Here is a 72,089-nt window from a genome sequence, read left to right on the forward strand (position 1 = left end):
TACTCAATGGGCTATATAGTTCTGTACTGTAATAGATTTATGATACTTTCCACACAAATAATACATAAACAAATACAAATAATAAAAATATTTTTTCATCTTGGAATACAGTACCTTGAAAAGTACAGTACAACAGCTGGTACTTCTTATCAATACCAGCTACAGCACCTCTGCCTTTACACTTCCTTTCAGGCATCATGGACTTGAGATAAAAATACTGGACTATGTACCCCATACAGTACTGTAAAGTTCACAAAAACAGATCCACTTGTAGAGGATTCGTGCGATGAAAATATACGCCAGACACGTGAACTAACTTTCCCAATGGGACATGCAAACGCACGTTTACATCTTTGAAAGTTTGCAACTTAAAGTTTCCAGTGTAGAAGACTTACTGAAATAATGTCACTCCTCCTACCCAGTTCAGTTATTTGGGTCACTGTTTACATGTGGCCAGGTGTAAGGGCCGACAGAAATAGTGCTACAGTGGCTGGAGCATTGTGAGTAACTATTAAGGCTGAAAAAGCAAGCAAGGAGCAAGGTCAACGAAAGATCTTAAGACATATTAGAGAGTTTAGACTTTATCCTTGGAGCCTGTGGGATAGCAGTAAAAGGTGTTAGACAAAGAAGCCAGCAGGCATATTTGGACACTAGAAAGCCCCCCTTGGCTGCAATGTAGACAGTGCACTGGAGGGGGTGGGGCTGGAGGCAGGGGAAATACTGAAGCTGGGTGGCCATCCAGATGCAGACATGAGACAGTCATGGCATAAACTGGAGTAAAACTTTAGGGATGGAGAGATGAACAGTCCTGAGTGATACTGAAGTGGCAAATCAGCAGAAAGAGCTTCATGAATGGCTGGATATGAGGACTGAGAAAAACTTGATGAGTGAAGGGTAATGGCAGTTTTCTGGCTTAGTCAGCTGGGATGATGCTTCCTTAAGGATTCCTTAAGGAATGCTTCCATAAGGAAGAGAGCCAGCTGTGGAAACAGGCAGGCTTAGAGGGAGGAATTGGGAGCTCAGTTTTGAGCATTCTGAGTGGGTGATTCCTGTGGGATTTCCAGGAGGCTACGTGAGATAAAGTGTCAGAAACGTGGGCCTAGAGCTTAGAAGCTTAGAAGATGAGGGAGAAGATGTAGGTTTTAGAGTCGTTATTATTTAGACGATATTTGGAATCATGAGAGGAAATGCAGAAGCCCACTGAGGTGTGAAGAGAAAAAAAATGTGAGGTCAAAGACTAAGGCTGGGGAATAATGACATTAAGAGGTAAGTGGGTTAAAGCCTTCCAAGGAGCCTGAGAAGAGACCAGAGAAGAAGGGGAGGACGAAGAGACTGTAGTTTCAGAGAAATGAAGAGAAAAGTGGTGTCAGCAGTCTCAAAGCTGCTGAGTGATCAAGGAAGATAAAACCCAAGAACGATTAGATTCAGTTCTCACAGTCTTTGCTGACTTCTAGGAGCAGTACAGGGAATCTCAGGGGCTGAAGAGGGCCTGCAGAGTGAGATAATAGAGGTAGTCCAGTGGGGAAAAATGGGGCTGTAAGGGCAATGATAAACTTGGTAGCAACAGGAAGACAGACCTCTGGATGAAGAAAGATGTTTTTGACAATGTGAGAGCCTTGAGCATGTCTCTATGCCGAGGAGGAATAGCCAGTATAGATGTAGAGTTTGCAAACCTATGACACAGTGAAATAAATGATGGTGGGGACCCATGAAAAAGTGGGAGAAGATGGGGTCCAGAGCATGGGCGGGATTAGTCTCAGACAAGAGGGTCTCAGGCTCTATCATCACTAGAGGGAAAGAGAATGATAGCTGGAGAATGAGGTGTTTATCTGCCCTGGGCAGGATGAGATGGACATTTAAGGCAAATAGATAAAGCTTAAAATAGTCACCATGGAGAGAGGGGTGTTTTTGAGAAAAGAAAAACTTAAACAGGAGAGGAATGATGTTGAGAATCTGTTTGTTTTTTATAACCATGAATTTATGAAAGTGCCAAATTTTTTAAGTTGAGTAATTATGTTTTATTTCCAGAAGCATTCCAGGCATATGAGGAAGACAGTCATATCAACTCTTCTGCCATAGTTTCAACTTCCCTTATTTCTCTCTTTTTATGATTGTGTATCAAAAATTTATTATCAAATTTCATGTACTGGCACTGAAATTTTACGATGCTGAACATAATCTATAAGAAAACAAGCATACGAAAGAATTATGTGTAAGAGAATAGTAGTGTTGGGAAGGAACACTGTTTCTGTTCTCCAACCCTCTCCACCTATCACAGAAGTTATATTTTCAGAGCAGAGAAAAGCATGGTCTACCAGGAATCTGAAAAGCAATGTTTTCACATCCTGTTGAATATTTTAGGCTGTTAGGCCATCCAGCACTTTTGGCCAGCGTTTACCCCCTGTGGTGGAGAAGAAGCCAGTTCTTACTCCATTTTGGAAACTGTTTCTTTGACTTGCTTTTGTTATTATAATCATAGTTAATGGCTTGCCTCAGAGGACCCTGCCCCTCTGCCTGACTGCAAACTAAAGTGCCTTTGTTTAGCTTATAGAGAGATTATCTGACCCTGCCCACCTGTGAACAGAAAAGATTAACACAGCCCTTCCAAAGGCTGGCCATTTCCTTGGAGACGTTTTACAAGACTGAAGACCCTTTCACTTCAATGCCCCACTGCCTCTCCCTCTGTATTCTGCCTTTTGACTTTAGTTCCTCATTGATTCTTTCTGATGGAAAGTTACATGGCTCAAAATAACCTGGAGTTAAAACTCCTAGTCAGGTCCTCCCCACCATTCTACGCAAAACAAAGAACTCTCTCACCTGAAGGAAAAACAAAATGGACATTAAGGTTAATTTGCCCGGTTCCTGCTGGTCCAGTCCCTGGCCGATCTCCAGAATTCCTTGCCCCAGCCGTTTAAGAGATAACTACTCCGTACAATCCTCGAGAAGAACAGGCCGCCTAAAAACAGTAGCTTTCCACATACATGCCTATATATACTTACTCTTTTCTTGGGTTAGTGCAGCAGCTCACTAATCTGACTGCTGCCCCTTCTGGCCTCATTAAAGGTGATCTGTTCCTGTAAAGTGCCGGTCTCGTTCTTTTTCGGAACCTCGCCTTCTCTAACTCCCTTACCCTACACTTTCTCTCTGACTCTACAAAAGAACCTAGCATCCAGACCCCACAAGAGGGTATTTTGAGGTGCTAGCCTGCCATCTTCTCGGTCAGCCTCTTCCCTGAATGAAGTCCCTTTCTTTTCTCAACCCCTTGTCTCTCGGATTTATTGGCTTATTGTGCAGTGAGCAGCGCGAGCTTGAGCTTGGTAGCACCATCACCACCTTTTGAGACCACCACCTTTTGAGAGCCCATCTCCTGCAAGGAAGTGGGCAGCCAGGACTCCCATCTTTCCTTGCCGTTAGTGGAGGGCAAACCATTCCAGACTTGAACTGGGAGCTGATGGCACCGGTACTGTCAAATCCACTTGTGCGAGAGCCATGGTGTGTGTGTGTGTGTGTGTGTATGTTCAGTCACTCAGTCATGTCTGACTCTTTGGAACCCCATGGACTGTAGCCCGTCAGGCTCCTCTATCCATGCAGTTTTCCAGGCAAGAATACTGGAGTGGGTTGCCATTTCCTACTCCGGGGGATCTTCCCCACCCAGGGATTGAACTTGTGTTTCTTGTGTCTTCTGCATTGGCATGCAATTTTTTTTACCACTAGTGCCACCTGGGAAGCCAGAGAGCCATGGTGGGTGCACTCAGTTTACAGAGCTGCCTGTGGCCGAGGTTCTAGTGGTGCTGTTCAGGACTCACCCTCAGCAGTGTGGGCGGTGTGGTCTGTGGTGGCCTCATTCAGCAACTGCTGCAGTGGTTGGTATCTTTGCTGGTGCCATTTATCAATGGTGGGAGTAGAATTATGGTTCTTAACTGTGCAGCCTCCAAGCTAGGCTCTCTGGTCCTTCTGCAGATTCAAAGAGCTGCCTGACATCTTTATCCATCATCTTTCTGCTTAGCTACTTAAAAGTGATTTCATCTGTTGGTAGCTAACAACACTGACTGCTATACACAAACAAAGGTGTTTGAGTTGAGGGTTTCTTGAAAAAAAAAAAAAAAAATCTTCCCACGTGGTCAACTCTAATTCTGGCTTCAGTGAAGGCTGAATTTCCAAAAAATTTGTGGGTGATGCAGAATGTTCCATGATCTCAGAAGTGTCCCCAAAGTTACTTTAGTGGTTAATTTTGGATATCTCAAAAATCTAAAAACGAGCCCACCGTTTGTCCATTTCATGTGTGAAATGATTTGTTGTCAGAGCTCCTTGGGATGGAAAAAGGGAAGTCTGGTATCCTGATTCTTATAATTTTCCTTATAATATAAGGAAATATATAGTATATAATATATTCCTTATATAATATAAGGAAATATAATTATCCTTATAATTTTAAGTCACTTAAAATTATAGGCAAAGAAGAGGCAGAGGAGAAAACAAAGCAAATAAAATTTTAGTGTTGTAGATATTTGATTAAATATTTTATAATGTGTTTAGGGCTAAACTCATGAAGGAAAATAATACATGGGGTATCTATTATAATGATGATTAAAGAACATATTGTATCTCTTTTGCATGTTCTTTATAAATACGTATCATCATGAATTTTTAATTCCCCAGAGCCTACTATAATACTGGCAAGAAGGCAATCTCTAAATACCATTCGTATGTACTGATATACTGTCTTTTTGCATAAATTCATGTTTAATTTCCACAACATAAATATCAGGCTGCAAAAAGAACCCATATACATAACCCTGTCTGTGTTTATGCCAAAATTCTCCCAGTCACATGAGTGTTGAGCTTGATCAGCAGTCCAGATGTTCAGCCTGGATTAGGATGTATACAAATGCAGTTGCTAAACTAAGTCTCCATCCACTGGCATGGTGGATTGCCAAATACCTTTGCTTGATCTTTGCTTAGTCCTCTTCTTTGATGTTGTAGCAGGGAGATTTTTATATTAATACTGTACTTGGAATGGATTATCTGTGAGATGAAAACACGCAGTGGACACAATCCTGAACGGAACCCCTCAGAGGCATTCTGTTGTTTTGTGAAGTCTTGGATATGTGACTTCAGACAGTCAGCTGATACATGCCAACTGTGTGCTTGTTAGTGAATTACTCTTCAGATGATCAGATATATTTTGATATGCTTACATGTTTTTAATATATTTATTTATATATTGATGTATTTTGATATAAAAACTCAAGGAGATCTATTAAAGCCTGGTGATGTTTTCCCTTTGTAGTCAGAGAACTATAATGAATTCAGTCGAAATGTTCTACTGAACATGAATAATGGCCTGCATAATCATTCATATTTTCAGTTCCTGAAGAACTGGAGTACTGTTTTTTTTTTTTTTTATACTCCTATGAATATGCTAGATTTAAATATCTTTGTATCTGGACAAGTGTGCAAGTCTTTTTTGAAGAAACATGATTTATTTGTACCGATTAGTTTTTAAGAGATTGCTATTGCTCCCTTCTTTTTTCACAGTTGTACAACCATCATTGAAATCAGTTTTAGGACATTTTCTCACCCTAAAGAGAAATTCCATGCATGTTAGTCATCAATTGTCATTTTTTCCCAGCATTCCCCCTTCCTAGCCCTAGGCAACCACTTGTTGCCTAGAGATACTATAGAGATGCTGTTTGTTTTGTTTCTATAGATTTGCCTGAACTGGACATTTCATTTATATGGAATCATGCAGCATTTGGTCCTTGTGACTCACTGCTTTCACTTGGCATTACGTTTTCAAGGTTCATCCATGTTATAGTATACAGCAGTATTCATTCATTCTTACTGCCAAATATTCCTTTATATGGATGCATCACATTTTTGTTTATCCATTCTTCTGTTGAAGGACACATCTGGGTTGTTTTCACTTTTTAACTATTAAGAATAATGCTGCTATGAACATTAATATATGAGTTTTGTATAAACATATGTTTCCATTTCTCTTGGGTTGATACCTAGGAATAAAATTGCTGGCTTATATGATAACTCGATGTTTTACCTTTTGAGGAGCTGCCAGTTTTCCAAAAGCAGCTGCACCATTTGTATTCCCATCAGCACTTGTATATACTTTTTAATGTCAAAATATTTTTATATTTGTGTGTGTGTAGTAGTCACTCAGTTGTGTCCAGTTCTTTGCAACCACATGGACTGTAGCCCACCAGGCTCTCCTGTCCATGGAATCCTCCAGGCTAGAATACTGGAGTGGGTAGCCTTTCCCTTCTCCAGGGGATCTTCCCAACCCAGGGATTCGAATCCGAATCTCCTGCATTGCACGTGGATTCTTGGAACTTATTAAAACTTTTAACTTTTGTATTCAACAATATATTATTCCATAATATTTGAGTAAAACTTAAACAAATGGAATTTTTTAATTGTTTGGAAATTATAGTTTCAGATTCAAAATATTAAAAGGAAATTAATTTTTAGAAGCCTGATTTTAATATCCATTTCTTGGAAGAAGAGAAATATAGATTTTTTCCTTTATTAATATAGTTTATAAGTTTACAAGGTGTATATGAAATTCAGAAGATCCAATTACAGTCCATTTTTCATCCCTGCTTTAGAGTCTAATCCAATCCACCTCTAACCTTCAACTAAATAAATGGAAAGTTCAAGTAGAAAATATTAACTGTGTCCATTATTGATAATTTCCTTTTTAAACAGAATATACAAAATTCTTAATATTTTTTCAGATATGTTTACAATTTTACACATGGATAAACAGCATTGAGAAATAATTTTAATTTTACTCTTAGATAAATTGGTCTTCTGATACTGATGGTTTAGCGTCTATAATGTGGCTGGGTTTTAACACACACACACACACACACACACATGCACACTGAGATCTACAGTTTTCCCAAGGTATTTTAGTGGATCACTTATACTTTCTTTGTACCTATTATTTTAGAATGAAACAAATTTTTTTCCAATATGAGACTTAAATGGTAAGATGGAGTTCTATTTTGTGGTCTATAGTATGCAGTATTGTATATATAGCAAGATTTCCAGTTGAATACTACTTACCTTTGTCATAACTCAACACATAACTTTCTTTCTAATATTTCAGATTTCCCCTGAAACAACATTGCCTTATTATACTTGGCACTTAGCACATCTTGAAGCCAAGTTTCATTTCAGAATTATAGGCGTATTTGAGAACCTGGCTTGTACAACATTTCTATCTATTGTTGTAAGATATGAATTAAAACATAAGTGATTTCTCAGTCTGAATATCAGCCTGATTTAATTGTCAGGTTCCTAAAAAAGCAATTGACTCTAAAATTAATAAGCCATCCATGAGTACCTTCAATTTGTATCATGGAGAATCACTATTCGAAAGAAAATGTAAGTAAGTAAGTAAGTGAAAGTCGCTCAGTCGTGTCTGACTCTTTGCGACCCCATGGACTACACAGTCCATGGAATTCTCTAGGCCAGAATACTGGAGTGTGTAGCCTTACCCTTCTCCAGGGGATCTTCCCAACCCAGGGATCGAACCCAGGTCTCCCGCATTGCAGGCAGATCATTTACCAACTGAGCCACCAAGGAAGTACAGAATAAAAAGATTTGTAATTTAATAATAACGTAATTTTTTATGTGGGCAACACATTTCACCCCTATCATTTTATTGGAGGATGATCTAATTTCCTTTAAAGGGTAGAGTTATCTTTAAATAGAAGATAGGGCAGTTCCCCAACACCAGTTTTTTCTGTGTCAGTGCTAAACTTTAAACTTTATTTCTTTCCCTGATTTTAAAACTACATCTGGATATGTGTTAAGACCATAAAAATCCCTTTGGATTGAGAACATCATAAATTTGCTGCCAACTCTCAATAGATTTCAGCCTGCTGGTTATTAATCCTTAAATATTACATCTTCATGATAAAAGAAGCAAGCATATGAGGGATTATTGTGTTAAAAATAGGAAATGTACTTTTAAACAAGGACATATTGACCTTCGGTAATTTTCTGCTGTATGGACTGCATCCCACCAGGCTTCTCTGTCCATGGGATTCTCCAGGCAAGAATACGGGAATGGGTTGCCATTTCCTTCTCCAGGGGATTTTCCCAACCCAGAGTCAAATCTAGGTCTCCTGTATTGCAAGTAGAGCCACCAGGGAAGCCCCAGTTTGGTATAGCAGAAGCTTTCTGGAAAAAACCTTTCTCCTCAGCTTCTATTCCACATCCCTAAGTTGGTCAGCACGTGGTCATGGTGGAACTCTTACCTGGAATCAGCCAAGCTGCAACTCCAAAACGTTAGCTTAGTGACCCTCAGCAAATAAATCTCTCACTGTCACAGAGCCTCAGTTTCTTCATTTATAAAATTAGGATCAATTGCTTTCTTTTTGAGGCAGTTTGGAAGGTCATTGCTAAATATGGAAAATTCCTTTTAAAATAGCTTTGTAAACTGTAACTGCTCTTTCATTTAATAAATAGTGATTTTTATAAAAATGCGAAAATCTTATCAAACATCAAATTTAGGACTCAGTTTGCTCGTTAAAATACTTGCAAATAGCCACCAGTGTTATTTTTCTTTTCAACAGTTCAGAAATTTTGCTGTGTCTTTGCTCAGTTTACCAATTTCACATAAGAAAATTTCAGTAGCTTAGAGTAATTATTAAATCCTTATCACTTTGACTAAAATGCTGTGTAGTTACTAGGTTCTGTAATCATCAGGGAGCTAAAAAATTAAAGTTAATCAAATTAATAAAGGACTGTTTTACATAACAATTATTGATCTTATACATCAGTTCAGTTCAGTTCAGTTGGTCAGTCATGTCCGACTCTTTGCAACCCCATGGACTGTAGCACGCACTCAAACTCACGTCCATTGAGTTGGTGATGCCATCCAAACATCTCATCCTCTGTTGTCCCCTTCTCCTCCTGCCTTCAATCTTTCCCAGCATCAGGGTCTTTTCCAACGAGTCAGTTCTTTGCATCAGGTGGCCAAAGTATAACTAGTATAATTTCTGAGAAGGAAGGTTCGATTTGATTCGTGCTTTGATCCTGTACCACCTACAGAGGGCGCCCTTCTCACTCCTGTCTTAGATCCGTGTACTTTGCTATCCCAGCCTTCTGGGCCAGGGATGACCTAGATTTCTTCCCTTTTAGTGAAAGGGAGATCCTCATTCATATCGGTATTTAACAGTACTGATTAAATGTAACTGAACAGGAGCAAATCCCCCTTTTGCCTCCTTGTAAGTGATGAAAGTGAAAGAGGAGAGTGAAAAAGTTGGCTTAAAGCTCAACATTCAGAAAACGAAGATCATGGCATCTGGTCCCATCACTTCATGGGAAATAGGTGGGGAAACAGTGGAAACAGTGTCAGACTTTATCTATTTGGGCTCCAAAATCACTGCAGATGGTGATTGCAGCCATGAAATTAAAAGACGCTTACTCCTTGGAAGAAAAGTTATGACCAACCTAGATAGCATATTCAAAAGCAGAGACATTACTTTGCCAACAAAGGTCCGTTTAGTCAAGGCTATGGTTTTTCCAGTGGTCATGTATGGATGCGAGAGTTGGACTGTGAAGAAAGCTGAGCGCTGAAGAATTGATGCTTTTGAACTGTGGTGTTGGAGAAGACTCTTGAGAGTCCCTTGGACTGCAAGGAGATCCAGCCAGTCCATTCTGAAGGAGATCAGCCCTGGGTGTTCTTTGGAAGGAATGATGCTAAAGCTGAAATGCCAGTACTTTGGCCACCTCATGCGAAGTGTTGACACATTGGAAAAGACTCTGATGCTGGGAGGGATTGAGGGCAGGAGGAGAAGGGGACGACAGAGGATGAGATGGCTGGATGGCATCACCGACTCGATGGACGTGAGTTTGAGTGAACTCCAGGAGATGGTGATGGACAGGGAGGCCTGGTGTGCTGCTATTCATGAGGTCGCAAAGAGCCGGACACGACTGAGCGACTGAACTGAACTGAACTGAAGTCCTCTTTTAGTTCTGGATTATAATATTCATACATACTGACCAGGATTGTATGCATAACAGAGACACAGTCTCCCCCACCAGAGCTAACACCCCCTTTCTTCTGACCCCCATCTGTTTTGGCACCATCTCTTCTGATCACTTCCTGACAGATGAAGAATTACATAAAGTAATGTAAGTTTTAAAATTGCTATGCATGTGGAAACATAGGCCTCCAAATTTCTGTCCTCTGTTCTCTAATAGTCACACCTATCCTGCATGTACCCCAGAACCCCTGGGAATTTATCTTGCACCAACTTCTGTCAATGATTTCTAACTGTTTCTCATTCCAGAAGTTTTTAAAGACCTTATCCTCTAGGTAATCTGATTCAGTAGGTCTGGGTGGGAAACTATAAAATCTTTTGACCATACATCAGAGTTGTATTCCTAAGAAGCCATGCATTATTAATGAAGTATGCCAATTAAACAAATATTTCAATGGAAAATAAGAAAGTTTGAAGCTCAAAATTTTTAGTCATATAGAAAAGTAAGCTTTTCCTCTATGTTTTAAAAAAAATGGCAGTAAGTGTATGGCTATAAAATAGATATGGGCTATGCTTAATCACGTGACTGTTTATAGCCTGCCAGGCTCCTCTGTCCATGGGAATTCTCCAGCCAAGAATACTGGAATGGGTTGCCATACCTTCCTCCAGGGGATCTTCCCAACCCAGGGATTGAACCCCGGTCTCCTGCATTGCAGGTGGATTCTATACCATCTGAGCTACCAGGGAAGCCATAAAATCAAGTAAATCCAGATTTGATTTAATTCAGATTTGGTTTGTGTTGCCCCTCCCCCACTGCCAGAATTCCGGTTATCCCTAGGATTTTTATATACAACTAAGCACTTTAAAAAATTGTTGACATAGGAAGCACAAAGCTATACAAAGCAGCTGTTGCACAAGAAAACAGGCTTTATTTTAATGCTCACTGCTGGTTTGCAATTGTTATTTTCCTGCTATTTTCTGTTTATGATAGCATTATAATCAATAGTAGTTTACAGCTTTGTGAGGAAATCAAAATGTGTTGCCTGCTTAATCAATCATAATGTATGTAACATGTAATCTAAAAATTCCAACTAGCAGAAATCTCGGAAATAAGCAGACAGACAAACCTCACCAAGTGATTCTAACAACTTTTCGAAAAACCTCTGGGCTGACTGGTCTGTGTACACTTGTATCACCACTGCCTCAAACCTGCATACTTATTTCAGGCTCATTATCTGTCTTCTCTACGACACCAATGTCACCTTTTGAACTTGCTAATTTTTTTGGTGCCTCCTAATTTTTTGTGTGCATGCTTTCTACTTCTTTTAATTGTTCCAACATTTTTCTAGTTACTCTGGCTAAATACATAAGAGCCATATGATACCTCATTAACCTCATTTATTGAATGAATTTCTAGGGCCTGTCTATCTTCTCTCCAAATTATTTAACTCCTTTTCCCCCTCAATCCAATAGAGCTGTAATTAAGCTCTAATTAGGAGTCTTACCAAACTTTCTAACCAGTCTTTCTTTCTCTATTCTTACCCATTTTTGGCCAGGGTAATCGTCCTAAAGTACAAATCTGAGCTTGGCAGTCTGTAAATGAAAAAAAAAATCTTTGATGACTATTTGTTCTGCGACTGATATAAGCTGCTTGGGGCAGCACAAAGAAGGTCACAAATCTTATTTTTTAAAATACAGCCATCTCAGGATCAAATATTAGGTTAGTAAGGAATACTAGTATCTTTCTCTTGGGGCCTGTCCTCTTTCCCTGAATGATCTGATAACCATGGGAACTTAATGAGCCAATTCTACCTTTGAATACTTTGTAGAGTCTAGGATAACATGGTCGATCTTCCAGTGCCTCTTGGTTTTCACTCACTGCTGTTTTTGCCTGTAGAATTGTTGTTCCAAACAGGACCTGCTATTCTAATGTGATTATCAACCAAGATCTCTATAGAAGTTGTAGCAGTTATGACGTAAAGAAACAGTGCGCCTACATCTGGACTAAGTCCAGCATGTTAGGAAGAAAGGATGGAGGGAGGGAGGGTTTCTGATTCATCTATAGTGTGTCCTGACATTAGGTTTACCTTCCATCTGCATCGTAGTCTTGACTCCAGGTTACAGTGCAGACCCTTCCCTCACTTTCTATTACATGTTCCCATTTCAGGCCCATTCTTGTCATAGATCTTGGTCTAAATGGAATCTCAGTCTAAATGGAATGATTCACTGAAGTACATGAATCTTATTTCTTTCCCATCCAGGGTGTTCCTTTGCTCTAGACAAAGTCTTGTCCTTCCCCAAGTGACAAATCCACTTGGAGTGGCAGTACTACTTACTGTTTCTTAAAAAGGGGCCCTATTCTGCCTTGTTCCCCAGGCAATCTTTGCCTGATTACATTTTATTTAATGACGAGGGGCATTTAAAGTGCTTCTTTCCAACCAAAGATAAGCCTCAAGGAGGGGCATCCTGCAAGTTTTAAATGGCAGCTGTGTCTGCTTTAAAAAAAATAATCAACCTAATCAAAATAATCTACCTAAGGTAGATTGATTGCTGTGATAGCTTCTGTACCAGCTTTGTGCTAGACATTGGGGATCAGAGTCTAGCAGGAGACTAAGACGTGAAAACAAAGAATTTCAAAGTGATGAGTGCTTCAGTAGTGGCAGGCACATGATCTAGAAGCAGCACAAAGGAAAGAGTGACTTATTCTGTTTGAGAAAGTTAGAGACGCAGGTTCTAGAACCTGGTATTGAGAGATACAGAGATATCCAAGGGAACAAGGGTCAGTGGAGGGCTGAACAGGGGTAGCTTCAGTCGTGTCCGACTCTGTGCGATCCCATAGACAGCAGCTCACCAGGCTCCCGCATCCCTGGGATTCTCCAGACAAGAACACTGGAGTGGGTTGCCATTTCCTTCTCCAGTACATGAAAGTGAAAACTGAAAGTGGAGTCGCTCAGTCATGTCTGACTCCTAGCGACCCATGGACTGCAGCCTTCCTGGCTCCTCCACCCATGGGATTTTCCAGGCAAGAGTACTGGAGTGGGGTGCCATTGCCTTCTCCATGGGACATATGGGCATCATATAAAAAGTGCAGAGTCATGAAATAAAAGGACACTATGAAGTAAAATTCATGTTTTATGGCAAGACAAGAAAAATTGAAGCATAAAAGCTTTCTGTGCCCTTAGGCCCCCTATCTCCCCTCTACTGTGCTTTATGTATCTGTGTTATGCATCAACCCAGCCTCCCCATCGGCAGAAATACCTGCTCAGCTATAAAGAGCAACATTCTCCTAGCACTGACAAGACAGCTTCCTAAAAGATAACATTCCTTCTTAATCTTATAAGGGGCCATGATGACCTGTGACCCGCGACTTGGTAAATTGTATAAACTGTCAATAATAATGTCATTTAATGTACAGCCAGTCCTCTGCCTCAGAAACTTTGTGCTTTGACCTCTAACATGTGGGACAGTTATCGAAGCTTTCTGAGAGACTGTCCTGGGTTATAATCCTTAATTTGGCTCCAGTAAAATTTTCCATTTCTTTCTTAGATTAACTGATTTATTTTTTTCATCCACAGTGTGCTGTGGAATACATGGAGGAGCAGTGCCATGTGGACGGAGCACAGGAATGAGGGTGGGAGAGCAGGAATGAGAAGGGTGGCAGATAAGGTTAGAAGACAATCCAAAAACACTTGTCAAAGGTCTACAAACTGGAGCATTACGACTTCAGAATACATCCAAGTGTTTTGTATACGTTCGGGCTAAGCGCTTCAATCGTGTCCGACTCTGCAACCCACCAGGTTGCTCTGTCCATGGGATTCTCTAGGCAAGAATACTGGAGTGGGTTGCCATGCCCTCCTCCAGAGGATCTTCCCAACCCAGGAATCAAACCCTGGTCTCCTGCATTGCAGGCAGATTCTTTACCATCTGAGCCACCAGGGTAGCCCAGAGCTAACTGGAATGAGAGGTAACATTCAGGAGTCATCAATGGCTGAAGTCCAAATTCCTTCCTAAGATATACAAGACATTCCAGTGTAAGAGTCCATTTTCTTTTTTCTTTCTGAACTTGCCTTTTGTCATGCAATCCTATGTTTTTATTAGTTGATAAATTACTTGCTATTTCCTTGGATCACATCTGGATTCTCTCCTTCTATGCCTCTGCTTCTGCTGTTTCCTTTTTCTTCCTGGAATGAACTCCCTCTCTGGGCTTCTGCCCTCTCCCTGCCTTCCTCCAGCACACACAAACTCAAAGCCTTCTGTATGGACCCAGCTTCAAAGTCACCTTTTCAGTCACATGTACCTGCTCTTCCTGATTCACAGTAAATCCATGTGATAGGATGTTTTAGCAGCATTATATGTAACTTGCTCTTATATCTTTCTACATTGGATTACTGTTAACTTTAGTAGACTAAATTTTTTGAAGACGGGTGAATTTATGAGTCATTTTACACTCACTTAGTGTTAAAATATCATCTTAAAGGATAACCATGGTATTTTGTACATGTCATTTTATCAACTGTCACTTATATTTTTAACTGTAAAAAATACTTTCTATTTCCAACAACTTGAACATTGTTTTACTTAAAGTAACTGATGTCATACATATGAGAGCATTGAATTGTTCAACAGTCATCTCAGATGTGATCAAAGATTTCTTTAATGTGAACTAAAACAAAATAAGGAGTGGAAATTTAAAATCAGATAAGATGTGAAGGACTCTTATTAATGAATTACAGGCTAGATTTTAATTAGAACTTTTGCATCAAAATAGAAAGCTCATTTATGTTTTGTAATATTCCCCACAGGTGACCAAAATATATTATTTACAGAATGAGTGATATATCAATATTCAAACAAATGATATATTTTGCCAGCTTTCTCTTAATTAGTCTTTTCTTATCATTCATCAAGAACAAAGTTTCCAATAAAGCATGATGTTTTTCATAAGTACATGAAAACTCACTGAATGGAAGCAAAGGTTCTACCTGACATAATTTTAAAATTAACCAGAGTCCAGATCAGATCAGATCAGTCCCTCAGTCATGTCCGACTCTTTGCGACCCCATGAATTGCAGCACGCCAGGCCTCCCTGTCCATCACCAACTCCCGGAGTTCACTCAGACTCACATCCATCGAGTCAGTGATGCCATCCAGCCATCTCATCCTCTGTCATCCCCTTCTCCTCCTGCCCCCAATCCCTCCTAGCATCAGAGTCTTTTCCAATGAGTCAACTCTTCGCATGAGGTGCAAGTACTGGAGTTTCAGCTTTAGCATCTTTCCTTCCAAAGAAATCCCAGGGCTGATCTCCTTCAGAATGGACTGGTTGGATCTCCTTGCAGTCCAAGGGACTCTCAAGAGTCTTCTCCAACACCACAGTTCAAAAGCATCAATTCTTCAGCACTCAGCCTTCTTCACAGTCCAACTCTCACATCCATACATGACCACGGGAAGAACCATAGCCTTGACTACATGAACCTTTGTTGGCAAAGTAATATCTCTACTTTTGAATATGCTATCTAGGTTGGTCATAACTTTCCTTCCAAGGAGTAAGCGTCTTTTAATTTCATGGCTGCAGTCACCATCTGTAGTGATTTTGGAGCCCAGAAAAATAAAGTCTGACACTGTTTCCACTGTTTCCCCATCTATTTCCCATAAAGTGGTGGGACCGGATGCCATGATCTTCATTTTCTGAATGTTGAGCTTTAAGCCAACTTTTTCACTCTCTACTTTCACTTTCATCAAGAGGCTTTTGAGTTCCTCTTCACTTTCTGCCATAAGGGTGGTGTCATCTGCATATCTGAGGTTATTGATATTTTTCCCGGCAATCCTTATTCCAGCTTGTGCTTCTTCCAGTCCAGCGTTTCTCATGATGTACTCTGCATATAAGTTAAATAAACAGGGTGACAATATACAGCCTTGACGAACTCCTTTTCCTATTTGGAACCAGTCTGTTGTTCCATGTCCAGTTCTAACTGTTGCTTCCTGACCTGCATACAAATTTCTCAAGAGGCAGATCAGGTGGTCTGGTATTCCCATCTCTTTCAGAATTGTCCACAGTTTATTGTGATCCACACAGTCAAAGGCTTTGGCATAGTCAATAAAGCAGAAATAGATGTTTTTCTGGAACTCTCTTGCTTTTTCCATGATCCAGTGGATGTTGGCAATTTGATCTCTGGTTCCTCTGCCTTTTCTAAAACCAGCTTGAACATCAGGAAGTTCACGGTTGCCCTTAAATGTTAAATGTAAGACAACCACCTTTTGGTGGTTTATTAAGTTATTTACCAGCTTAAATAGGGCTTCCCAGGTGGCTCACTGCTTCCCATCTGCCAATGCAGGAGATGTAAGAGACTCAGGTTCGATCTCTGGGTTGGGAAGATGCCCTGGAGGAGGAAATGGCACCCTATTCCAGTATTCTTCCTGGGAGAATCCTATTGACAAAGGAGCCGGGGAGGCTACAGTCCACGGGGTCACAAAGAGTAGACCACGACTGAGCATCTGAGTGTGCTCACACACACATACACACACGCACACACACACACACACATTCACACACAGCATAATTAGTTATTCGTTCTTCAGGATTAGTAAACTGAATTATTTAACCTTTGTCTTTTTTTCCAGATTATCACTTGACACACCTGGTTAACTCTTCCAGCACTATTAAACACAGACACACAAACACACAATCATTAGGACAAAGAGTGAATTGTAGTTTTCTAAGTATCTATTTGGATACTAGCTTAACGCTATATCAGATATTTGTGGAATATGTTTTTAAGTAAGTGTATTAATAATAAATAAAATGGGCTTTTAAGAGAAATGTAATAAAACTTTCTCTTCTTATTATTTTCAGTAGGATATTAGACTATAAATCATCCTAACACAATTATTTAGTAGGTAACTTTTTGCAGTGAGGACTAGCCTATTGTTTGTTTTATATTTATCTATAATACTCATTTAAAGATACTTCAAATTGTCAGAAATTCTTTAATGATGAGGGAGTATTTGAGGCAATATTTGTATCATGTACCATATCATTAGATATTAAAATGTTTTTCCTTAATTAAAACATCCCCAAATGTCATGATATCAATTATTTTTTGAGTAAAAACTAAGTTTTCCTCACTAAGTGTACAGATACTCAGTTTAGAGAATCTGAAATTAGTCATCCAGTCTTGTATTCTATGTTCAACAAAAAGAGGAAGCACTTACAATTATATATGCTAGTAGTCTATATGCTAAACAATCATTTCAAGAGTGATTGTTACATAGTTTACACCAGGCTCAAACACACATGAACCCTTTATGTTAAAAGTATCAGGATACATTTCATGGAATTGAAAAGGGTAATTTCTGCCTGTCCCTGACTCATGATAATAATGGTTCTCATTTCTTATCCAAGCGGAACAGTGTGATAATATAACCATGTACACTCTGATAATAATTGCCCCATCACACCCCACCACAGGATCACCACCACTATAATAAAACAAAGAAGAAAATATTAGCTGGAAATAAATGAAAAAAAAAAAAAAAGGAAATGCTTAAAGCAAAAATCTAGCTGAAACTTGAGCTAAAATATTTGAAACATGAATGATTTGAAGGTATAGGAAAATTCTTTTTCTCAAAATTATGATTAGTTGCTGCTTCAAAGTTGTAAAAATCTGAACACTTCTTTGCATTCTTCAACTCTTGCAAATGAGAAAACACCTGAATGGTTTCATTAAATATAAAAACACAGCAAGCACCTGATGATTAGTCTTAAAAATACTGAGATGACTGTTAATACAGATATTTTACCCTGAGAAGCTTAAGCATTCTCTTTTTAACAATGGGATATTCAAAGCTGTTTATGTAGTATCTGTCTTGGTTTTCTCTGTATGGAATTGTGCCTTCAAATTATTATTTGTTTTGGTGGAGATCCTTGAGTTTGTTTGAGCAGTTCTTCTTAGGATATGAAATATTCGTTTGATAACTTTACTGAGCTCCTACTGTGTGCTAGACACTGTAGTAGACACTGTATGTGAGACTGACATTACCCTTGCCCCCTCGAATTTATGATGGAAAAGAACAAGGAGACAGTGAATGAGGGCACCCAGTAAACAAATACAAATTATGCCAGGTAGAGACAAGTGCTAGGAAGAAATAGAATAAGGAAAAGAGTAACGGTGGAGAAGGGAGGGCACGGTAGACACTTCAGATAAAGTATTCAGGAAAGACCTTTCTCAGGACATGCTTTGTGAGACTAGGGGAAAAGCTTTCTCCCAGAAGCAGAGAGACCATATTAGCAGACCAGGGACACAACAGTCAGGAACTGGAGGGGCGGCGGTGTGGTGCTGAGAAGTGGTCAGGTTTAGATACTTGTGTCCGCAGGGCTTGCTGGTGGATGAGATATAACGTGTGAGAATGACTCCACAAGTAAATTGATTTGCCAATGAATACAAAGAGAAATGTTGAGTCTGGAGAGCAGGTTTAGAGCTTGTCTGACAGGCTTATGTTCATCTCAGTTGTGGAGTTCAGGGAAGAGGCCCAGTGTGGAGACAAATTTAAGAGTGTTGAGAGCGCTTAAAGCCTTGGTACTGGATGAGATTACCTAAGAAGAAAGACTGAAAAACCGAGCCTTGGAGCACCCCAAAAGGACATAAACCGGTGACTGAGAGGTATAAGATGTTCAGGACAGAAGGCAGAAATGTAAAACGGACAGGATAGAACTAGACTGTTGAAATCAGTGTAACACAGAGTGTTACTTAAAACTGAGACGAATCAAGACTCATCTCTTCTGATGTGAGGGCCTCACTGGGGCCCCGTTGGACTGGACATTCTTACTGTCATTCACCCTGCATGTGTGGTGTGTGCTCAGCCATGTCCAGCTCTGTGCGACCCCGTGGATGGTAGCCCGCCAGGCTCCGCTGTCCACGGGATTCTCCAGGCAAGAATGCTGGAGTGGGTTGCCACTTTCTCCTCTAGCTAATGTTCCCGACCTAGGGATTGAAGCCAAGTCTCTTGTGTCTCCTGCATTGGTAGGCAGATTCTTTACCGCTGAGCCACCAGGGAAGCCCACATCATTCATCCTAGAAGAGGCAAGTTCAAGACCGGGAAATAGAGCTATACAAAACAGGCCTTATACGGGGTGTGGCATGACACCTTGCTCTTATACCACCGGACCTTTTTGCAGCTGGGCCTGGACTAGGTGTTCAGAGGCTCATGGAGGCCCTCCTGGAGGAGGGGGCACTCTGTCCTGGGACGTGAAAGTTGTAGAGCTAGACCTTGAAGCTGACCATGAAATGGAGGAGGAGGGTTTTGGCTCTATGGGCCGGCTAAATTCATACCTAGATGTTCATTCCAAGTGAATTTGGGGTTGGGTTTAAGTGGTTTGGGTTTAAGTCTTGTCAAAAATTATGCCCTGGGTTTATGCAGTGGATCAAAGTGAATTAACCTAAATGTGGACTCCCTCGAATGGAATGGAAAGGAGAACAGACTCTGGTGCCAGACATAGGAAACAAATCCCACTGCCACTGCCTGTTAACTGAAAAATCAGTTAGGGGGTGAATTAACCAGTTTAGGACAGACATCATAAGAACCAGATGTAAGCAGTGGGAATGAGCATGTAAAGACATAGATTAAAGAGACATTGGTGGCTAATCATAAGTGAAGCATAAGAGAATTTTTTAAATGGCTCTGAGGTTATTACTTGGGTTATTAAATAAATTGCCATCAACCCCCCAAAAAGGACTAAAAGAGGAAGGCCATGTTTCAGTCAGAGTGATAATAAAGTGATAATTAAGTTTTGAACATGCTGCGTATTTGGCAGAGGAGTTCAAGAAGCAACTGAGGATGGAGTCTGGCTCAAAAATACTCTGACTGTACGATTGTTCTTGTTCAGTCGCTGTCGTATCTGTCTCTTTGAGATTCTGGGGACTGCGTCCATGGGATTTCACAGGCAGGAATATTGGAGTGGGTTGGCCTTTCCTTCTCCAGAGGACCTTCCTCACCCAGGGATTAAACCTGTTTCTCCTCCATTGGCAGGCAGATTCTTTACCATCAGGGAAACACAGCTATATGATTATGAAGCATGAATAAATTACTATGAGTATGAATGGTATTGATATACTTCATAAACAGAAAATGCATCTGTTTTTCTTCTATTATTTGGGGCATGGGAAAATATCTCTTTTCGAGGCATATCTTTTTTCCCCAGCTTTATTGGGATATAATTGACATATGATATTATGTAAATCTAGGTGTACAACATGATGATTTGACGTATGTATATTGTGAAATGATTACTACAATAATATTAGTATTAGTTAAAACCTCCATCATTTCACATAGTTACCATTTGTGTGCGCTGAGGATAATTAAGATCTAGTCTCTTGGCAACTTTCAAAAAATAATGCAGCAGAAGGAGCCGCAGGGGTCCAGCCCTGCGCGCCCGCCATGGGCCCCCACCGCCAGAAACGCAAGCCCGAAACACCAAGGAGGCGCCCCGCGAGCTCGGCTCCCGCCGCCCCCCGGCCGGCCCCGTCCTTAGGCACGTCCTCCCATCCACTTGCTCGCCGGAGACATAGAGTCCTGAAGGAGATCCGAACTCTTCAGAAGACCACACACCGCTGTTAAGAAAGAGCCCCTTCTGCCGCCTGGCAAGAGAAATATGTGTTCAATTCCCTCGTGGTGTGGACTTCAATTGGCAAGCCCAGGCCCTGTTGGCCCTACAAGAGGCGGCAGAAGCATTTCTAGTTCATCTCTTTGAGGATGCCTATCTCCTCTCCTTACACGCCGGCCGCGTCACGCTCTTCCCGAAGGATGTGCAGCTGGCCCGGAGGATCCCAGGCATTCAGGCAGGGCTTGGCTGAGCTCTGGCCACCCGCCCAAGTCTCTGGTTGATACCAGAGCTTCTGCCTGTAGCCAGGACCAGATCCATGGAGTACAAGGTGTTGCCTGGACTTGCTCTCTCAAAGCAGAGCGTGCGAGTTGCTTTCGTAGTTAGTTGTTTTTTAGAAGAAGACTGCATGGCTTTCCTCTGTAACAGAGGCAATATATGAGAGAATCAACACATTCCAGAAATCCTGAGAATAATTTTCAGATGAAGAGACTCTAAGGTTGACTTCACTTTGCAAATTATTCATGTGACTGATGATTTGGAAGACATCAGATTTTCTAGGTTATAGGCAAAAAGGATATTTACTGATTATTTTAAATCTTCTTGTACCATTAAAATTTTTTTTACCATATATATATATTTACTTTTATTTAAAACATGATGGAAAAAAATAAGAGAAAACCAGTCAGTTGCATGGAAGAGCCTGGTGCATCCAGCGTACAAATCTCTGTCTTCAGATTGACTTTATCATTAATGGCAGAAGCAAGTTTGTATGTGGACTGTACCTGTCAACAGATTATACAGCTTTTCAAAAACTCAATTGGGATGAAAATAGAAAATTGTTAAGGTTTGATGTTCTGGCTCCTTCTGGTAAATTCCTGCCAAAATCATTCAGAAATTCCAACTTGTAGAATTTATTTTATTCTTTATTTGCAAATCATAGACAATGTATCATAATTTATACTTCAGAATTTTTCATTCCAGGATTTTAAAGAGCCTTTTCAATGTTCTTACAGGTATTTTTATAACTTCCTTGTGGAAAGAGAATAAAAATAATTCTTAATGAAAAAAATTTGAAGCAAAGTTACTGTTATACATAGATTATACTATGTTCTTTGTGTGTTAGCATTAAATTCTTCATTTGGACACTTTGCCAACAACCACAATTTAAACAAGAGAATTGAGGGATGTATCTTTGCCTCCAGTGGAGTAGAGTATGAGCCGATAAAATCCTTGCCCTTCTCTTGTAACTGAAAGCAGTTTAAGAGACTTCCAGGGAAATAGGAAGTGCCACCTGAAGACGTTTAGATACTGTGTGTGATGAAAATGATTAGTGAGGGTGGATACTAGTAACGATGCGTCAGCCAACTGAATTCAAACTACAGGGAAGGACCAAGTTCTGTTGTTTGATAAATTTTAACCCTTTGTAAAAACCTTTTCCTGTTCGACATCAACTCATTTTTATGTAAACATTGAAATAAAGCTTATCTATGAATACAAAAAAAAAATAATGCAGCATTTTATACTATAGTCACAATGCTGTACAAGAGATCCTCAGAACTTTGTCTTATAAATTATTTATAACTTAAATATAATATATAACTGAAATATAACTTATCTATAACTTAAATAACTTATAAGTTATTTTCTTATAATTGGAAGTTTGTGTCCCTTGATCAACATCTCCCCATTTCATCTTCTCCCTCAGCCCTTGGCAACCATTCTAATTTGTTTCTATGAATTCAGCTTTCTAAGATTCACATATAATTGACATCTTACAGTATTTGTCTTTCTCTAACTTATTTCACTTAGCATAATGCCCTTCTGGTTTATCCATATTGTTGCAAATGGCAGAATTTCCTTCTTTTTAAAGGCTGAATAATATTCTTGTGTGTGTGTGTGTGTGTGTGTGTATACACAGAATTCTCAGTTGGTTCAGTGGGTAAAGAACTTGCCTGCCAGTGCAGGAGATGTAAGAGACACGGGTTCGATCCTTGGCTTGGGATGATCCCCTGGAGGAGGGCATGGCAACCCACTCCAGTGTTCTTGCCTGGAGAATCCCATGGAGAGAGGAACCTGGTGGGCTACAGTCCATGGGGTTGCAAAGAGTTGGACACAAATGAAGTGACTTTGCACACATTCATGCTTTATATATGTAGATATTATTCTTCATTCTGTTAATACAGTGTATGACATTTGTTGATTTGCCTATGATGAACTATTCTTGCATCCCAGAAATAACTCCCACTTGATCATGGTATGATTCTTTACATATGCTACTGGATTTGGTTTGCAGGTATTTTTTTTTTAGAATCTCTGCATATATATTCATCATGGATATTGGTCTGTAGTTTTCTTTTCTTATAATGTCCTTTTCTGGCTTTGGTAATGATGGCCTCATGAAATGAGTTTGGGAGTGTGCCTTCCCTCATCAATTTTTGAGAAGATTTTGGGATTAATTCTTCTTTAAATGTTTGGTAAGAACTCACCAGTGAAACCATCTAGTCCTGGGCTTTTCTTTGTTGGGAATTCTTTGATTCAGTGTTCTTATGCATTATTGGTTTGTTTTGGTTTTGTGTTTCTTCATGATTCAGTCTTGGGAGGTTGTATGTTTCTAAGAATTTATCCCTTTTAGTTTGTACAGTTTATTGGCATATAATTATTCATATTATTTTCTTACAATCCCTTGTATTTCTGTGGTATTCATTTCAGGTTCCCTTCTTTCATTTATATATATATATTTTTTTTTTTGAACCTTTTCTCTTTTCTTGGCTTGTCTAGCTAAAGGTTTGTCAATTTTATCTTTTTAAAAACTAACCCTAAGTTTTGCTAATCTATTATTTTCTATTCTATTTCATTTATTTTAGCTCTAATCTTTATCATTTCTTTCTGCTAACTTTGGGTTTAGGTTATTCTTCTTTTTCTAGTTCTTTAAAATGTAATATTAGGTTGTTTCTTTGATCTTTCTCCTTTTCCTTAGTGTATGCATTTCTAGCTATAAATTACCTCATTGAACTGCTTTGGGTGCATCTCATAAGTTTTGTTTTGTGTTTCCACTTTCATTTGTCTCCATATTTTTTGATTTCCGTATTGATTTCTTTTTCAGTCCACTGATTGTTCAGGACTGTGTTATTTAATTTCCAGGTACCATATTTGTGAATTTTCTAATTTTTCTCCTGTTACTGGTTTCTGGTTTCATACCACTGTAGTCAGAAAGATACTTGACATAATTACAGTGTTCTTAGCTTTGTTGAGACTTGTCTCATGGCTTAGTATTTGATTCATCCTAGATAATGTTCCATGTAGGTCTGAGAAGAATGTGTATTCTGCTGCTGTTGAAATGTTTTGTATATACATCTATTAGAGTCATTGGGTCTATACTGTTGTTCAAATACTATTTCTTCATTGATTTTCTGTCTGAAAGACCTATCCATTAAAGTCCCCCAGCACATTATTTTTTCCGATGAGAAATTATAGTCTCCTCTTTTTGGATGAACACTTTCCCTTTTCCCTTTCATGCATTGGAGAAGGAAATGGCAACCCACTCCAGTGTTCTTGCCTGGAGAATCCCAGGGACGGGGGAGCCTGGTGGGCAACCGTCTATGGGGTCACACAGAGTCGGACACAACTGACGCGACTTAGCAGCAGCAGCAAACATATCATAAACTTAATGCCACCATGCTGTGCATACTGTTACTTTTACCTGCAATTCCTTTCCACTACCCCTTGTCTGATACCCCTTGAGTTCTTTGAATATTCAGTTTAACATTTGAATATTCAGTTTATGTTTTTCTGTTAAGCTACTGTGACTGTCAGATAAATTTTGTGCAGGCATAGGACTTGATAACAGCTTCTATATTACTACCCAGAAGTCCTGTTGAATATCCTAGCAGTTAAGTGTTTGTGTGTCTAGCACCTCCACTGAACTAATTCCTTTCACTAGAAATCATGTCTTCTGTCTACCCAGACCTTCAGACATGGAAAATTCTAATAAAAATGCACTGAAACAAAGTGAGAAACTCTAGAAGCAGCAGTATATAAAAAAATGAGTGGTTGGAACTTCCCCGGTGGTCCAGTGGTTGAGAATCTGCCGTGCAGTGCAGGGGACGCAGATTCAATTCCTGGTTGGGAAACTAGGATCCCACCTGCTGCAGGGCAACCAAGCCTGTGTGCTGCAACTAAGACCTGATGCAGTGAAATTAAAAAAAAAAAGGCAAATGTCAAGAAGGACATTAGCTGCAGTATGTACATGCTTAAGTAGATAGTTGAAAATCAGATTTTGGAAGACAGAAAGAATGCTACAGACATCAGATTTGACCTGGGTCCTGGTATTCGCATAGGGGAAACAAGGTAAATTATTCCGTTTTTTTATTTGAAAAAAGAAAACTTACCCTTTCTTAAGATTAGTATTTCTTCAAAATGTCTAATCAGTGATTACTAGGATACTTGTTGAAAACACAGATCACTAGCCCCTCTCCTGATGATTCTGATTTGGCAGGTCTGTAATAGGGGCCAGGAATTTGGGTGCTTATAAAATACAATTACTCCCATAATTAGTCAAGTTTGAAAAACCGTAACTAAAGTCAGAGGTTCACAGAGCTCCTAGTGTCTCAGTAATTTTTTCATGGTCCCTCTAGCCAAAAGAAGTAACCCAGAGTTCCTTTTATTAATAGACGTTGAGTCACGTCCGACTCTTTTGCAACCCTATGGACTGTAGCCCGCGACAACTTAATAGTTGTAGTTGTTATCAGGGTCCAACAGATGGCACTGTATTTCCCTCCAAAAGTTAAAATATCCCATAAAACTCCTATTTCTCTGAGGCACCCCAGAGCACATAGGCACATAGTTTATGAACTGTAGCCTAAAGGGTCCATTTTCCTGGCATAGCATTGAAATTAAATATTTGAATGGGCCTTCTATAGAAAGACTGTGCAACAAAATAGACCGTGTGTTCTATGAATGTGATCTTTTTCTATCATTTGCTGTTTTCGTATGGTTGTTATTGCTCATAAAGCAGGAGTATCATTTTCCCATTAACAGCCAGAGAGAAAATATTTTAGGTATTTCAAAGCTCCAGATGATTTCTGCTATACTGTCTTATCTTGTCTTTTCTGTTGCAGTCCTTTAAACCTGTAAAAAGCATTCTTATCTCTTGAATTTGACCCACAGGCTATATAGTTAACCAAAGGGTTCTAGTTATAAGCCTAGGATAAAACATTAAAGTACAATTTAGTGAAGGTGATTCTATAAGGCTGTAAGCTGTCAATATTTTACTATCTCATCTTTTTTGGCCTTGAGGAAGTGTGTGTAGAAATGCATTCCGGCAACTAATATTTTGTTGTTTTTGTCGTTTTGTTGTTTGTGACCCCTCGGCTATGGCCCGCCAGGCTCCCCTGTCCATAGGATTATCCAGGCAAGAATACTGGAATAGGTTGCCATTTCTTTCTCCAGGGTATCTTCCCCATTCGGGGATGGAAGCCCGTCTCCTGCATTGGCAGGCAGATTTTTTACCACTGAGCCACCCAGGGAAGCCACTAATGTGTGAATATGCAGCTAATACAGCCTGCATGATTTCAAAGCTAGTACGACAAGAAAGCTGTCACAGAAGCTTGCTCTTTATTCTTCATTTACTGAGAATCTGCAAGTTTTTCTCCAGCTTAATAAAGAATAACTTTAAATTTTCAAGAAAAGGGAGACTATCACTTTAATAAAGTGCTGGCTAATTACTGAAAATGGCTAATGAGAGTTCATGATTATAATACAGCAAGCTTTAGCTTATACTAGATAAATAACTTGGTAGAATATGCCATTTGAGACTTCTAGTTTTTTTTCCCCAAAATTAGTATTGCTGTCTTGAAAATATGCATTGTGCTTAGGTTAGTCTTTAGGTTTTATGTCATTTTTTCTTTTTAATTTAGTGTGATAAATACTGTTCCAATGCTAGTCATAAGGAGACAAATATAGCAATAATGGTCTTGAGAAAAATCAGGAAATTTCTTCAAGAAATTTCAATCCATTTTACATACGTGCAATTTTTTGGAAAACAGTGCACCGTAAAAATTCTTCCAATATCTTACAGCCTCCTCCAAAAAGATATTTATTCATTAAAGATTTCCCAGATCTTTATCGGTACTCCTCCTTAATTGTTATAAGTACTCTGAATTTCATTGATCATGTTTTGTAATTACATTTATTCATGCGGACATTTGGTTGCTTGCTTTTTCTCTCACGGACTTCAATATTTCACGAGTGCGAAGACAAGGTCTGATTTGCTCACCATTCTATCCCCAGACACACAGAATTGTGCCTACTGCCTGTAAAGTGTTCAATAAATATTTGCACATTTATGGGTCAAGCACACGGTTGCAATGAGTCAAACTTATCCACTGGAAAGCATTATGGATTTAGTGATTAGCGGATAAATTTCAGGACCACTACTAATTTTCCTTGGATTACCTGAAACAACGAGAGGATTTCCTCGTCTGTAAAAATTGGCATATTTCTACCTGTCGCCACCTCACCGAGATGTTGCTAGGATCACGTGGCAGAGAGCATTTATTTGCTCAGCGTAAGGAGGATGTGTTACAGACATCAGTCTGACCCAGGACTCTCCGGGCAGCTACTGGGGCATGTCCACGTCACCCCGTTACATAAGGGGCCCGCCCGTCCGGAGTCCTCTGAAATCCCTGACCCCGAGTTACCGGCCACCGCCCCGAGGACGCCATAGGATGCCCTGAGGCTAGGCGGCGCAGGGTGGCACCCACCCGAAGATAGCGGCCGGCTGCAGTAAGCTTCTGAAACAGCTGTAGCTCTCAGGGCTGAGACCGGAAACCCTACCACACCCGCCCGCCGCTACCGGTCGGTTTGAACTTGACCCTGTTTTGCCGTTGCTAGGAGACCTGGCTCCGGCGCGCCCCCCACTGGCCCGCGTCCGGGCGAGCACGGGAAGGGGGCGGGGCCCCGGCAGGCGCCGGGGGCGGTCGGCAGAGCACCGTTAGGGCTGCCCGGCGCCGAGCCAGCGCCCCTGGAAGCGGCGTCTCGTCCCCTGCCACCGCCCAGGCCTCGCCGGCGCCCTCCCGCTGGTACCAACGCACTCCCGAGTGGCAGAGAGCCACGCTGGATCCGGACGAGAGAAGGACATTTAGTCAGGTGAGCCGCCACGGGACGGGCAACTGATGTGGCCACGCCCTGCTGAGGGAGACCTGCCGGCCGGGTGCGGAGGGAAACAGACGAGGGGATCGTGCTTCGAGGACAGCGGGCCTTCCCCGGCGGGTGCACCAGGTCGGGATCACTCAAGCCTGGGGACCCGCGAGGCCGTAGGGAGGACCCTCCGGCCAGAGGAGAAGGAGTTAACATGCCGGTGGTGACCGCGGGCCTCGGATGTGAGCACCTCGGCGCGGCGTCCTTGGGCTGAGCTGCAGGTGCTCCCGGGCGGGCGGAGCTAGCGGGGTGGCGGGGCCTCGCTGGCCGGCGAGTCTCTCTTTCCCCTACAGGGGTCGCTCGGCTCCCTCTGCAGGCGCTCTGTTTTCTAACTCGAGGGCAACAGGTGGTGCTTTTGGTCCGAGGGAGAGCCCGACTGCGCCGCGCTGGGAACGGCAGTTACTCTCACCAATTAGGGCGCGGGGGTCGGGCGTGGCGTGGACGCGCTGACGCAGATGACCAATGGGATTCGGGCTAGGGGGTGGGCCGTGAGGGGTGGGCGTGGTCCGAGTCTGGAACCAAGGTTTCTAGTGCTGCAACCGCCAGAGCTCCTTCAGAGCTAAGCTGAACGGACGTGGGGTGTTTGTCCGCCCCAGTGTCGAGAAGCCTACCAATGCTTTCTCATTTGGACCCACGCTCCAATTCAGGAGGTGAGAACATTGTATTTTGGGAGGGAGTGGCGGGCGTAAGATAATAGTGACCTTAGGTATGCTGTTAAGCTTGTGGAATTAGATCCTGAAGATCAGATTATGTGTTAAAATTTTCTGCCAAAAAAAGGCACTTAGTGGTTACTGCGACTTGGACCAGTTGCTGGTAGATTGTCTCCGTATGAGGTCTCTGACATCTAGGGACCCAGAGGAGTAAAGTACATATTACTGTAATTTCAGTGACTGTTAAAGAATTTCAGTGGCAGTGCTTATTCTGTCGTTCGCCTCGGTTTGCGTATGATTTTTATCTCATTTGGTTTGTTTACTGAGGCAACTTTTATTTATCAAGTTCCTCGTGTCGCTTATTTTAGCAGGAAGAGAGAAGAACAGTTGTACATTATTTCACAAGAATAACATTCATTTTCCCTCTCAGCAGTCTGGTAACTGGATCTCCTGGGAAGAGAAGTCCTTAAAGAGTAAGAAGGAAGCATTTTTCAATTTGGAACACTTCTCTGCAACTGGAAATGGGGAATGGACTGTCAGACCAGACTTCTATCCTGTCCAGCCTGCCTTCATTTCAGTCCTTCCACATTGTTATCCTGGGTTTGGACTGTGCAGGAAAGACAACCGTGTTATACAGGCTGCAGTTCAATGAATTTGTAAATACCGTGCCTACCAAAGGATTTAACACGGAAAAAATTAAGGTAACCTTGGGAAATTCTAAAACAGTCACTTTCCACTTCTGGGATGTAGGTGGTCAGGAGAAGTTAAGGCCACTGTGGAAGTCATACACCAGATGCACAGATGGCATTGTGTTTGTCGTGGACTCTGTTGATGTTGAAAGGATGGAAGAAGCTAAAACTGAACTTCATAAAATAACAAGGATATCAGAAAATCAAGGGGTCCCTGTGCTTATAGTTGCTAACAAACAAGACCTGAGGAACTCACTGTCTCTCTCAGAAATTGAGAAATTGTTAGCAATGGGTGAACTGAGCTCGTCAACTCCCTGGCATTTGCAGCCCACCTGTGCAATCATAGGCGATGGACTGAAGGAAGGACTTGAGAAACTACATGATATGATAATTAAAAGAAGAAAAATGTTGCGGCAACAGAAAAAGAAAAGATGAATGGTGATAGCTTTTATATCTGTGTGGAGTAGGTTTTCTCTGGTCTGATTTTGACAAATGGAAGAGTGTCTTCAGCCTGGTCTGCCTGCCTGCCTTCCTGGATGCTGTTAAAGCTTTGTTTTGTTGAACAATCGGATATCCAACTCTGTTGCCTTTTGGAAGATGAGTAAATGCAGTGCTTCTTAAAATGGTCTCTTCTCCCTACCCCACAAATCTTCTGGTACTGCCATTTTGGGAAGCGAAGCAAGGATATAAAATTGACCAGAAAACAGTTGGGGAAATTTGACCTGAAGTTAGTGAAATAAAACTTTGAAGATTGTCTGCCTAGTGTTTTGTGCTTACATCTTTGGGGGGCGGGGGAAGCCTTTGCAAAGAAATTGTATGCAAGGCTTTGTATGTTAAGATAAAGTGCTAATGAAGGGAAATGTTAAAGTAGATTATTATATATACAGTTATATTGATCACATTGGTCCAACCAGTCAGGGACAAGGAGGAAGTGTTGGTTTCTTAAGATTTGGCCAAATGAATCTTGACATTTTCTGGAATTAAATACTGTAATGCTATATGTTAATTCTAGATGATGTTTAAGTTGGTCTGACTTCAAATAATAAAAAGGTATTTAGGGCATATTCAAGTGCATGGGTTAGTTTTTCTGACAAAGCATGTTTTGGTGTATAGTCTTTTACTTTTTAGAAACAGCTATGCATCTTTTTACACGGTCAGGTTTAAAACACCTTTTGGGGGCTTAGGGCTGTTGAAATATTTTGTTGTCAGAATCACTTTCAGTTGAAGAACCTAAAGTAACTCTTTTATATAGTAGATTTGGGCATGTAGACTAATCTTAAATGCATATGATTTGATAATGTATATGGATTTATGAAGAAAGCAATTGATGAATTCAGTCAAGAGGATGTAATTACAATACCTGGTCTCTAAAGTATTCCAGTTGTAAATTATTTGTTTTATTTGCTGGCTAAACACAGATGTGGTTTTTCATATATTTTTGTAGTGTTTTGAGAAGAGCAGAAGCTTTATAAACACCACCTAATGCACTGTGCAGTGAAAATGTAAGCGATATCCTTATGTGCTCTGAGCTTTAATTTTTTTGTTTACAAACTGAACAGTGTTATGCAGGCAGTCTAGTCCTTATTTAAGGTAGAGAGAAATGATACAGTACTGCAGATAAGAATTAACGATTATAGAAAATGAAGGGGAAAGTAGCAAAGCTGTGTTCTGTGAAAATTCACTAGCACTGTTTATGTTGGACTCCAAAAAAATGTTCTAAATTAAAAGGAGGGCAAACCTTTACCTAATTCTTATCTGCAGGTGAAGACTTGCTTCCCATGATGACATGTTAGCAAATCAGCATGATTTCTGTGTGTTAACGCCAACACCTATTTGTTTTGAAGATAACCAAAAGAAATGCACTTTGCTAGCAGGGTTTGGGGTTTTTTGTTGTTGTTGTTGTTACTTTTGCTTTTTTTAAAAAAATGGAGTTTTTGGAAACTTGGTTCTTGTTACACACAAAATGAAGTAGCTTCCTGTGGAGCCTTCACGTGTTAAGTGTATTAATACCTGCACTAGTGACAGTCACTTAGAATGTTTATATTTATAGAAATGTGGATAATAACTACCAATAAACTACTTGAGGCAATAGGAGAAGTGTTTGGCTTTGAGTTTTAATGTATGTATTTACACTCAGTAGTAGTTGAAAACAACTTTGAAAGCTGGGTCACATGGTCCTAAGTCATGTGACACAGGCACTAAGAAGTGGTTTTCCGGGAGAACCTTTTTTATTACCCTCACTCTGTGATATCATGATGTATGCTCTATACATCACTCGATCCAGGATGGATTAGTAAAACTTGCTGAGAGAAAAATCTGAATTAGTTTAGATCCAGGATGGATTAATAAAGCTTGCTGAGAAAAAATCTTTAGGTTTTCAGCCTTCCTGTACGTAGTTCTGTGTAAAATAGTAAAGTTATAACTATCTCTTGAGGATTTAGGTGTTGTTAGTCTTACTTTGCAAGAACTTGATAAGCAAATCTACATTATCTGAGAATTTCATATTTAGTGAACAATAAGAAAAGAGAAAATGGTATGGACACTGTACTAGTTTTTATTTATAAAACACATTTTCAACTAGAAAACTCGTAAAATTTTCCAGTTTGCTAAGTTCAGTTTCTTCACCACCTATTTTAGCTGTTGATAGTGTAGGATAGGATAATAAGGAGTCTTGAAATAAACCCTGAAGAGTTTTGACAATACTTTTATATCTATTTTTTTTAATTAAGGTACACCTTTTCTAAAGTATATTTCTAAAGTATTTCCTTGTATTTGAATTTATTTTATTTAATACCAGATATTAAGATGCAATGGCTAAATTTAATTGCTATCAAAAATGTTTTTAAAAGAAGGTTTTGATACTTAGACTTAATTTTAAGTGCCCATAGTTGCTCTAAATTAGATTATAAACATTTAGAAAAGAAAAAGTTATATGCTTAAATAGCCAGCAAAGATTACTAAGAAGTAATCATGGAAAAATACAACATTAGAAGCCAAAGATGAAGTTATTAGTATAAATATATATATGTATGTATAGAAGGATGATGGTTTCTGAACAGAGGGAAAGGGGGGATATGAAATGTTTTTGTTGGTACAAGGCACTTGACACTTAAAGAATGTTTTATTAATTATTCATGTTGACCTGGAAAGAGGTCTTTAGAGGGTAGAGTGTTGCAGGGTTCTATTTAATAGAATTTCATCGATGATGTAAACAAAATGGCAATAACAAAGATGCAAAAGAATGTTTCTTTAAACTTTTGATGATGTGTAACAGTCAATATTTAGTTAAAAGAACTTGAAATCTTGAGTATACCATCATTTGACGTTGGAATTTTGCATTTAGCATTTAAATGTAGCAGAACATCCTGTGGGAGAAGTGATGTTTGTGCAACATTTAGTGAATATGCTAAGTAGTCACTGAATTATACATCTAAAAATAACTGGAAAATTTTATGTGTATTTTACCACAGTAGGACCTCAGAATATTAAATATGACAGTATCAAAGAATCAGCTTGAATAGAGTGAGAGCATTGTGATTTAGAGACCAGATTCAGTTACAAATTACATGGAAGACAGGGATGTTTAAAGCTTAACATGAACCAATGTACCATGTTAAACTAATCATAAAGTTCATATTAAAATAGGTGACAACCAGAGATAATAATTGGCAACATGCTACAGTTGAAGCATGTGTCAGATTCTGTGAATGTAAGATAGAAATGTAAGAATACCTATCCAGGAGACTAGTTTAGGAGGACTTTAGGTGTACTGTCTAAAAACAGCATACGAGATTTGAGGTTAGATTGGTGTTCGAGTCCTGGCTCTCCCACTGTTACCCAGGTGACCTTCTGGCAAGTTCTTTGAAACTTCTCATGGTGTGAGTTTCTTCCTGGTAAAGACTATTGCATAGAATTTTGAGAAGATTGAATGAAATAATATAAATTATTTAGCACATTACCACCAAGCATTTGATAAGAACTCGATAAATGTTATTAACCAGTACGAATCTGTATATGTTGAGAGACAATGTCCCTGGGATTCTCCAGGCAAGAATACTGGGGTGGGTTGCCATTTCCTTCTCCAGTGCATGAAAGTGAATTCTCTCAGTCGTGTCCAACTTTTCACAACCCCATGGACTGCAGCCTACCAGGCTCCTCCGTCCATGGGATTTCCCAGGCAAGAGTACTGAAGTGGGGTGCCATTGCCTTCTCTGATATAGTTGATAAATTCAAACAATTCCAATACTATAAAATCCAGACCTTTTTAAAAAGCGCTTTTTCAGAAGTGCAATGTCTGGGTTGTAGTAGACATTCAGTAAAACCTTGTTTAATGAACTTTAATTGATGCCAACAAAAACACTGTCTCCTAAGTATCACATCCCACACCTTTTCATATATCCGCATGCATGTAAACAAAAGAAGGGAGCTTTGCTTGTCAACTGTGCTAAATATCTTAAGTGCAGTGGTTGAGGAGAGGTGCTGAGGTTGTTTCATTTCAGTGATGCTCTAGTTTTAAAATAAATCTTTTAACTTTTTATGATGACCAATTTCAAGCTTATGCAAAAGTAGAATACCATAGTGAACACACAGGTATCTCTCAAGGATTACTTTCAGCAATGATCAACTTTTAGTCAGTCTCATTTTGTCTATATTCCCATCCTTCTCTGTCCCCTTTCTTCTCCCCCTACCTCTGTATTATTTTGAAGTGAGTCCTAGATATTCTATTTATAAATATTTTGGTATGTGTCTCTAAAAGATAAGCACCCTTAAAAAAAAACCACAATCTCAATATCAATATCGCATGTTAAAAAAACTAATAATACTGCTTCAGAGTAATCAGATATCTATTCAGTGTTTACATTTCCCTGATTAAAATTTTTAAAAGTTTTTTGCAATCAAGATTCAGTCAGTAATCGTACATGTATTATTGGCTGACATGTCTGTATACATCCCTTCTCTTTTTTCCTGTCCCCCACACCCCATTCTTCCTCTCTTCCTCCCTCTCCCTGTCTCCTTATTCTTTCTGTCCCTGCCCTTCCCCAACCCCCCATTGCAATTTTACTTTTGTATAGTTTCCCACACTGGAGATCTTGCCGAATGCATCTCCCTTTTGGTGTTTAACATGTTCTTTGTATGGACTCGCACTTCTCTTTGTTTCCCCAAGACTACTTTAAAGGTAATATTTTATACTTTCACCCATAGGTAGCATGTCTGTCCCTTTTTGTGCTGGTAGCGGTCATTGATGGAAATTGTCTTAAACAACTACATCTAATAACACTCTCTGATGACAGAAATAATTTGTAGTTGCACTATCCAGTGTGGTAGCCTCTAGCCTCATGTGGTTATTGAATGCTTGAAGTGTGGCTGGTGTGATTGAGGAACATAATTTTTTTTTTAGGATTTTTTTTTTTGATATGGACCATTTTTAGTCTTTATTGGATTTGTTACAGTATTCTTTCTGTTTTATGTTTTGGTTTCTTGACCACAAGGGGTGGGGGAATCTTAGCTCCCTGACCACGGATCAAATCTGCACCCCCTGCATTGGAAGGCAAAGTTTTAACCACGGAACTGCCAGGAAAGTCCTATACTTTTAAATTTTATTAAATTTTAATAGCCCACAGATGAATGTGGCTATTGCATTGGGCAGGACTGGCTGATAAGAAACTTTCTCCCAGCAATGATTTGCTAATCCTGAAGTTTAGTTCTTAAAGAAAAGGCAAGGTGTGTGCGTTAGTGCTCAGTCCTGTCCAATTCTGTGCAACCCCATGGACTGACTGACTGTAGCTGACCAGACTCCTCTGTCAGTGGGATTTCTTGGCAAGAAGCCTGGAGTGGGTTGCCATTTTCTTCTTCAAGGGATCTTGACCCAGGAATTGAACCCACAGCTCCTGAATTGGCAGGTAGATTCTTTACCACCACACCACTTGAGAGGCCCTTGAATATAAGTATAACTTTACCTATTTAAACTTGATGTATTTCAACCCTCTGTAGTTACTATCCCTGTTTATGCTTAAATTGTCCTGTCTTTGGAGAACTGAGTCCTTTGACTTAACCTTAGTAATCTTTAATAATTTCTTTACTTTTTGGTTTTACAAGAAATTTCTGCCTTACCGTTTCTCTAGAATTCCTTGTTTCTTTTAGTGGGAATAAGTATAGAGAGTCCTCTGTATAAACCACTGGGTTTGCATCATTTCTAGGCCTTTTCAGTGAATGGAATAGGACTTTTTTTTTTTTTTTCCAAAAAGATATATCATTAATTCACACTGATAATTTCTGTTCCAAGCTTAAAATTCAAAATGGTAGCATCTTTACCTAATCTCAGTCATACTACTAATCTCTTTTCACTTATGTCCCAAATCCTAGTTACCAGTGATACATGCTTATTTCCTTCCTTTATTCCACTCTAATCTACTACATTTTCAAAATAATAACAATACTAACACAAACAATACAATACTGTAAGTGGTTTAGCAATAGTTATAGTTTCTTTTGTCCTTAGGTTATGAGGGAGCTATAGTAAAAAAATTCTTTTTCATGTTTGGCTACCACTACCTGGTACATGTGTAGGTACATTTGTTTCACAAAATCTTTTATTTGCTTTTAGAAATGTTGACTCTGGCTTACTTCATATATACAACTATTCCCATATATTTAATATATCTGGGAATTCCCTGGCAATCCAATGGTTAGAACTCCATACTTTAATTGCCAAGAGCAAGGGTCCAATCCCTGATTAGGGAACTAAGATCTCACAAGCCACCTGGCACAGCCAAAAAACAAAACAAAACAAAACAAAAAAAAACCACTTGGGATTAAAAATAAGTTACATACCATAGTTTAGAAGCCTCTCTTTTATATATTAAACAACATGAATATTTTCCTCATTCAAGAAAAATGATTTCCTAGGCAATTTTTGTTTTTCAGTTTTAGTTTGAGACATAGTCCAACTCTCACATCCATACATGACAACTGGGAAAACCATAGCCTTGACTAGATGAAACTTTCAGAAACATTTCAGACGAAACATTCAGAAAACTAAGATCATGGCATCCGGTCCCATCACTTCATGGCAAATAGATGGGGTAACAGTGTCAGACTTTATTTTTTGGGCTCCAAAATCACTGCAGATGGTGATTGCAGCCATGAAATTAAAAGACATTTACTCCTTGGAAGGAAAGTTATGACCAACCTAGATAGCATGTTCAAAAGCAGAGACATTACTTTGCCAACAAAGGTCCATCTAGTCAAGGCTATGGTTTTTCCAGTGGTCATGTATGGATGTGAGAGGTGGACTGTGAAGAAAGCTGAGCCCTGAAGTATTGATGCTTTTGAACTGTGGTGTTGGAGAAGACTCTTGAGAGTCCCTTGAACTGCAAGGAGATCCAACCAGTCCATTCTAAAGGAGATCAGTCCTGGGTGTTCATTGGAAGGACTGATGCTAAAGCTGAAACTCCTGTACTTTGGCCACCTCATGCGAAGAGTTGACTCATTGGAAAAGACTCTGATGCTGAGAGGGATTGGGGGCAGGAGGAGAAGGGGACGACAGAGGATGAGATGGCTGGCTGGCATCACTGACTCAATGGACGTGAGTCTGAGTGAACTCCGGGAGTTGGTGATGGACAGGGAGGCTTGGCATGCTGCAGTTCATGGGGTTACAAAGAGTTGGACATGACTGAGCAACTAACTGAACTGGACACAGTCAAAGGCTTTGGCATAGTCAATACAGCAGAAATAGATGTTTTTCTGGAAGCAATTTGATCTCTGGTTCCTCTGCCTCTTCTAAAACCAGCTTGAACATCTGGAAGTTCACGGTTCACGTATTGCTGAAGCCTGGCTTGGAGAATTTTGAGCATTACTTTACTAGCATGTGAGATGAGCGCAATTGTGTGGTACTTTGAGCATTCTTTGGCATTGCCTTTCTTTGGGATTGGAATGAAAACTGACCTTTTCCATTCCTGTGGCCACTGCTGAGTTTTCCAAATTTGCTGGCATATTGAGTGCAGCACTTTTACAGCATCATCTTTTAGGGTTTGAAATACCTCAACTGGAATTCCATTATGTCCACTAGCTTTGCTCATAGTGATGCTTTCTAAGGCCCACTTGACTTCACATTCCAGGATGTCTGGCTCTAGGTGAGGATCACACCATCATGATTATCTGGGTCGTGAAGATCTTTTTTGTATAGTTCTGTGTATACTTGCCGTTTCGTCTTAATATCTTCTGCTTCTGTTAGGTCCATACCATTTCTGTCCTTTATTGAGCTGATCTTTTCATGAAATGTTCCCTTGGTATCTCTAATTTTCTTGAAGAGATCTCTAGTCTTTCCCATTCTATTGTTTTCCTCTATTTCTTTGCACTGATCACTGAAGAAGGCTTTCTTATCTCTCCTTGCTATTCTTTGGAACTCTGCATTCAGATGGTTGTATTCTTCCTTTTCTCCTTTGCCTTTCACTTCTCTTCTTTTGACAGGTCTTTGTAAGGCCTCCTCAGACAGCCATTTTGCTTTTTGCATTTCTTTTTCTTGGGGATGGTCTTGATCCCTGACTCCTGTACAGTGTCATGAACCTCCATCCATAGTTCATCAGGCACTCTGTCTATCAGATCTAGTCCCTTAAATCTATTTCTCACTTCCACTGTATAATCATAAAGAATTTGATTTAGGTCATACCTGAAAGGTCTAGTGGTTTTCCCTACTTTCTTCAATTTAAGTCTGAATTTCTCAATAAGGAGTTCATGATCTGAACCACAGTCAGCTCCCAGTCTTGTTTTTGCTGACTGTATAGAGCTCCTTCATCTTTGGCTGCAGAGAATATAATCAGTCTAATTTTGGTATTGACCATCTTTTGATGTCCATGTGTAGAGACTTCTCTTGTGTTGTGGAAGAGGATGTTTGCTATGACCAGTGCGTTTTCTTGGCAAAGTCTATTAGTCTTTTCCTTGCTTCATTCTGTACTCCAAGGCCAAATTTGCCTGTTGCTCCAGGTGTTTCTTGACTTCCTACTTTTGCATTCCAGTCCCCTATAATGAAAAGGACATCTTTTTTGTGTGTTAGTTCTAAAAGGTCTTGTAGGTCTTCACAGAACCATTCAACTTCAGCTTCTCCAACATTACTGATCAGGACATAGACTTGGATTAGGGTGATATTGAATGGCTTGCCTTGGAAATGAACAGAGATCATTCTGTCGTTTTTGAGATTGCATCCAAGTCCTGCTTTTCGGACTCTTTTGTTGACTATGATGGCCACTCCATTTCTTCTAAGGAATTCTTGCCCACAGTAGTAGATATAATGGTTGTCTGAGTTAAATTCACCCATTCCAGTCCATTTTAGTTCTCTGATTCCTAAAATGTTGACGTTCACTCTTGCCATCTCCTGTTTGGCCACTTCCAATTTGCTTTGGTTCATGGACCTGACATTCCAGGTTTCTATGCAATATTGCTCTTCACAGCATTGGACCTTGCTTCCATCACCAGTCACATCCACAGCTGGGTGTTGTGTTTGCTTTGGCTCCGTCTCTTCATTCTTTCTGGAGTTATTTCTCCATTGGTCTCCAGTAGCATATGGGCACCTACCGACCTGAGGTGTTCATCCTTCAGTGTCCTATCTTTTTGCCTTTTCATATGTTAATGGGGTTCTCAAGGCAAGAATACTGAAGTTGTTTGCCATTCCCTTCTCCATCACTATCTGTAATCTGTCATCTATCTATAGATGCCCTGAAGTGGATCAAAGACAAAATGGAATTCCCTAGAATAACAGTTTTCCACACTGGACTTCAGATTGGCTTAAGGATCATATTAATATCCCTAGAGTCTGCCTCAGACATTGTGAATCAAATCTCTTGGGGATGAAGCCAATAATTTATATTCTATCTCTTCCTAGGTTTTTAACACACTTAGATCAGCCAGATTTGGAAACCATTGCTTTATTGGACATGACAGAGGGATAGTTCTTACAGTGGTGGGAATAAAAGAATCATAAATAGAACTGGCCTAGTAGGGATTTACCTGGTTACCTTTGATCCCTTTTCCTCTATGTGGTAAAATTTTTTTCATTGTTTGACATTGATGTCTCACTAACTAAACTGAGAAACTGTCTGACCCAGGAATGTTTTACATCAGATGGCTTAGGGAAAATTAGAGAGCTCAGGGAAAAGGAATGAGTACTTTTCTTTCTTGTGAACTTGCATATACTTTATGCTAAGTGGCATAAAATGTTTTAGAAGTTCTTAGGGAGTTCTGCTCATCTCACAAAAGATAGAGACCGCTTAGAGATTTAGAGAAGTACTAAGTAGTGTCTATAGTGTTGCTTTTCTGTAATCCTTTTGGGAATCTTGAGTTATCACGATCATAGCCAGTTATTTTGGGACTAACAGGTATGATAAGGAAATATCAAAGGCGTATAATAGGAGCAACACCTGAAGAAAATGGGCAATGCCAAATGGATTATACTAAATCCTTTACACATGTGATTATTTAAATAAATAAAGCACTTTCATTCTTTCCGTTTGGTAGACAAAGATGGTCCTTCTTGGTCAATCTGTCAACAACTTCTCAGGCTAAAAATTGGTGCTTGTTTTAAATTTTACAGGGTGAGTTTAAACCATGGTCTTGACATTATATATCTGCTGTGTGTCTGAATGCAAGTTACTTCATTTCTCTGAGCTGCACAGCCTTCTCACCTTTACACGGTGATATCCTGTACTACAAAGTAGGTCCCCTAGGACAGGGAATTTCTCCATTGTTATATCTTTAGCCCTTGAAACACCCCAGGGCACATGCACATGCTAAACACTCACATATGTACATCATTTACAAATGAATGAAGCATCAGAAATTAGTTAGCAATATAAATATAAAATGTGAAAAGTGCTATGAAGGAAACGAAAAGCTGAGGAGTAGAAAACCATGTGACTGACTTCCTTTTTATAAAGTACTTGAAGATTTTTCAGATCTATCTAAAGAGCTATGGGAAGACTAGAGGGAAAAGCATTGCAGGCAGAGGGAACAGTATATGCAAAGGACATGACATGAAAAATCACTTAGTGTATTTGAGAACTGAGTGTAAACTAGTATGGTGAGAACTAGTGAGAAAGGAAAGAATGGCAGGATGTGAAGCTGAAAGATCAGGAGAAGACATTTATCCACAATGCTCAGTTGCTCAGTCGTGTCTGACTCTTCATGACCCTATGGACTATAACTTGCCAGGCTCCTCTGTCTATGGGATTCTCCAGGCAGAAATACTGGAGTGGACTGCCATTCTCTTCTCTAGGGGATCTTCCTGACCCAGGGATCAAACCCAGGTCTCCTACATCACATGCAAATTCTGTAACTGTTTGAGCCACCAGGGAAGCCCAAGTGATGTCTTGAATGAGAGTACTTAGTTTGCTTTTATTTACTCTTTATGTACATAATTGCAAATTACTGCAGTACTCTTGCCTGGAACATCCCATGGGTGGAGGAGCCTGATGGGCTATAGTCCATGGGGTCGCTAAGAGTCAGACACGACTGAGCAACTTCACTTTCACTTTTCACTTTCATGCATTGGAGAAGGAAATGGCAACCCACTCTAGTGTTCTTGCCTGGAGAATCCCAGGGATGGGGGAGCCTGGTGGGCTGCTGTCTATGGGGTCGCACAGAATCGGACATGACTGAAGCTACTTAGCAGCAGCAGCAGCAGCTGCCTTTAAATCTACTATATTTTTGCATTTGTTTGACTATTTCTGTTTCCTTTTAATATCCTTTCCCCCCTTCTTTTCAAGCATTTTTATTACTTTTCCCCTCTATGAACTTTGTTACAAATTCTTCTACTATTCTTTTTGTAATTACCGTAATTACCACATGCATCCTTGATTTACTGAAGCCTAAAATAAGTTATGACCAACCTAGATAGCATATTGAAAAGCAGAGACATTACTTTGCCAACAAAGGTCCATCTAGTCAAGGCTATGGTTTTTCCTGTGGTCATGTATGGATGTGAGAGTTGGACTGTGAAGAAAGCTGAGTGCTGAAGAATTGATGCTTTTGAACTGTGGTATTGGAGAAGACTCTTGAGAGTCCCTTGGACTGCAAGGAGATCCAACCAGTCCATTCTAAAGGAGATCAGTCCTGGGTGTTCTTTGGAAGGACTGATGCTAAATCTGAAACTCCAGTACTTTGGCCACCTCATGCAAAGAGTTGACTCATTGGAAAAGACTCTGGTGCTGGGAAGGATTGGTGGCAGGAGGAGAAGGGCGACAGAGGATGAGATGGCTGGATAGCATCACCGACTCGATGGACATGGGTTTGGGTGAACTCCGGGAGTTGGTGATGGACAGGGAGGCCCGGCGTGCTGCAGTTCATGGGGTTGCAAAGAGTGGGACACGACTGAGCGACTGAACTGAACTGAAAATAAATTAGTACTTCTGCCAATTCCACTTTTTGGATAATACAAACAAAACATTTCTTAAATTAAAAAAAATTTTTTCTTAACTTATTAAATTGGAGTATAGCCGATTAACAATGTTTTGTTAGTTTCAGGTAAACAGTGAAGGGGACTCAGCCATACAAGTACATGTATCCATTCTCCCCCAAACTCCCCTGCCCTCCAGGCTGCCAGGTAACATTGAGCAGAGTTCCATGTGCCATATAGTAGTTCCTTCTTGTTTAAAAGATAGAACACTCTTAACTATATTTACTCCCCTTGTGGTATGTGTGTTATTGTTGTGTATTTTAGTTCTGCATCTTTAAGAACCTCCAAGTACCTATTTGTTGCATATTTTTTCTTTTTTGCTCTCCATTTTCTATTAAATCTCTTGAGATATAATTTGGGATCGTTTCCTTCTGCCTGAAGAACTTCCTTTAATATTTTCTCGAGTATGATCTGCTGTTAGCAAATCCATCCATTTTTGGTTTCTGAAGATACTTATTTTTCTTTTGTTAAAGGACATTTTGATTGTGTGATAGAATTTTAGGTTGGCAGTTTTGGGTTTGAGTTTGTTTGGGTTTTTTTTGTTACTTTAAATCAAGTCATTCTATTGTCTTCTTGCTTACATTGTTCTTGTTGGGAGGTTAGCTCTTAGTATAATTTTTGCTTTTTATTGAAAGTGTATGTCTTATTCTCTGCATGCAAGATTTTTTTTGTTTGTTTGTTTAATTTTTGCAGTTTGACAGTGTGCCCAGGGAGGGTTTTCTTATATCTCTTTTGCTTGGGAATTGTAGAGCTTCTAGAATATATGGCTTGAAGTGCCTGTCAGGTATTAATTACACCAACATTTGGTTATCTGGGAGGCTGTTTGTCTTCTGTTTTTTTAATCACATTTTGTATTTAATTTAATATCTTACATATTTCTGGTTTTATTCTGACTGACTACCATACATTATAAATACAGTTTCAGTGTTTTTGCAGCTCCAAGAAAATTTACTTCTGTTACTGGCAATTAACAGAATTTAGATTATCTCTCTGGGTTTCCTTTTCCTTTTGGGTCCCTCCCCCAAATCCTCAGTGTCTTTGTAACTCTCTGATCCTTTCAAATAGATTTAAAAACAAAAGTTGTCTAGCTTTTCTAGTTTCTCTTGGATGGAAGTTTGGTCTGAAGAGAAGTAAAAACTACTAATTTTATTATAGAAGCTATAGAAAAATACTACAGTTTTAACAATTGACATAAATCTGATTGCTATTTTAAGATGATCTTAAATAAGTTATTTCTTTTGTCATCTCTCCTCATAAAATGTCTTCTAAGGTGGCTTTTTCTCCATTTCCACTGTTACCATTCTGATCTGAATTCTGTCTAGTTACTGGCTTCAAGTATTGCTTCAATCTCACTTTCTTAGTCCCTGTGCGCCTCCATGTGCATGCTCAGTTGTGTGTGACTCTTTGTGACCCCATTGACTATGGCCACCAGGCTCCACTGTCCTTGGACTTCTCCAGGCAAGCATACTGGAGTGGGTTGCCATTCCTGCTCCGGGGGATCTTCCCAACCCAAGAATCAAACCCACGTCTCTTGCGTCTCCTGCATTGGCAGGTAGATTCTTAGTCCCTGAAGGCCCTCTAACATATTAATGTTAGGTTCTTTTTCTCAAGATCTTATTTCTTTTAGGCCTAGATTTGGAACTTAAAATTAGCTATGTAATCCTTTAAATAAATAATTTCATTGCACAGTTTATAGAGGAGCCAGTCAGCATGAAATGGTTGAGGAACTTGCTCAAGGTCACATGGAGCTACATGTTGAATCTAGACCTCTTGAATTTCCAAAAGTAGATCCATCATTTTATGTTATAGAGATTTATTCTAACCAGACTATATTTGCTATATATGCACACCAGTATTTATATCCTGTTACTGCTACATATAAAACTTAATTTAATTATAAATGATTAAAAGTTAAAACTTTTATTATTATTCATACTCTTTGATGTCAAAGTTGCTTGAGCTGAACTTTTTTTTCAGAGATGGTCAAAGATATTTTTTTCAGAGATGTTTACCACTGGCCTGTACAAGTGTTTAGAATGTTTTAGAATATGAATCCTGTTTACTTATACAGAACACATTTAACATTATTTCACATACACATACAACACATACACACAGGTATGAGGAGTTTAAAAAGAACATTAAGATAACTTCTGTGCTTTATAATTCCTTATTATCTAATCAACATTTTAAAAAAAGAATCAGAAAAATTTGTTTCCTGGGTTACGGATTCTATCTTTAATTTGGGATGTTTTTAGATACACTGAATGTTTAAATCACTTACTACATACATGTATGCCTACAAGCCTGGGTTTGGATTAGAGGGTGTGGGAAACAGCTTTTGTCACTTAAAAAAGTAATAAAATTGATGTTGATGTTCTACTCATTAATCCATGTCCTAATTACCTGACATTTACAGTTATTAAATTAAAATTTCAGTTTCATCTCAAATATATTTTGATTCTTGGTGTCATTTTCATTTAGCTAACACTTTTTGAACAGTAGCTGGGTTGGCTTATATCCTAGAGTGACTATTCTGAATTCCCTGGATTTAAAATGTTGTAATTTCTGACCCAATAGATAGAATGGAAAAAGTTGGACTAGACTAGTGGTGGTGATAACTTGTAAAGCTCTCTAACAGTTAGAGTGGTATGATATTATCATTAAGAACTTAGGTTCTGGACCCAAACTGCCTGCCTTCAAATTCTTGTTTGCCTACTTATCAGCTGTGCAACTTAGGATAAGTTAGTTACCATTTCTGGGTCACAATATTTTCAACTGTAAAGTGGAATAACAATAATATGCCCTTGTAGGGTTATGAGGATTTACGAATCATTCTGTGTTGGTATTTAGAATCTTGCCCTGCCCTTAGTAAGCATTCAGTTATTATTATTATTACTACTAGTTTATCAATAAAATTTTCTCCAAAGTGTCCCACTTATAATTGGATTTGCCTAGATCTCTGCAATCCCTGACTTTCTGTCAGTTGATGTAATTTTCAGACATTCAGTGGTTTAAATGAGCTATGATTCTTTTCAATTTATATCTGCACCAATTCTATACATGGCAATCTGTGTTCTATATAATAATAAATGTTTCTTTTAAACACAATTTTTGAAGAGGGAAGGGTAGATTTTGTCATAAACAGAGAGTTAAAGAGATTTTTCAAGATTCAGCACTAAACTTTTACCTCCTGGCTACTGAGTAGAATGTTCAGGGAGCTCTGATTTAAAGGGAGAAGTGGCAGCCCCCCAAGTTTCTCCAGGTTCTGCTTTGATTGGGTTCCTCTGACCCCATTTGTAACTGAAAGTTAGGTGGACAGAGGGCTTCTGCTGCATCCTGAAAGTCACCAATATTTCTGGTTAGTAAGGGTTACCACTTTAATTACACAGCCTTGCTGAAATGTGAATGGCCTGGGGTTGCACAGGTGTAGTGTCCTACTCAACTGGCCATGACCACAAACAGGATGCCATCATCATTCCTTTCAAACTACAAAAGGTAATTTGGTAATGTGTGAACACCTGGGCTTGTACCTCCTTTAACCTGAAATGAAAAGGAGAGGAATAGCCTGAATCTAGTCTTGTCTTTGTGAGGTCTGAGCCATGACTTCCCATCCCTTCATAACAATGTATTTGGATATGTGCCTATGTATATGTAAATTTTTATTTTTTACAACAACTCCTTAGCAGACTATTACTTATGCTATATTATGTACAATAATGTGGGTGCCGGATGAATGTTAAGTACTAACAATAACAACACACACTGGTGATTCACAGGTGAGGCCTGTGGGGAGTCACCGCCTACCTTGTGTTCAGTGTTTAAACTTGGTTATGCAGATGTGTCAGATTATTTCTTATATGAACTTGACTGTTGGGATATTCAATCACTGGAGTCCTAGTCAAAGAATAGGACTTTTACAACATTTTAATTTTTCACTTTTAATGTTGGAGCAATTTCAAGCTGAGAGAAAATTTGCCAGAATAGTACAAAAATTTCTGTGTACTCTTTCCCCAGAGACTTGGTCCAAGGTTGGCCGGTTGTCTCAATACTGTTCATGTCAGGGGACCTAATCTAGGATCAATTGTGGTACCTTGTTGTCTCTGTTATTCTAGAAGAGCTCCTCCTTTTTTCCTTAACTTTCTCAAATATGTCATTTTTGAAGATTTTAAGGTCAGTTGTTATGAAGACGTTATCCTCAACTTGTGTTTATCTACTGTTCCATCATAATTATCTCCAGATCATGCATTTTTTTTGGACAAAATTTCACAGAAATGTTGGTGTGCTATTTTTCTTGGATCTAATCGTGTGGTACATGGTATTGATTTTTTTCATTACTGATGATGTTAACTTTTTTCCTCTTTTTTATTTTTTGAATTATGAAAGCATGATAACACATTTAAAGGAGCCTTGGAAAATACAGAACAAAGTTACATAGAGTACTGCTAAATATTATTTTTAAATTAGCTAAATTAAGAATTGTAGTTGAAGATTTAATACCAGACTCTCAAAAATTAATAGAATGAATATACAGAAATGTAGAAGGAGATAGTAGAGCCCAAAAGCCATGAACCAATTCAACATAACTAAGATTTATACAATTTTCACAACAGTAGGATACAAATACTATTCAAGACATATGTAGGGACATAAAACAAGATGCAAAAATTTCATTACAGCATCTGTTCTCTTAACTGGTGATGTTAACTTTGATCACTTGAATAAGATGGTATCTCTGAGACTTCTCTACTGTAAAAGTATGAATTTTTTGACATTTTGGAATTAGTAATTATTTTGCAAAGAGAAATTTTTGAGACTGTAAAATCCTGTTCCTCAGGCCAAACTCATCAGCTAGTTCTAGCATCCATTCCTATTTCTTGCCTAATTAGTTATTACTAAATTGGTTGAGAAATGAGAATTTTCTAATTCCTTCATTCTTTCAACACTGATTAGTATCATAATTTTCCCAACTATTATATATTCTTCAGTGATTTTAAAGTAATTATTACTGAATTTCTTATGTTATCAAATAAGGCCCATAATCTAGAATTTTTGGTGCCTATCAATTGTATCATTATATATAGTTAATGGATTTACAGAAAAATCACTTTAATCTTTATTATTTCAGTGAAAAGATCCTTCATTACAAAAAGTATCTTGGGAGGTGGTGGTGGGGGTTCAGGATTGGGGGACGCATGTACACCCATGGCTGATTTGTGTCCACGTATGGCAAAAACCACCACAGTATTGTAAAGTAGTTAGCCTCCAAATAAAATAAATCAGTTAATTTAATTTTTTTCTTAAGTGTCTTTAAGGGCTACCCTTGTGGCTCAGTGGTAAAGAATCTGCCTGCCAGTGCAGGAAAGTTGGGTTCAATCCCTGATCCGGGAGGATCCCACATGCCTTGGAGCAACTAAGCCTGTGTGCCACAACTACCGAGCTTATGCCCTAGAGCCCGAGAGCTGCCGACTACTGAGCCTGTGAACTGCAACTGCTGAGGTCCACAAGTCCGAGAGCCCATGTTCCACAACAAGAGAAGCCACCGCAGTGAGAAACCAACACATCACAACCAGAGAGCAGCCCCTGCTCTCCACAGCTAGGAAGAAGCCTGTGCGGCAATGCAGACCCAGCACAGAAAATAAAAATAAAAATAAACAAAAAATGTCTTTAAAGCATACATATTAATTAACCCTCTCAAGAAACTAGAACTGTGGGTTGGTTTTACATTCTCCAATTAAAAGTTATTTCTCCATGGCTTCCACAGAAGGAAGCTGAGGCCGCTGGAGAAGCTGGTCCAGTTTTATGTGGTGCAAGTAGACTGTCCAGATGAATGATTATCAACATGCTTTCTGCCCCAAGTCATCTTAGAGAGAAATATAACCTATATTCCAATAACTGAGTCCAGTCTCTGGCTTGTTCATTCACTCAGTTGTGTCCAATTTTTGTGACCCTATGGACTACAACACGCCAGGCTTCCCTGTCCTTTATCATATCCCAGAGCTTGCGCAAATCATGTCCATTGAGTTGGTAATGCCATCCCACCATTTCATCCTCTTTCGTCCCCTTCTCCTCCTGCCTTCAATCTTTCCCAGCATCAGGGTCTTTTCCAATGAGTTGACTCTTTGCATCAGGGGGCCGAAGTATTGGAGCTTCAGCATCAGTCCTTCAAATGAATAATATTCAGGACTAATTTCCTTTAGGATTGACTGTTTGATCTCCTTTTTGTCCAAAGGGCTCTCAAGAGTCTTCTCCAACACCACAATTCAAAAGCATCAATTCTTTGGCACTCAAGCTTCTTTATGGTCCAATTCTCACATCCATACATGGAAAAACCATAGCCTTGACTAGATGGGCCGTTGTCAGCAAAGTAATGTCTCTGCTTTTTAATATGTTGTCTACGTTGGTCATAGCTTTTCTTCCAAGGAGCAAGCATTTTTTAATTACATGGCTGCAGTCGCCATCTGCAATGATTTTGGAGCCCAAGAAAATAAAGTCTGTCACTGTTGCCATTGTTTTCCCGTCAATTTGCCAGAAAGTGATGGGACTGAATACCATGATCTTAGTTTTTTTAATAGTGAGTTTTAAGCCAGCTTTTCCCACTCTCCTCTTTCACATTCATCAAGAGGCTCTTTAGTTCCTCTTTGCTTTCTGCCATAAGGGTGGTGTCATCTGCATATCTGAGGTTATTAATATTTCTCCTGGCAACCTTGATTCCAGCTTGTGCTTCATCCAGCCCAGCATTTCACATGATATACTCTGCATATAAGTTAAATAAGCAGGGTGACAATATACAACCTTGACGTACTCCTTTCCCAATTTGGAATCAGTCTGTTGTTTCATGTCTGGTTATAACTGTTCCTTCTTGACCTGCATTCAGGTTTCTCAAGAGGCAGGTAAGCTGTTCCAGTATTCCCATCTCTTTAAGAATTGTCCACAGTTTGTTGTGATCCACACAGTCAAAGGCTTTGGCGTAGTCAATGAAGCAGAAATATATGTTTTTCTGGAACTCTCTTGCTTTTTCTATGATGCAGCGTATGTTGGCAATTTGATCTCTGGTTCCTCTGCCTTTTCTAAATCCAGCTTGAACATCTGGAAGTTCTCTATTCATGTACTGTTGAAGCCTAGCTTGGAGGATTTTGAGCATTATCTTGCTAGCATGTGAAATGAGCGCCATTGTGTGCTAGTTTGAACAATCTTTGGCATTGCCCTTCTTTGGGATTGGAATGAAAAGTGAACTTTTCCAGTTCCTGTGGCCACTGCTGAGTTTCCCCAATTTGCTGGCATATTGAATGCAGCACTTTCACAGCATCATCTTTTAGGATTTGAAACATCTCAGCTGAAGTTCCATCACCTCCGCTAGCTTTGTTCATAGTGATGCTTCCTAAGGCCCACTTGACTTCACATTCAGGGATGTCTGGCTCTAGGAGAGTGATCACACCATCGTGGTTATCTGGGTCATGAAGATCTTTTTTTGTATAGTTCTGGGTATTCTTGCCACTTCTTCTTATTATCTTCTATTTGTTAAGTCCATACCATTTCTGTCCTTTATTATGCTCATCATTGCATGAAATGTTCCCTTGGTATCTCTAATTTTCTTGAAGAGATCTCTAGTCTTTCCCATTTTAGTTTTCTTCTATTTCTTTGCATTGATCACTGAGGAAGGCTTTCTTATCTCTCCTTGCTATTCTTTGGAACTCTGCTTTCAGATGGATGTATCTTTGCTTTTCTCCTTTGCCTTTGACTTCTTTTCTCAGTTCTTTATAAGGCCTCAACAGACAACCATTTTACCTTTTTGCATTTCTTTTTCTTGGGGATGGTTTTGATCACTGCCTCCTGTAGAAGGTCACTAACCTTTGTCCATAGTTCTTCAGGCACTCTGTCTATCAAATCTGATCCCTTGAATCTATTTGTTATTTCCACTGTATAATCATAAGGGATTTGATTTGACAAGATTCTAACTTAGAAAGCCATTGTGCCTTCCCAACACTTGTCTTCAAAAACCTGAGATGCTCAGTTTTCAAATAGAATCAACTTGTAATGAGAAAATGTTCTCTGACTTTATAAAACAGGCAATAGTAATGTAATCAAAAATTCATTAAAGCTGTTTTTTCCCTGCGTTACATTGACAACCCTTTGAATATTATACTATATTAAGCTTAGAAGTGAAAGTCACTTAGTTGTATCCGACTCTTTGTGACCCCAATGGACTGTAGTCCACCAAGCACCTCTGTCCATGGAATTCTCCAGCCAAGAGTACTGGTGTGGGTAGCCATTCCCTTCTCCAGGCATCTTCCTGACCCAGGGATTGAATAAAAGTCTCCCACTTTGCAGGTAGATTCTTTACTGTCTGAGCCACCAGGGAAGCCCTCCCCGGAAAAAAAAAAAAAAAAAAGTGTTAGTTGCTCAGGTGTGTCTGACTCTTTCAACCCCATGGAATGTAGCCTCTGTCCATGGCATTCTCAGGCAAGAATACTAGAGTGAATAGCCATTTGCTTCTCCAAGGGGATCTTCCTGACCCTCCCCCCATTATATATTTTATAGTATGAAGATATTCCTTAAACTAAGTCCTAGTTTTACTTACAACTGCATTGGTCTTTCTGAATTTGACGTGGAGTATTTGTACTGGAGCACATCCTGACAAGGATTCAAGCCTGTTGAAACTGGTTGAAACTCAGGGTGGAGTCTGAATGAGAGGCCCATATGGTTATATCTTGAACACAGTCCAGTGACACTGTCTTTATTACGAGTTCACAGAGTTCATAGGCAATTCATGTAAACTCAAAATGTCTTGAGTAGCCACGTCAAAGACTATTTACATCTTGGGAACACCTAAGCCTCAGTTTATGACTCACCTCTATATATCGAGAAGTTACCATAGTCATCACCTTGGAATTTAGCATAGGTACAAGTAACTCTCATTACTTACTTGGGATTTGGGTGATTTTAAAACCAGAAAGTCACTAAATCCAGCAGAATCACCATGTTCATTCTTTTAGAGCTTTCTTTGCATTCCCTTTGGTTTCACTCATAACTCTGGTAAAAAAGATAAACATCATATAAGTAGATAAAATTTTCTGAAAATCTTTTTCACAGCCATCAAAGGAAGATAGTTCTTTTGAGATTTTCCTTCTGGACTGCTTTGTCAGAAGAATGCTCTGATAAAATGTTTTCACAAGTGTTTTATCATGCATAATATTCAGCACATCATAATACAAACTTTATTATACAGTCTCAGGAGTCAGGTAATAAGTATTATTACTTTGTGTTCAGTGATAGAAACATTAAGGCTGACAATAACCAGTGATTTAAAAATAATTATTAAATTCCAGCTAAACTAGTCCTTGACAAGCATTTACTGAAAGTGCTTGAGGAAACAGCAGCAGTAATGACAGTGAAGATAAAACACTGCAGGATAGCCTTGCCTCTTTAATGCCTGTGACTCTTGAGCAATGGGTATAATTAACAAGCCATGGAAACCACTGTAGGAACATTCTGTGACATGGCTTAGGGAGACCTTTGTCCTCAGATATACCAGCTAATGGTATTTTGTAGTTATTTGGTAAATCATTGAATTCTATTGCTTTTTAAGTATTCAAGAATGTATCTTTAAAAATATAAAGTCTGGTTTAGAGTTGAAAGGGTTGTTTTTTTTTTAACTCTCACAGTAACTTCCCAGCATGTCATCAGCTTCTGTGGAAAGTCTGGATTGTCTGTCTCTCGGCATGTGAGATGAAGCACCAACAGTAGACTTTTATTTTGAAATCCATCAATGTCATAAATCTGCTGAAATTATGCTCATCATTACTAAACTCTGTTGGTATAAATACTACACAACAAAATTATGACTTGTTAATCTTTCATTTGAACTTTTACAATACACAAATCAAGGCAGAACGTCTTATGCATTTCTTTCTGTTCACACATATCTAAAGTAAGTGTATTTTTAAATTATACTATCTGCAGTCATATCACTGTTATAGGTTTTTAAAAATATAAAGTTTGGGGGAAATAAAAGTTATTTGAAATATACGAGCTCACAATGACAGTAATATGACTGCCAGAGTGAATTATGAAAGTCTGCTAGCTGAGGATTTGTTGAAAATAAGTTTGTAAAATAGATTTTCAAGGAAAAAAATGTGAGTATAGGCTGAAAGTCTTTCTTTTTAATAAAAGTTTCTATTGAATTAAAATAACACAAGAAACAAGCCACTTCTTAGGACCTCTGAGATGGTGTACACTCATAGGCATGTGTAAGGATGCTCCAGCACAGAGATCCTCAGGTGCTCTGGTTCATGACATTTTTACCGTTGGCGATTTTCTTTATGGTGAACCCTAGGACAAAAAAAAAAAAAATCTAATGGTTCTATTAAGTACTTAGAGCCAAATTTAATAGTCGCATTGTAGTAGTAGTTTATGTAGTGTGTGACAGGTTTTGCTGTGCTTACCTCAAAATTGAAAAATACTTGTGACACTTCTGTGTGTTTACAGCACCCACACAATTTGCGAACCACGGTCCTAGCGGCATTAAGGGCAAAACACTGATAATGACTTAAATACTCATGAATCAGAGGATGTTTAAATGTCAGTGTATCTATATGCTAGAGTACTATGCAGGAGTTGAAAAGATTGAAGTAAATCTGTGTATACTGATGTAGAAAGGTCTCCAATATATGTCATTGAGAGAAACTTGGAAATTTGCAGAGGGTTCACTGTGATATGCTGCTGCTGCTAAGTCGCTTCAGTTGTGTCCAACTCTGTGGGACCCCACAGACGGCAGCCCACCAGGCTCCCCAGTCCCTGGGATTCTCCAGGCAAGAACACTGGAGTGGGTTGCCATTTCCTTCTCCAATGCATGAAAGTGAAAGTGAAGTCGCTCAGTCATGTCCGACTCTTCGTGACCCCATGGACTGTGCCTACCAAGCTCCTCTGTCCATGGGATTTTCCAGGCAAGAGTACTGGAGTGGGGTGCCATTGCCTTCTCCATCACTGTGATATAATACCATTCAAAACACATTGTACAAGTATATGGAGAGCAAAACTGCGTGTATATTCCAACACACACACACAGTGTGTATATATATGTGTGTGTTTGGGTGTATGTTTGTTGTATATAGATCCATTTTCTCTGTTTCAGGCAGCACACATCTTGTCTGCTGATCCCAAAGGCTCCCTGATCTGTTCAGGGTATCCCCACCCCTTACTGGTGGCCACTCTGAAGTGTGGGTTGGGTAGTCCAGGTTTCCTCCTAATAGTAATAATCTTTTCCCAAAATTTCTATGTTTGGGTCTGCATACTCCCTTGGTTCCTTTCCCCTACTTTTTAAAAGAAATAAGTTTGAAAAAGGAGTTACATTGTGAAGGGAGTCAAGTTACGCCCTGTGGGGTTTTCCTGATGCTAGAAGGAACTCGGTTACAATCTTAACACCTTCCCAAGGGCCCTTCCATTCTGAACTCTCCCTTGCTCAGTTTTCCAGACCTCAGGTTGACACATTTCTCTGCAAGTGTGATGTCTTCCATCTAACTTTTCCTATGAGCGCCTCTTACATGTGACACGGGACACTCCAAACCCTGCCTGTTAACAAGTCTTACTTCTCCGCAGGCCAGGTCCCTGCTCCTCTGTATGTTTCTTGTTTACCGGATCTCCAGCACTAGGTAGGAAAGAGTTCTCTTGGTCATTTCTGACTGTCACAATCTTTCCACAGTGTGATTTACACACACACACTTGTTTCTGCTTTAGGACTTGTGCTTATTTCTGGCGTGCCATCAATATCACCTTCTCACAGAGGCCTTTCCCAACCCTCCTATTTAAGCAGTCACCCAGGTAGGGTTACTGTCACGCCAGCAGACAAAGTATAGGAGGCTGAGTTCAGTTTAAATTTCAGATAAGCAGCAAATAATTTTTTTGTAAACACATGTCCCAAATATTGCATGGGACCTGTTTGCACTAAAAAATTATTCACTGTCCATCTGAAATTAAAATTGAACTCGGTTTCCTGAGTGTTTATTTGCTAAGCCTGGCAACCCAACTTGTGATCGTTTTATGACACAATACTCCGTGGTCATTTCCTCCTTGCACTTAGCAGTAGGTTATATTCTCTTGTTCATTTGTTTGTTCATGCGTTTAAATGCCTGTTTTCCTCCATAGGGGCTTCTCTGGTGGCTCAGACGGTAAAGAATCTGCCTGCAATGTGGGAGACATGAGTTTGATCCCTGGGTTGGGAAGATCTCCTGGAGAAGGGGAATGGCTAACCACTCCAGTATTCCTGCCTGGAGAATTCCAGGGACAGAGGAGCCTGGCAGGCTACAGTCCACGGGGTCAAAAAGGGTTGGACATGACTGAGTGACTAACACTTTCACTTTCCTCTATGCGAACATAGGATCAGTGGGAGCAGTAACCCCAGCTATCTACCTTACTCTCTGTGTAGTTCCAGAGACTATAACACTGTCTAATATATAGTGGATACTCAATATCCTTTTTTCAGGGAATGAATATATATCTTCCAAAGACTAATGTTAACCAAAACATTTTAAACCAGAATATTCCTTACTTCCTCTTTTTGAAGGAACCTCACCTTTCATGGAGTTCTGGTGTCACATAATTATAGACAATGCTGTTTATTCTTTACTGTTCCCACTTCACAGCTTCCAGAGTATGAAAGGAGCCCTGTAATCCATTACAGAAAGAAAAGCTTTGAGAAAAACATTAAAAAAGCAGATTATGGTTAGTAACCTTGATAAAGTGAAAGAAAGTCATATATTTTACCAATTACATATATTTTAACTGTTTAAAAAACTTTAATAAAAACATTCAGGAATGTATTAAATTTTAACTTATAGGACACTATCAACATACTGAGTTGTCCTGGCGATAACATTAACTGATTTTTGGCAAAAAAAAATCTCATAAGAAAGGCTTATTTATGCATAGTTTTGAACTTTTTGTAAATGTAGTAGTATATGTAATTCATGAACTTAAAAAAATTACTTTGTTTTTAAAGTAGTTGGCTTCCTTATAGTTGAAGGAAGGGTTAATTGTTTCTTCTTCATCCTAGTAAATGATTTTTCTTGAATATTTATAGTCTTGGAATGTAAGTTCCACGGAATATTAATCTTATTGATAGAATGTAAAACTATATGTAGTCTTTTTCCCGAAAAAGTTTCTACATCTTCTTTGGCTGAAGTTGGCTAAGTGGTCCTTATTGAAAATAATCTGAGTAAAATTAAGAGTTTAGTAATTAAGAGGGGAATCTAATCAATAAGGACTGATTTTGCATAATTCAGGCTTCCCTTTTTTTAATTCCAGATGTATGGGTCAGAGGATTTTAAAGTACATAACAGTTTCTAAAATGCACCCTATTTATATGAAGTCTACTTCTGCTTTATTGACTGTGCCAAAGCCTTTGTGTGGATCACAACAAACTTGAAAATTCTTAAAGAGATGGGAATACCAGACCACCTGACCTGCCTCCTGAGAAATCTATATGCAGCTCAGGAAGCAACAGTTAGAACTGGACATGGAACAACAGACTGGTTCCAAATTGGGAAAGGAGTAGGTCAAGGCTGTATATTGTCACCCTGCTTATTTAACTTCTATGCAGAGTACATCATGAGAAATGCTGGGCTGGATGAAGCACAAGCTGGAATCAAGGTTGCCAGGAGAAATATCAATAACCTCAGACATGCAGATGACACCACCCTTATGGCAGAAAGCAAAGAAGAACTAAAGAGCCTCTTGATAAAAGTGAAAGAGGAGAGTGAAAAAGTTGGCTTAAAGCACAACATTCAGAAAACTAAGATTAAGGCATCTGGTCCCATCACTTCATGGCAAATAGATGGGGAAAGAGTGGAAACAGTGACAGACTTTATTTTAAAGTTAAAGTTAAAGTGAAGTCGCTCAGTCATATCTGACTCTGTGCAACCCCATGGACTGTAGCCTTCCAGGCTCCTCTGTCCATGGGATTGTCCAGGCAACAGTACTGGAGTGGGTTGCCATTTCCTTCTCCAGGGGCTTTTCCTGACCCAGGGATCGAACCCAGGTCCCCCACATTGCAGGCAGACGCTTTACCGTCTGACCCACTAGGGAATCCCAGACTTTATTTTGGGGGACTCCAAAATGACTGCAGATGATGAATGCAGCCATGAAATTAAAAGACGCTTGCTCCTTGGAAGAAAAGCTGTGACCAACATAGACAGCATATTAAAAAGCAGAGACATTACTTTGCCAACAAAGGTCCGTCTAGTCAAAGGTATGGTTTTTCCAGTAGTCATGTATGGATGTAAGAGTTAGACTATAAAGAAAGCTGAGTGCGGAAGAATTGATGCCTTTGAACTGTGGTGTTGGAGAAGACTCTTGAGAGTCCCTTGGCTTGCAAGGAGATCCAACCAGTCTATCCTAAAGGAGATCAGTCCTGAATGTTCATTGGAAGGACTGATGCTGAAGCTGAAACTCCAATACTTGGGCCACCTGATATGAAGAACTGACTCATTTAAAAAGACCCTGATGCTGGGAAAGACTAAAGGCGGGAGGTGAAGGGGACGACAGAGGATGAGATGGTTGGATGGCATCACTGACTCAATGGACATGAGTTTGAGTAAACTCCAGGAGTTGATGATGGACAGGGAAGCCTGGCGTGCAGTCAGTCCATGCGGTCGCAAAGAGTCAGACATGACTGAGCTACTGAACTGTACTGAAGGATGACATTAATGACTGTAGTGTGGTGTGTGTGTGTGTGTGTGTGTGTGTGTGTGTGTGTGTGTAGAACCTTAAAAAGTATATGATGGAAACTTCTGGTGAATTTTAAGTTTCCAGTTAATTTGTGTGCAGCGTATGTGTAACATATCAATATTTTGCTCTCGAAACGAGACCCCTCTTGCACATTGATAGTCGAAGCATCTATCGCAATATCCAGAAATCCCCCCAGTGTTAACTGGGATGTTTGATTTTGCAGTCTCTTTCAGAGCAGCTGCTAAAGGTGCTTCAGCCTGGTTAGAGGGCCTCCTGTTATCAGACTGTGAGAGCAATGAGGTTTTGCTTGAAGGGAACAAGGAGAAAGCTGAAGGCTGTGGGGAGGTTGTAATGAGCAGGCAGTGGACTCCAGCAGACTTCCCTGTGGGTGTATCCTCTCTTCTGCTCTGTGTGTGAGTGCACAGTGGTGCATATTAGCTGATGAAACCCCCTTCCTGTTGAACTGGGACAGAACTGAGGAGGGGAGGGTGTGGCTCCAGAGGGTTCTGAAATCTAAGAACAAGCTTCCTTTCCCACCACTTTCCGCTGAGTCAGTTCACTGCAGAGTGCTCTGCGGGAGCTAGAGGCCTTTGTGTTCAGATTATTTTACTAGCTTCTAAAGCCACACCCTTTGCTACACAAACAGAACACTTTGTGCTTCCGGAGGGGAGGTCCTACTTTGACCACAGCCCTGGGATTTCAAAGCTGCCTAGCCGAGCCTTGCCTATTGTGATGTAAAGTTTAGGCCAGTGAGGATCTCCAGGTCACAATGCCGACTTAGAATTGTTGGCCAATGGAGGCTTTGAACAATGATTGATTATGTCGCTTAAAACAGGCTCAGAAATCCATTTATTACACACCCCAAACTGAAAAACTGCAGTGACAGAAATGGAATAATGTCATCTGAGAAAAATCCATACTTCTTTTTAACAGCACAGTAGCATTTATAGGGCTTCCCTGGTGGCTCAGTGGTTAAAAAAAAGTCTGCCTGCCAATGCAGGAGACACAAGAGACACAGGTTCAATCCCTGGGTGGAGAAGATCCCCTGGAGAAGGAAATGGCAACCCACTCCTGTATTCTTGCCTGGAGAATGCCATGGACAGAGGAGCCTGGCATACCACAGTCCATGGGGTTGCAAGAGTTGAAAATGACTGAGTGACTAAACAACAACACATCATTTATAGCAAATACCCATTTATACATGATTGGGTAGTAAATGATTTGTTCGTCTATACAGGCATCTGTAGAGCAGAGTAGGGCAGTGGAAGGAGGGTTGAATTTATAGACTGAGCTACAGCTGGGGGTATCTATTTCTTCCTTCCCAGCAGAGCAACAGTCATCTTCATGAAATGTTAGTCGCATTCCTATTCTTCATTGGTGTGTTCCAGGCTCAAATGTCTCTCGTGTAGTATTACATTTTGAACCCAATACAAAATTTCTTCTGGTTTAATGGAGATTACAGGCACTGTGCTAGATTCTTTCTTTATTTTCTCATGTAATTCTCAGCATAACTTTATGAAGTTACTTCTGTAATCCACTTTTCATGAATAAGGAAAAAGCAGCTTAGACGTCTTAAGTCTCTAAACATGGTCACTCAGTTAATATTGGAAAAAACTAGGGTTCCAACAAAGCCTGGTGGTGTCCAGAGCTCAAGATCTTAACCACTGAAAAATTCAGACCATTAATTATGCCAGCCTTTGTATGAAGGAGGGCACGGGGTAGGCTGGTAGGCTGGCATTCTGGTCTTGTCATGTAGGGGCCAGAGGACTTGCTGTGAACGGTTGGCTTAGAGGGTGCAAAATTTTTATTTGGATTTGATGTTTATGGGGTATGTTGATAAATATCAAGTGCTGGTAGACAGCTATCACCTCTCCCCCTGGCCTAGCTAGCCCTCTTCCCCTACCCTTGCAGAATCACCATTGCCTCTGTTACAGCTTCACAAACTTCATACCTTCATGTTGTTGTTCAGTCGCTAAGTCATGTCAGACTGTTGGCAACCCCATGGACTGTTGCCCGCCAGGCTTCTCTGTCCATGGGGTTTTCCAACCATTAATACTGGACTAGATTGCCACTTCCTACTCCAGGGAATCTTCCCAACCCAGGGATCAAACCGACATCTCCTGCTCGGCAAGCAGATTCTTTACCAACTGAGCCACCTGGGAAGCCCCATAAATATCCCCATATTCAATCAGGGATATCATTTTTGTTCCAGCCAAGCAGATCTTATTATTAAATTCTCCCATTTTACTATCAGACCCCTCTCTTTGAAATGGACATTCACTATCATCTATCAAGCTATGTCCTAACCCTTCTGCAAAGTGAATCTCATAAACATTTTATTATTGACATTTTTCTAAAGTCTCATAAAGTTCATTATTGACATTTTTCTAAAGCCTCACAATTAAACCAATCCCATCAAGTTTCAATCTTTACGTGAAATATTGTTCAACAACCTATCCTGCCTTTTTTAAAATAAAACCCAACTGGGTCTATTTGAGGCACTTTTTAAAAAATTTGATTTCCGTATGCTTGTGTTTCTACTTTTAAATTTTGATATGATTTTCATATCAGTTCCAAAACAGTACAAATATCATTTATTTGGTGAGCCCTCAAACTGATTACAAATAATTCTAAGAAGGGCTTTTTTCATTTTATTTTTTTGGTAAGAGCAAGCTGATGTGATCACTCCTTCTGGAAACACTATTCTTGTGGCTTCTGTAGCAGCTAAGTTATCTGAGTGTTTTTCTACCTCCTTTGCAGCTTCTCTTCTTTGCTAGTTTTTCCTTCTCTATGAAACTGCTAAATGCTGGATTACTTATATTTGACCTTGGTTTCTCTTCTCTATCCCTTTCTAACTTCATCCAGCCCCCCCAGATTTAAAAAACCATCTCTACACTGATGAGTCTAAAATTTTCATCTTCAGTCGCGACATCTCTCTAGTTCTAGCGTCTAGTTTGTATCTCCTTTCATGTGGATGGTAGCACTGTTTGTCACATGGGCAAAGAAGAACTTTAAATTTTCTCTCAAAACTATTTCTGTCCCAGTCTTGTCCATCCTAGTTAATCAAACCACCATTTACCCTATTGTGCATACTATTTCATGGTCTTTTTTTTCCCCCCTGCATCTCTCCACATCTCTTCCATCTTTTTCTTTCTCTAACAGACGAGCCCCCCCCAGTCCCCTTTCCTCCTCCCCACCCGCCACTGTATCTTACTTCTTATTACTGTTGTTGATAGCCAGAAGAGAGAGACTGAGACTTCTGAATCCCAGCTCTAGGAAATAGAGTAAGCGCGTCCTGACAGCCTGTTTAGGACTGAGGTCTTGGTCTATAATTAGGCTCCAGCCCTGGTCATGAGTAAGACAGTTTTTAGGGAAGGGGGTTACTGATGTGTGGGTTGGGCAGACATCCTAGTATACTATATACTGTTAACCAAATTTTCAATAAGTTTTATATTCATTATCCCTTAGACTTGAACATTCATGTAAAGAATCAGAAGGATCATGCTTTTATCAGAAATGTTTGTAGTCGACTTTTTATTTCCTGCTTCATCATTTCTTTGTTTTCCTTACTGATTAACAACAAACGTGCACTGTATGATTTCCCAGCCTTCCTTGATATAAGCTCTTTCACTCACCTCAGCGCAGCAAATTTTGTTTTATTTCTTCCCTGAATGTGCATGCCTGGTTTAGACAACCAACTCTTTAGAGGTAGGAGTAATAGTGATTAAGCACCCTTGAATTCAACTAGAATCTGTTATATTGATTTAATTATAATCTTTATAATATGATCCTGAGTAATTGGGAAAAAAATACACAACTATAGGAATTTCCTAAAAGGGAAGAAATCTAGTGTGAGGAAAAAATACAGTAAATACTCTTAATTTTTGACAATTCAGTTAAAGTCTGATGGATGGTATTTACCTTTCCTTTGGCAGGCCAGGATCTTGATCCATACGAAATCAATGTATCACAGAAGGAAAAGCCAGATTGTACACTGTGATTAATCCATTCTTCTAAAGGAAAGTGGCACTCATGCCATAAAAGAGGGGAAGGAGACTCTGTCTTCAGGAACTAGAATTATTCATGTTATTCCTGACCTCATCAGTCCCCCAATAGTAATTTTTAAATGGAAATTTACTGTTGTTTTTTTTTTTTTCTGGGATGGGCCTTCCTGTCTAGCAATACAGCTACTTCCATTTCATAATTACATAATTGTTATGGAAATTCCCTTTGAAAAGAATTACTTAAGAAAATTGTGCAACATTTCTCTCTAAACTTAATATATATGTCACAATAAGAACAAATGATGTGAAATTGTTTCTCTGAAACATTGTTACCATTAGAAAGAAATTAAAGTTTTAGTAGTCTGTTGCTTCACCAAATAAATATCATCCTTGTCATTTTCATGAATTGATTTTTGTCTATTTGACAACAGAATTCTTCACATGAGAGCTAAATTGTTTTGATTATGCAAAATGTCACAATATGAAAGATGGAACAACTGTAATTTCCTCCCCATTCCTCCTTTATCTGACCCAAATTATATACCAAAACTGAGAAAAACCAGTCCTTGGATAATGGAGATAATTCACAAACAAATGAAAGCTAGAGAATAAAAAAAGAAAAAAAAAAAAGAATAAGGCATAAGATATATTTCATGGTAGATAAAATCCATTTATCCATTTATGAATCATTCAGTTCAGTCAGTTCAGTTGCTCAGTTGTGTCTGACTCTTTGCAACCCCATGGACCACAGCACACCAGGCCTCCCTGTCCATCACCAACTCCCAATATTCACCCAAACTCATGTCCATTGAGTTGGAGATGCCATCCAACCATCTCATCCTCTGTTGTCCCCTTCTTGTCCTGCCCTCAATCTTTCCCAGCATCAGGGTCATATTATCACCCATTTTCCACCAAATGGATAAAAATATGTTGGTAGAATAATGGAGACTGTGGGGAAGACTCAGATTTGGGTCCCTGTTCTACCATCTTCCTTGTCTTCTTCAATGGCTACTCCCTTGTTGAAAAAAATGGGGAAGAGTTGCTGATAAAGCTTCAGAATTTCCCCCAGAAGGAGAGAATAATAAATTCTTCTCTGAACACTTGCTTTGGATAAAGAGTTCTATGGTCAGATGAGTTTGAGGATCACCATTTCTATACGTACTCCGTCTGTGATTACAGCCGTGGCCCAGTGCTGGTCCCATTCAGCCGGCCACCTTTGTAACACATTCTCCTGGAAGTTGTGCAGGCAATTCAAACTCCAGAATCGAAGTCATGGTTTTTTATTCTTCACATCTGCTTTCCTCTATTCATCTCCTGCCAGCCGCCCCTTTGCCCAAGTCAGAAAACTGGTATTCACCCTCTATCTCTCTCCCTTTGTCACCAATCCTAACTCCTGCCTCCTGGATCAAAATCATCTAGTTCTTTTTTTTTCATATTCTTTTTATTACAGGTTATTACAAGATATTGACTATCATTCTCTGTGCTATACAGTAAGACCTTGTTGTTTATCTATTTTATATATATAATACTTTGTCTCTGCTAATCCCAAACTCCTAATTTATTCTCCCACCCTTCTGCTTTGGTAACCGGAAGTGTGATTTCCATGTCTGTGTATTTCATGCCTTTCTGCTCTCTCTGACACACCCTCTTTTCCTTTGTTGTCACTCAGGCCACTAGTCTGCTTGCTTGGTTGACCTGCATTTATTCTCCTCCCTCAATTCATCCTTTACACTGTTGACATAGATTTCCTATACAAATCTGCCCCAGGAGCCCCTCTACTTAAGATATTTAAATTGTTCCTTTTCATGATAAAGTTCCTAACTCATTCTTTCTACTTAGAACCCCTCTGTCCCTTACATGAACTCAGTGCTTCATGAGTTCCCTGAAGTTGGTGCTCTGTTTTTCCATCAGTTTCTACACGTGCTGTTCTACTGAAAACACCCCTTCCTTGTGTGATTGGCCAATTCCCTCTCATATAAGGGTTGGCTCATCAGTAACCTTTCCTGACATTTCTGCCTCCACCTATCTGAATTACGTGTCCCTCCTTCATGCTCCCTAAAAGTCTAGTCCATAACTCAGACGTAACACTAAAAGACACTATGATACTTATACCTGAAAGAGTATTGCCTCTGGAGTCATACAGATCTGGGCTTGAATTATGGGTTTACTGTTTTATTAAAAATAAACACAGAAATATAGTTAGGGAGTTTGAGACTCCCTGTACTTAGAGAGTACACACTGCTATACTTAAAATGGGTAACGAACAAGGACCTACCGTATAGCACAGGGAACTCTGATCAATGTTACGTGGCAGCCTGGATGGGAGGGGCGTTTGGGGGAGACTGAATACACGTATTTATATGGCTGAGTCCCTTTGCTGTTCACCTGAAACTACCACAATATTGTTAATCAGTTGTACTCCAATACAAAATAAAAAGTCAAAAAACAAAACAAAACCCAGAAACATATTTTAACTATATTTTCATCTGAAACGTTATACTAATTCTTGTCATATTGAGTCTATATAAGTTTAAAATAAAGTATATAAAGTGTAAAAATAGTACCTGATACAATATGGTGGATAAAGTTGGAGCTGCCCCATAACCATGATTACATTGTATTCTTTTTGGGGTTCTCAGGGCCAGGAGCAGAACTGACCCTCAGAAATGCTGACAAGATATCAGCATCTGACACTGTTGCCAACTTTCTCTTAAAATAGACTCTGTTATCTTGAATTTCCTGACACAGTTCTCATCCATGTTCCTTTTATCTTTCTGGCTGTTCTTCTTCCCCTATATTTTGTTGGAGGTCCTCATATATGAAGGGGAGGGAAAACTTTTCCCCTTCCCTCTTAGATTTAGTTTCAGAGGCGTGCAAGTTAAATTGACCGAGGCAGATTCCCAGGAGAAAAGGCATAACAATTTATTTTTAATTTTACATGTCTGGGGGCCCCATGGAAAAGAAGAAAAAACCCAAAGAAGCAGACTTGGGGGCTTATATATAATTTTTTTTTTAAGAATTCTTTTTTTTTTTTTTTTAATTATTTTTATTTATTTTTTGGCTTTGCTGTGTGGCATGTGGGATCTTAGTTCCCTGACCAGGGGTTGAACCTGTATCCCTTGCATTGGAAGCACAAAGTCTTAACCACTTCACTGCCAGGGAAGTCCTGCTTATATATAATTTTAACAAAGGACAATAAACTGTGGGAAGGTGACTAGGTAACGTATGATAAATAGGATTGTTTCTTAAGGTTTGTTATGTAGACTCAAAAAGTTCTTCAAGTGAGTCTTGGACAAATTGCAGTTGAAAATTTTGGCCTTAGATATTTCACTGTGGTTTTAATTACCACGCATTTGCTAAGGATTTTCAAATCTATGTCCCCATCCCAGACCACCATGTTCTTGGACTTCTCAATCTATTTAGCCATCAGCTTCTTTGGCAGTTCCCTTTGGAAGTTTTCAGGCAACATGTTCAAAAGAGAATTTTTCATATTCCTCTACTAAGTGTTTCTTATCTTAAAGGAAGGAAAATCTACTCAAACCCTCAAACCTCAAGACAGCCTTCTCCTCCCACTTCACTTCCTCAGCTCCAGCTCCAGAATTTGTGTACTATCTCTTGAATCTTTACACTTCTTTATAACCCCATTGCTATACTCCCTGGTCTAAGCTTCAGTTATCTTTTATCTGAATTTCTATAACAGGCTTCTAACTAATCTGTATTCACAGTGGATAGTAATAAAGGCTGACTTCAGGATTCAAAATCTCTGCCTGTCAACGCTTTGCTTAGCCTCAGTTTCCTCTTCTATGAGATAAGGATAAAATAGTACTTCCCTCAAAGGGTTTTCAGGAGGGTTGCACAAGGTAACCTTGTGTAAAGCTCTTTGTACAGTTGGGCACATAGGAAGCTCCCAGTAAGGCTCAGTTGTGATGATCCACTGCTCCCCGCTTCAGCGCATCAGCCACGCAACATTAGTGTTTAAGGCAAATCAAATCACATTTCTATTAAAAACTCTGAAGTGGCTTTGTGACGTCTTTAGAATATTGACCTTTATAAAGGCAGCATGACTATGATGTGTCTAGTAATAAAGTCCCAATGCCATCTTTCACAATCCTCCCCTTTTTTAAAAAAAAAAAATAAACTTTTTCATTGTGGAAAATTTGAAACATACACAAAAGTGGAAGGAGTAGTATAATAAATCCCCGTGAGTCCATCCACCAGTTAGCTTCAGGAATTATTAACACATGGCCAGTCTCATCTGTATCAGTATCTTGTCCTCTCTCATTTTTTTAAAATACAGTAGGTCCTTATTGGTTGTTTATTTTAAATATAGCAGTGTGTACCCTTCCTTTTTTATTTTTTTCTCCCAGCAGTTTTGGATTTCTTAAATGCACCAGCCTTTCCTTTGTATCCAGGCTTGCACACTTACACAATTCTTTCTTGTTTGGCTTATAGTTCTGCCACTTGCTACCTCCCAAGTTCCTCACCCTTCTATTGTTAAAAGAATCACACTCTTCTATTTTTTATTCTTCTATCGGATTTTGGGGAAAAAATTTTAAAATAATTTCCTTAGGGTGGATTCCGTTGTTTGAATTCAGTTTTCCTTTTTGTGGCGTTCATCCCAAGTGCAATTTCTTTTTTCCACATTATTCCTGTGTTCTGCTTTGATGACCGGGAGTGTGTCTATCCTTTTCATGACTGTATCTCAATGCATAGTGTGTTGAAGATATGCAATAGTATTCACTAAGTGAATGAATATTATAACCAAATTATTGATAACATTCCATTTCTCCTTTGATTATCCTTCTCTCTTAAATTTAATTCAGATTTTTTCTAGAGTCTCACTTTGGTTATTAGAGTTGTGTTAGTAGTCTGTGAGATATTATGGAAAAGCCCAAACAAACTTTTTGGCAACCCAATATTAGGTAAGAATGACTGAAGAACGTTCTAAGAATCTTAAGATTTCTCTCAGAGAAAGGTCTATGTCTGCAAAGTTTCCTTAGAAAGTAAATTCCCATGGATTATACATCTTTTCTGTTCAACAAATAAAATTACTCTTTCAATAAAATGGAGGGTTCTTGATTATAAAAGGATTTCTTAATCATGTACAGTATGTTGCTATTCTATTAAATATGACAAAACTGATTTTAGGCCTATTTTTACTGTCCAAAAAAGATACTGTGTTTTATTTGGACAGGACTAAACGTTTTATAAAATGTGTTTTACTTATGGTTTAACTGTTTCTAGTTTATAGAGTTGATCAGTTTTGTAAACTAATGCAGAATTTGAAGTCTGTTTTAATGAATGTATCAGGAACCTTTAACTTGTTTTATGTTTATTTATTGCTGTTTTCTAATAGCAAAGAGAATCTTTAGCTTTTTCTTCCTCCAGATTTATAGCAGGCCAAATGATTTGTCCACAGCTATACCTTTCATCATTCTTTCTACTTACTCCACCTTTTTTAAATCCCCTCATTTGTTCCGCACACTGAAATAAGTGACAGAGTAACTCATTAAAACCCACATTTTTAATTAGTTGTGTTCTCTTAAAGCTCCAGTTAGGACTCTGAACTCCCATGCCAGCACCCAGAGTGCCTCCAAGATTTTTAACCCAGGGTGATAGCTATAAATAGCCCATTTCTATCTGCACTTAAGTTTCAAAAAAAAAAAAAAAAAGTGTTTTTGTAGATAAGGTCAGAAGTAAGGTTTGGTGAGGAATGTAATTCTGATGGGACTGCTAACCTGCTGCTAGATAGAAAATACTGTGAGGAAAGAAAATTTGAGCTCTAAGTCTCCATTTCTGCATTGTCGTAAATCCTGAAGCCTATGGCTCTCACATGATATATTTCACACAGTCCCTCTGAGCCTCAGGTATTAGCTCTTCTCCCAGAATGTGCATAGCTAATAATGATTTACTTGCCGTCTTGACTGTCTAATACGTGCCATGGGCTATATTCCCTCTAATTTTCTAATTCTGTATCTTTTTAAATGAAGAAACTGCATCTCAGTGTGGTTAATTAACGTGACCCGATTCCCCTGTACACTAAGTTGTGGGATCTGGTGTTCAAACCCAGACCTTCCTGACTCTGTAGAGTCTGTTCACTTTCCAGGGTGCCTCAATGCCTATCATATGCAGAGCAAGCTACCTGTGTCTCCAAGCGGTTGCTTTCGTAAATGATCCTTCCACCATTTTCATATGTGTTGCAGCTCTCTGCACCTCCCCCTCACCAGATAGCCTTCATAGGCTCCTCCTTGGTCACCTTTCTCCACTACCCACTTATCCACAGAAATCTCATCAATAAAAGTCTGTTCTTTTGACTTTACAAGTGACTTAAAACTATATAATTTCCCTGGGAGGTTAACACTTCTTGCCACTATTTGGTTTAAACAGTCTGTTTTCAGTCAGTAGCTTTCCTTCTATCCATAGGCTGAGATCAGCTTTCCTGAATGCATGTAAGTTTTATAATGGGATGAGTAGGAAAGGAAAGATGGGTGGAGGTGAGTGTTAAGATATTCATCGCGTTCAGTTTCAGGGTAGAGCCCTTTCTAAGAAGAGCAGCTCTGAAACAAATGCTATTGTACTTGGGACTGCCGGAAGTTGGCACAGTCTGCGCCTCCAGAGCAGGTAACATGAGGGGTAAGGCACAGGGCAGGTCTCAGTCTTGGAGTAAAAAGTCATAGCGTTAGTTGGTCTCTTGTGTCTGACTCAGCAAGCCCATGGACTGTAGCCCATCAGGCTCATCTGTCTGTGGGATTCTCCAGGCTTGAATACTGGAGTAGTTTGCCATTTTCTTCTCCAGGGAATCTTCCCGACCTAGGGCTAGAACCCAAGTCTTCCATATTGCAGGCAGATTCTTTATCATTTGAGCCACCAGAGAAGTGCCTCAGACTTGGAGAGGTTTTCCATTTCGGGTAAGGGCAATCCATGAACTCTGGAAATGTGACACTGCTTCCCCATTTTTGCCCACTAGATTTTCCAGTCAAGGGGCTTCCATCTGTCCATACTTGGTTTTGTTCTTTCTAAATCATTTATATGCCTTGATGAGAAATTACTAGGTTGCACAACCCACGTAAGCAGGCTTAAGAATTGTCTTGTAGCATCTTGGTTTGTTGTTGTTGTTTAGGCACTAAGTTGTGTCCGACTCTTTTGTGACCCCGTGGTGACTCTCATCAAAGAAAAATAGAAGACACAGAGCTGGTCTCAGGCAAACTGGGCAATTCTCTCTCTCTGTTTCTCCCTTTCTAGAGCCACATGGGCTCTTGTCCAGCTTCTCTAAGGGTGTCTGCTGTAATCTGTGGTCTCTGGAGACTGCTGTCTGTAAATACTTCCAGAATTTCTATATAGCAAGGGTTAGGGGCAACCATCTGTGGTGGTTGTAGAAGGAGTGCCGGGTGTCTGAACAGAGGCTGCGAGCAGGCTATTTTAAATTAGATACCATAAGGCTTCCCTGGTGGCTCAGTGGTAAAGAATTTGTCTGCCAATTCAGGAGACATGGGTTCGTTCCCTGGTCCAGAAAGATCGCTGGTCTGGGGAGGTCCCACATGCTCTGAAACAACTAAGTCCATGCACCACAACCATTGAGCCTGCGCACTCTAGAACTTGTGCCCTGCAATGAGAGAAGCCACCACAACGCGAAGCCCGCACACACACCACAGCTAGAGAGTAGCCCCCACTCACTGCAACTAGAGAAAAGCCCACGCAGCAGTGCAGCAACAAAGACAGACAGCCAAAAATAAATAAATAAAATTATTTTAAAAATAAATGAGATACTGTATTAATTTTGGATGGGATGATGTGGGGAGGGTGGTTAAAACACCCAGAGGTTCATTCACTCTCATGCATCGCCGTCCCCTGGCCTGGCTGTGAGTATCCCGGCAGATGGTGCCATGTGACTTTCAGTGTCCTGATTCCAAGTTCCTATGCCAGGGAGTATGGTTACCCTGGCCTCTGCTTTCATTGGGTAAAAAGCATCAGTCCTCAATCTGTTGCTAATAATTCCCTCCTCCTCCTGCCTGTGTTTCAGTCCCAATCAAAGATATGGCAAGTGAACAGCTTTCTATACTAGAGAAAACTTGAGGGCTTGTACTGTCCCAGATGTTATCTTATCACCTTGGTATTTCTTTCTTGTGCATGTGAAAGACAAAGCATGTATCCTGACTTCACGTGTAAAGGAAAACAAAAGCACCCCGTTGGTAAAAGCCTTGCTCAAATCCCCCGAACCAGACATCCCCTATTTCCTTTGCTTAAGCTCATTTCCTGACAGCCAGCCTTATGCCTTTCTGAACTCTTCTATGGTCATTTACTTAAAAACAAGCAGTCCTGTGAACCTCCTCCTTACTTGTTGACATCATCTCTGGAAAGCAGTTTCTTAGAGTTTTCATCTGTGTAAATGCTGTGATGTGATTAAAGTTTATACACACGTGCACACCTCTATAATTTCAAGAGTAACTATTCATTACTACTTTAAAAAGCCTAGAAATAGAATTCTCTGACACATTGTCTATATCTTTTTATTTTCAGATTTTATGCTTAAACAACAACAAAAAATTAAACTGCACACTTACTGGAAGGAAACGATTTTGTTTCCTCTAACTTCTGGGAGGAAAGCAGACTGATTTTTTTTTTTTTTAATGCATAAAAATATTTCTCTGCATAAACTATGCTACTTATTGGTGATATATCTGGGAATTTTTCCATTAAGCTTTGACAGGTTTTTCCTTTCTTTTTTTCTTCCTTTGTCATGTTTTCTATTTCAATCATTTACCTAAACTCGTTTCTTATAAGACAACGTCATGCAGAGCTAACTTTTCTGGGTTTTCTCTTACTTATTTTTCTCTAAATGAGATTCTCCTCCCGCCTTCTGTCTGCAGTCTAGGCCAAACTGTGTGCTATCCTTAAAAAACAAAACAAAACAAAACCACACACATAGGCTGCAGCTCTGGCTGGGTTCCTGGATTCAATAGGCAGACAATGGGCGGCCCCAGCGACGGGCAGTGGGGCGGGAGGAAGCCTGTCTTGTCCTCTTTGGGGTGTTGGGTCAACAGCAGGTTGAGTCTGGGAATGGGGTGAATTGATTGTTTTGCAAATGGTGGTGATAAATATCCGACTGGGTCTGTTCTGCTCTTGTGGGCATTCAACATCAGTTACGTTTGCTAGTGCGTTTTCTAAAAATCCATTTTACCAGTTTATTTTTTTCCCCTCTGAGAACAGTTTAAATAAAACTATGACCAATTTTGGAATAGTTACAGCGAGCAAGAAATGACTTAGTGGGAAGCTAAAAATAGATGTCTTCCTTTAGATTCTTTTTTTTTTATTTGTTTATTTCCAAAAGACTTGCCAGTACATTTGGGATTAGAGTCTAAACACAAAATTGGTCAAATAAAACAATAAAAAGTTCAAGGATTAGCAGTTTTTTGCATAAAAAATTTTGCCCTTTTTGTATTTGGATTTCTGAATTTTTATAGCCTGTCAGCAGTTTTTAATCTTTGCAGGAAAGGACCGTGTGCATGTGTTAGTCGCTCAGTTATGTCCGACTCTTTGCGACCCAGTAGACTGTAGCCTACCAGGCTCCTCTGTCCATGGAATTCTCCAGACAAGAGTACTGAAGTGGGTAGCCATTCCCTTCTTCCAAGGATCTTCCTGACCCAGGGATTGAACCTGGGTCTACCTGCATTGCAGGCGGATTTGTCTGAGCCAGGACTAATATATAATATATAAGCCTAAAGTTGTATTTTTGAGAGGGTATTTTAATTTTAAAAACAACTAACGTATATATAACTCAGTTTACCATGTGTCATTTCCTCCATTATTCCTCCAAACAACCCCCAGATTTCCCAGATTATGTAATCCATGAAGGTGGGGATCTTGGATTACTAATCGTAGTAGCCACAGATGACTGGAGAAGTCTGAATTCCCAGCCATGATACAAAATCCTCTCAGAGAGGGAAAGGGGGAGGAAATCACCTACTTGTTGAAATACAGCACAGGAGGCTGTGCTGGTGCTTCAAATGCATAATGTGATTTCATAACAGCACTGCTTCCCCACCCCAGAGTTAGACATTATCATCCCATTTTACAAATGAGTAAACTGAGTCTCAATGAAGAACTATGCATTCTTTTCAAACATGCCTTTTTTCACTTTCACTCTGAGCCACAATACCACAAAAATTATATGCTTTAAAGTTGCACAGCTTCTAATTGACAGACCTAGGACGACATCCATCCCACATGTAGTGTCTCCAAGTACAGCCTTCTTCCCACCCAAGGTCACCTGTTTACTTTTTTTTTTTTTAACCTGCCTTTTGCAAACACTGAAAGATAGGGAGATGTCATTGGACAGGGCTGGAATAAACAGAATTTAGGTTTTGCCTTGGGAGGTTTGGTGAGGGTCTGGAGGGAAGACTTATATCCCTCCCCACAAGGTTAGGAAGGGCAGGCGAACAGTATAAAGTCCCCAGACTGGCACAGCAAGGTGGATCCAGATCCTATCTTTTAGGATCATCCTGTTTTTGTTCATGCTTTTCCTACTGCCCTTGGGGATGTCCCAGGTGGCGCTAGTGGTAAAGAACCCACCTGCCAATGCAGGAGACATGAGAGGCGGGTTTGATCCCTGGGTTGGAAAGACCCCTGGAGGAGGGCTTGGCAACCCACTCCAGCATTCTTGCCTGGAGAATCTCATGGACAGAGGAGCCTGGCAGGCTGCAGTCTAGGGGCGTCACAAAGAGTTGGACATAACTGAAGCGACTTAGCACGCACGCACTACTGCCTTTCCCTACTGGGGAAATGCTCATTGTTTGAGATTTACTATTTTGTCACCGTCCTCCTCTTCTTACCATTAAAGGGTCCATCCCAAACTTTTACAGAAAATTAGGACCTGCTGGCTTGATTGTGAAGAATAAGGGTGAGCATCTGCAAGAAAGATTGAAGGTCTCGGGCACAAACAACCGTGTTAACTTGGGTATACCGAGTTTCAATATAAAGATGTCCTGGTAACTTTGCAAAAACATCCATTCTAGGTTGTTTCTATCATGTGAACATGAGTCAGGCAAGGGTGAAGGCAGCGCTGATACATCAGGAGGAAAACATTGAGTGTGGGATAAAGGCAGACTGTTTTCTGTGGGGCTTGCCTGGTGGCTCAGACGGTAAAGAATCTGCCTGCAATGCGGGAGACCTGTGTTTGATCCCTGGGTTCAGTCTCCTGGAGGAGGGCATGATAACCCACTCTAATATTCTTGCCTGGGGAATCCCCATGGACAGAGGAGCCTGGCCAGCTACAGTCCATGGGGTTGCAAAGAGTTGGACAGGACTGATCGACTAAGCACAGCACATGTTTTCTGTGAGTAAACAGGTGTCTGGGTGACCTGAGGAAAAAAATTAACAAAATTTTAAACGCAGCTTTCACTAAGCTTTGAACTTAGAAGTTGGACTTGGCAGGTTAAAAGGAACAAAAAAAGAATACTCTAGTTTTCTTCTGTTTCTTTAGAGTTTAAAATGCTTCATTCTGGCCACAAATTTGATCTAAAAATATTTGTGATTGTGGATTTTGTTTTGAATTTTAAGAGAAACTATCTAATACTAGTTGGATTCAGAGACTTTTTGGTTCCTTCTTTAAAAAAAAAAACAAAAACCTAAAAGAGTGAAAACTAAGAGGTTTGCATTTGGTCTTCACTTAGAATGGTTTTTTTTTTTTTTCCTTATCAAAGGAGGGCAGGTTCTCCAGCCACACCCAGGATGTCTCTTAAAAATATTGATAAAGCTGTCACTACAG

The 72,089-nt window shown here is 39.7% G+C and overlaps 1 protein-coding gene and 1 pseudogene across 5 annotated transcripts; both read left to right on the plus strand.

The window, feature by feature from the left end:
• Positions 1-20,450: 20,450 nt before the first annotated feature.
• On the plus strand, positions 20,451-21,217 carry LOC109558069 (histone H3-like centromeric protein A pseudogene; annotated as a pseudogene).
• Positions 21,218-27,622: 6,405 nt separating this feature from the next.
• On the plus strand, positions 27,623-29,906 carry ARL4A (ARF like GTPase 4A). 5 transcript variants are annotated; one of them, XM_019958471.2, is made up of 2 exons: positions 27,623-27,762; positions 28,894-29,906. In XM_019958471.2, exon 2 carries the CDS (start codon positions 28,985-28,987, stop codon positions 29,585-29,587), a length of 603 nt encoding a protein of 200 aa, XP_019814030.1. In that variant the 5' UTR covers positions 27,623-27,762; positions 28,894-28,984; the 3' UTR covers positions 29,588-29,906. The 5 variants fall into 5 exon arrangements, with proteins under 5 accessions (XP_019814030.1, XP_019814032.1, XP_019814027.1 ...); XM_019958473.2 differs by having other exon boundaries at positions 28,897-29,906; XM_019958468.2 differs by lacking the exon at positions 27,623-27,762 and adding an exon at positions 28,307-28,463.
• The last annotated feature ends 42,183 nt before the right edge of the window (positions 29,907-72,089 follow it).

The sequence above is a fragment of the Bos indicus genome, chromosome 4 (assembly GCF_029378745.1).
Source record: "Bos indicus isolate NIAB-ARS_2022 breed Sahiwal x Tharparkar chromosome 4, NIAB-ARS_B.indTharparkar_mat_pri_1.0, whole genome shotgun sequence".
NCBI lineage: Eukaryota > Metazoa > Chordata > Mammalia > Artiodactyla > Bovidae > Bos > Bos indicus.

Bases quoted from the DNA above. Each gene is read 5' to 3' on its own strand.
- ARL4A (XM_019958471.2), top strand. From the start codon at position 28,985: ATGGGGAATGGACTGTCAGACCAGACTTCTATCCTGTCCAGCCTGCCT.